General features: G+C 52.5%; 1 protein-coding gene across 1 annotated transcript; it reads right to left on the bottom strand.

Annotated features, from left to right (window-relative positions):
• Positions 1-43,752: 43,752 nt before the first annotated feature.
• LOC135999409 (olfactory receptor 14J1-like) lies at positions 43,753-61,897 on the bottom strand. The gene is made up of 3 exons (XM_065652963.1): positions 61,759-61,897; positions 59,670-59,723; positions 43,753-44,345 (listed from the first exon to the last, which is right to left on the bottom strand). The coding sequence occupies exons 1-3, from the start codon at positions 61,895-61,897 to the stop codon at positions 43,753-43,755; spliced, it is 786 nt and encodes a 261-aa protein (XP_065509035.1).
• Between the last annotated feature and the right edge of the window lie 8,878 nt (positions 61,898-70,775).

The raw sequence follows: 70,775 nt of genomic DNA, 5'->3' as shown, positions 1-70,775 counted from the left end.
GTCCTGTCTTACGAAGTTCAGCCCTCTCTTACGAAGTTCAGCAGCAGGCCTGCATTCACCCTGTCTATTCTTTTACTGCAAATGAAGCAGTGTCAGCTTATCTTCCTGCCCTCAGCATCTGCTGCAGGAGTCAAGTCCAGGGGAGCTTTGGCATCATCCCCACATCCATAGACAAGGTTTCTAAATTCTTCCTTTGCAGCTTCCCCAGCTTCCACCTCCTGTGTGCTGCCTTTTTGCCCTGGAGCTCCATCTGGTCAGACAAGCAGCCTCATGACATAAAGTCTTCTTTTCATGGGTACTTGGAGAGATCATTCTTGTGCTTGGAGCAGGCTGTCCTGTAAGGCTTCCCAGATTTCCTGAGCTCCTTCACCCTTCAGACCTACTTCCATGTCATGATGTCACCATCTCGCCCGCCATCCTCCAGTATGTCTGTGTCTTCTCCTCTGGAGCCCACCAGCCTGTGCTCTGCTGCTGGCCTTCCACCCTCCCCTCTGTAAAGCAGTTGGCCCAAGATCCTCTGGACGGTTGGCACCTGCTGCTTTGCCTGGCCAGTGAATGTCAGGGCAATTACAGTTCCCCATAGGAACCTGCTCATTTACTGGTGACTTCCTCAGGTTGCTGACAGAAGATCTTTTCCACTTCTTCTCCATGATCAAGTAGTTTGTAACACCCAACACATTGTCACCATCTACCGGGTTTACATGGCAAAGTCTTGGAACTGGGGTGAGTGTGGGTGTGCTACAGTTGTCACCTCTCTGAGAAGACAACAGGAGTTTGATGTCAGACAGAGCCGATATGAGCTGGCTCCAAGATGGACCCACTCCTTGCCAAACCTGAGCCACTCAGGGATGCTGGCAGCACCTCTGTGATATTGTATTTGAGAAAGGGTAAAAAACGCTGCACAACAGCAGGTGGGAGAGAGCAGGGAGGAAATGTGAGAGAAAAAACACTGCGGACACCAAGGTCATATCCCATAGGACCCAAGTAGGTCCCTTAGCTGGCCAAAGCCTGCTCTCCTGAAATCCTGCTCTTTGCCTTGTTAGCATCTTCCAGGAGCCTCAACTCCACTTTCCCAGCCCTGACTGTTCCATCCCTGACCAACCCTTTCTGGTTTGTAAGTGTGAAGTCCCACAGGGCACCTCACCTCACTGACTCCTCAGCCACCCGTGTCAGGAAGATGTTGTCAATGAGCTCCAAAACCCTCCTGCATGGCTGGTACCTTGCGGCTATTGGGATATCTTAGGTTTGCCATGAGGACACGGCCCTGGAAACACGAGGCTTCTTTCATTTGTCTGAAGGAGGCCTCATCTAATTCCTCTTCCTCATCAGTGAGTCAGTAGCTGATGTCCACCCACCACAACATTGCCCATGTTGTTCTGCCCTCTCATGCTGACTTCTCAGCCTTCAGCTGACATTGTCTGTCCCCAGGCAGAGCTCCACACCTTCCTGATGTTCTCCCACATGAAGGGAAACTTCCCCTCTAAGTCCAGAGCTCTGGCATTATGAGTACCAGACCCCCAAGATGCCACAGTTTCTCCTGCAGGTGATATTTGTAGTGTCCTGTAACTCCTCCTGCTGTTTACTTGGGAGAGACACCTTTATCAGGTTAAACCATCTGCATGCAGAGATTAACAGCTGAGCTAATTGTGCTTGAGAAACTTTGGAATTCTCCCATCAAAGAGCTCTGAAGTTGTACAAGGAGAAATGGCTAATTCTGTATTGGGGCAGGAGAATAACCCCATCCATCAGGACAGAGCAGGACCTGACACGCTGAGCAGGGACCCTGAGGAGAAGGGCCTGGGCACTACAAGGGCCGCCACACAAGCCCGTGCTGCACGCTCACCATGAACAAGGCAGCTGCACACGGGGCTGCATGAGGAGGAGCGTGGGCACCCAGACACCTGGAGTTCTCATCCCATTCGGTTCAGCACTGGTGTGACCCCACACACACGGGTGTGTGCCAGTGTGCGGCTCCCAGTTTGGAGAAGCAGGGAGGAACTGGAGAGTGCAGGGCTCTGCCAAGGCAGGGTTCAGGACCTTGTGCACATGGTGTGGGATGCTGAGGGACCTGGGCTGCTCTGGCCCAGCAGCGCTGGGGAGGCTGCAGCAGTGTAGGAGTAGCCTGAGAGTCCTGGAAGGGTGGTTTCAGAGATGGTGGAGGTTTTCTTCATAGTGGGAAACTGAATAGGAAAGAAATAATGGCACAAAGTGCAGCTGGGGAGGTCCAGGCTGGACATGAGCAGCAAGGAATGTGAGTGGAAGGGCAGTGCTGTGGTGGAGCAGGTCACCCAGAGGCAGTCTGCATCAGCCCAAGGCTTTGTGCTTCAAGGAACAGCTGGGGAGGATGGAGAGAGATCAGCAAAGGAAGGAAGATGCTCAGACAAGAGCAAGGTGGGGCAGCAGGGGGGATGTCTCCAGCCTGCAGGGAAAGAGGTGCAGGGGATGCCACAGCATAGGACAGGCTGTCGTGGAGATGATCAAGGGACGTAAAGAGGCTGAAAGCCCCCAACAGACATGAGCTCCTTCTCCCCTTGGCTATGGCTGTTGTCTCCAGCTCTGATGCCTGTGAGGAGACACCTTGTCCTTACAGCACAGGGGCCTCATGGCCTCCTTGTCCCCAGCCAGGAACCTGGGAGGTGTGGGACCATAGTCCTGCCCTTGGCCTTGCACAGCCCCACATCACACTGTCCCAGGAAGGGCCCTGGGCAACGTGGGAGGGACAGGATCTGCCTTCCCAGGGCTGGGGGTCAGGGCTTGGCCCTTTGATTAATGAAACACATCCAGGTGTACTCAGCATCAGAGAGACCTTCACCTTGCTTTTCCTGACCTGTCATCTCTGCCTCCAGTTTTCTTCTCTAACCAGACCCTGGGGTCAGTTCCTCAGTAATGTTCCTCAGTGGGACCCATTAACATTACAAGAAACTTTGGAGTTTGAATCTGACTTGGACTTCTTGAGAGGTTTCTTCAGCTTCCTCCAGGGTCTGAGGTTCATGGACTCAGCAGCAAACCCACCAGAGGGGTCATTAAAGCGCCTTGGGCTGCTCCTGTGCTGCTGAGCTGGGCTGGGCTCCTGGGACAGAGGGAGCTCATGGCAAGCGGCAGCGCTGCAGAGAGACAGCTCTGCCCAGGAGCAGCTCCTCTGCAAAGCGCAGCAGGGCTGAGGGCTCTGCCTGGGGATCTCAGGGAGACGAGCAAGGCAGAGAGAGATGAAAGGTGGTCAGGATGGGGAGGATGACTGAGAGCCCACTGGAGGAGAAATCTTTGCAGCCCTTGCCATGGTAAGTCTCTGGGTGCAGGGCAATGCAGCTGCAGCTCCTGGAGTCATCTCCTCAAGTTAGCACAGCCACAGCTTGTGGGATCTGTAAGGAGGGGGCTCTTGTCAGGCAATTTTGAACAGCTGTGTAGCTGGGTGAGCACCCAGGGGTGCCCAGGGCTGTCCTGCAGAGCAGGGTCCCTGCACCCCAGGGCTGTGCCTGGGCAGGGACTCTGCCGCCTGCCAGGGTCAGCGCTCAGCCTGCCCGGGGAGATCCCCATGTGCTGTGGGGAGAAGCTGTGGGGGGAAGGAGTGACCCCTATCAGGGCAGGAAAGGTGCTTCTGCTGTGGAGAGGATGCTGTGTGGGTCAGTTCTGCTCACACCTCCAGATCACCCCCAGGATTTTTCCAAGGGGATGCCTCAAGCAGAAGATTAATGCAAGGATTGTCTAGACAGATAAGGAGCTTTCCTGAGCCTGCCTTTTTTGTTTCCTATCCCGACGGTTGGAGAGTGCAGGAAAGGATAAAAGGAAAATGAGCTCTCATGCTTAAGCAAGTCACTGAGACTCCTGAGCTGCAAGTTTGAATGATCAGTACATCTGCCAGAAGCCTCATAACATCCCTTCACCACCTCTCTTCCTGTGGACAGCACCTGCATCACCTTTGCTGAACCCGTCAGCCTTAACCTGACCTGTCCTGTTTTCCAGCCTGCAAACAGAAAGATGCCCCCAGGCAAACAGGCAGGATCTGTAGGGCCAGGGTGAGGGCACAGAGGGTGGGATGGTCTGTGAGCAATGACAGAGAAAAGACATGAACAGGGAAACACCTCCCAGGAGGAAAATCTTCAGGTAGCAGGGATGTGATCTGGGAAAGAGAGGAAATCAAAACCAGAAATGCTGCGGGAGGGAGAACAGAGAAAACTCCCTATGACCCCCTGCAGTGCAGACCCCTCCTGTGAGCAGCCCCCTCGCCTCCTCTCCCACCCAGCAAAGCCTCTGCTCTCAGGGCCGGGGGCTCCAAGGCATGAAGCAGCTCCTGTGCAGCCAGAGCTCCAGTTCCCTCTGCAGAGCACAGGGGCTGAGAGCAGCTGCCCGGCAATGCTGGTGTGTGGGAGGTGGCTGCACAGCTGGGGAAGGGTGACGCTGTCTGAGTGCCCGGCTGCCTCTGCCCTGGCCTCTCTCACACCCACCCTCACCGCAGTTTCCTTCTTGCTCCACTGCTCTGGGTCACTGCTGGTGTGATCTGGTTCTTGCTGTCAGGCTCTCTGGGGATGGGAGTTTCAGCTGCAGAGTCACAGCCTGATCTTGTGGGTCCTTTCCTGCAGCTGTGTCCATGGGAACACGTGTCCCAGCTTTGCTCTGCCCTGTGGGGCTGTGGGCAATGCAGTGTGTGGGGCTGGGGAATGAGCTGAGTCTCCCTGAATCAAATGCCATCATTAGGACCCTTGGCTGTCTCCTTGAGTTTTTCTTCCAAGCTGTGAGCTTCCCTCCAGGATGCAAACCTGTCCTATAGCACGTTAGCATTATCTGAATTAGTCATGCAGAAGTGCAGAGATGCTAAGATGGAAGAAATGCTGTTTGGTTTGTGAAATGAGCCGAGTGTGTCCTGGAACAGAAGTGGGGTGCTGAGACCTGACGAAAGCGTGAGACATGTCGAGGTCTGAGGTGGGTCCCTCTGCTCTCAGCAGTGCCTGGTGGCTTTTCAGGGTAACATGGCAATGTGATCACCCTCCATCTCAGAAAGGTGTCAGTCCAGGGCAGCTGCAGCAAGACAGAGGGACAGAGCAGCTGCCCTCACTCTGCACTGACCCACAGGCATCCTCTGGTCTCGCAGGACTCGCTCTGTTCTCCCTGAGTGCAGCAGAAATGCTGAGGGTTTCTGACACCCAACAACACTCCCCAGAGTGGGAGGGGAGAAGGAGCTGTAGAAACGCCAAACCTCTCAAACACAGTTTCTCAGCCCTGTGGGTACAGATGCTGACAGTCCCTTCTGCAGCAGGAGCGGTTCCATCTGACAAAGCTGAACCCCAGGACTGGCCCCTGCCCCACCCCATCACACAGGCTCAGGCTGACTCCTCAAGAGCCCCTGGGCAGAGACCCTGCTCTTCATTGCACACTCATCAAGCACCGACGAGGGCTCCAGCCAGGACGTTCTCCTGGAAAAAGAAAAGAGTCTCTTTGTGGGAGGGTCTGTGGGAAATGGCTTTGGTTTTTCCCAGAGGAGTCTCATCTAAACCGTCACTGTCTTTTCCTCCTTGCGCAGGTCCTCATGCCCACAGGCAGCAAATGTCCAACAGCAGCTCCATCACCCAGTTCCTCCTCCTGGCGTTCACAGACACACGGGAGCTGCAGCTCTTGCACTTCTGGCTCTTCCTGGGCATCTACCTGGCTGCCCTCCTGGGCAACGGCCTCATCATCACCACCATAGCCTGTGACCAGCACCTCCACACCCCCATGTACTTCTTCCTGCTCAACCTCGCCCTCCTCGACCTGGGCTCCATCTCCATCACTGTCCCCAAATCCATGGCCAACTCTCTGTGGGACACCAGGGTCATTTCCTTTGCAGGATGTGCTGCCCAGGTCTTCTTTGTATGTTTCTTGTTTGGTGCAGAGTATTTTCTTCTCACCATCATGTCCTATGACCGCTACGTTGCCATCTGCAAACCCCTGCACTACGGGACCCTCCTGGGCAGCAGAGCTTGTGTCCACATGGCAGCAGCTGCCTGGGCCAGTGGGCTTCTCATTGCTCTGCTGCACACGGCCAATACATTTTCACTGCCACTGTGCAAGGGCAATGCCCTGGACCAGTTCTTCTGTGAAATTCCTCAGATCCTCAAATTGTCCTGCTCAGATGCCTACCTCAGGGAAACTGGTCTTACTGCTTTTAGTGCTTTTCTATTTTGGGGATGTTTTGTGTTCATCGTGCTGTCCTATGTGCAGATCTTGAGGGCTGTGCTGAGGATCCTCTCTGAGCAGGGACGGCACAAAGCCTTTGCCACGTGCCTCCCTCACCTGGCCGTGGTCTCCCTGTTTGTCAGCACTGGCATGTTTGCCCACCTGAAGCCCCCCTCCATCTCCTCCCCATCCCTGGATCTGGTGGTGTCTGTTCTGTACTCAGTGGTGCCTCCAGCAGTGAACCCCCTCATCTACAGCATGAGGAACCAGGAGCTCAAGGATGCTCTGAGGAGGCTGATGACTGGATGTTTTCAGCCATAGACTGCCTACCTTCCTCTTCAATGGCTCCCAGTGTACGTCATGACAGGCCCATCTTTGTTTCCTTCTTATACATTTTTTTTCTTTTTCCACTTGTGATATTGTTGTTTTTGAAGAAATGCCACTGGTCATGTTTTCCTGCCTAAGTATCCACTCATGTTGCATGATCCAGACACCTTTTTTAACCAGAGAGTCTCTTAAATACAAGCGAAACGAATGAACATGATTTTAATTTTTTTTTATTTTTTAGGTTCTTTTTCTTTTGTCTGAGACCCATCCTCGTTGTATCAGGGATGAATGGGAAATGAAAACACCTTTTGGCTGCACCAGCTTTAGGAAGGCTGCTCTGTGCCTGCGGCAGTAAGAGCTCCTGAGGACCTCAAGGGCCAGGGCTTTCATGCTGGCCTGGGGAGGTGGGATGGCCTGGAGGGGCTGCAGACCTCTCAGGATCTGCTGGAGAGGAGAGCAAAGGACACAGGTGCCTCCATTTCCTTTTGCCATGTGTGTCCACCCACCTCCGGGGCTGACTGTTCTCTGAGCCCCAGGAGCTGCTGTGCCCTTCAGAGGGGCAGAGGCTGTGGGGTGACCGCCCAGAGCACCGGCAATGGGCACTGGTGTGGGACCAGCCCCACACTGGGCTTTGCTGGGGAGAGGGCACTGAAGGTGGAGAGAGGGCAGGGGAGGTGGGAGAGACTCGAGGGAGCTGGGCTGGGCTGGAAAGGACCTGGGAGAGAAAAACATCAGCCTGTATCTCGTGCTGCACGACCATGCAGGGTGAAGACTCACACCAGGGGTTGTGGTGCAGAGCCAGGGCTTGTGGGAGGGATCAATGTCCTGCAGGTGCAGGAGAGAGGAGGCTGCTCTGTGCCCTTGGTGGCATGGACAGACCAGGAAGGTGGCCCAGGGCCTTCGTCACCCCCCAGCCACCGGCCACCTCTCATGGGCCATTTCCAGCACTGGCCGCTCAGCCCAGGTTGCCGGGTGAGGTTCCCTGTGAGGCCATCTCCATCCTCCTGCTGGGCTCAGGGCCCGTCTCAGGGAATGGCCAGCCCTGCCCAGCCTCTCTCCTGGCCCAGACCCTGGCACACCCTGGAGCGGGGCTGTCTGTGAACCCCACAGCCGGCACGGCCTCTCCAGGAGCTTGGAGAGGCTGCCACGCAGGAAGGCCATGGGGTGAGAAAGCACCAAGGACCATGTGGGCATCACACCGGGAGACCGTTCCCCACCCCAAATGCCCCTTGTCCTGTGCTGTGCCTGCACCGTGGGGCTGTGGGACCATGCGTGGGGCAGCAGGGCTGGGCTGTCACAGCACAGGGTGCAGACAGGGGCCACAAAGCAGCTGCCAGGGGTGACAGCAAGGACAAGGACAGACAAGGAGTCTATGTGCATCGCCTTTGCTGTGCAGGGATGACTTTGGGAAGGGCAAAGCTCACCTGGAGTTGGTGGCTGCACGAAAACAGACCACTGCATCGGAGACCAAGGCAGAACAAGGGAAATGCGGGGCTGTTACTGGGTGGGGAGGGGAATTTAATAACAGCAGAGAGTGATGCTGGGGTTGAGGGACTCAATGCCTTCTGTGTCTGGCTCTTTACTGGAACACCCACCCAGGCCTCTGTGCTCAATGAAGGTCTTCAAGGAGGAGAGCACGTCTTGGCAGGAACCTCAGGAAGCCCCAGCAGGACAAACAGCCGTGTCTGCCCCTGCAGGGACTCACCCTGGCAATGGCACAGGCTGGGGCTGCCTGGCTGCGAGCAGCTCTGTGGGAAAGGTCTGGGTGGGCAGGGAGCTGGGCAGGAGGCAGCGTGTGCCCTGGTGCACGGGAGGCCAGGAGCACCCTGGGCTGTGCCAGCAGGAGCACGGCCAGGAGGCGGAGGGAAGGGATTCTCTGGAATACTCCATCCAGATCTCAGATCCCAGTTCAGGAAAGATATTGGCAAGCTGGAGCGGGTTGAGCAAAGGGCCCTGGGGACAGCCAGAGACTGGAGCACTTTGCCCGTGGGGAGAGGCTGAGGGAGCCGGGCTTGTCCGTGCCAGAGAAGGGAAGGCTGACGGGGACCTCATCACAGCCTGCCAGTGCCAGCGAGGAGGTGATGGAGAATGCAGAGCTAGGCTCTTCACTGTAGTGCATTGCAGAAGGACAAAAAACAATGGGTGGAAGGTGAAAGAGGTGAGGTTCAGCCAGGACATAAGGAAAAGTTTTTTCCCTAGAACAGGGGTGTCAAATTCACTTTCACCGGGGGCCACATCTGCCTAATGGTTGGGGGGGACGAATGTAATTTTAGGACTGTATATATACAACTATTCCTACATTTATACAGTCTTAAAATTACAGTTGGCCCTTTGAAGGCAACTGTGAGGCTGATGTGGTCCCGGTGAAAATGAGTTTGACACCCCTGCCCCAGGAGCTCAGCCAAGTGCTGCCTCGGGTCACCCAGAGAGGCTGAGCAGCCTCTGTCCTTGGACGTTTTCAAACTCTGATTGAATCAGGGCTTGAACACCTTGGTCTGACCCCCTTTGTGACAGGTTGGACTGCAGACTCCTGAGGGCCCTTCAACCTCACTTCTCATATGATCCCATTGTGATGCTGGGCTCTGTTTCTAACTGGTCAGAGCAGACGATTATGGGCCATGAGTCCACCTGTGCTGTAGGTGACCATCTAAACCAACATCTCAACCAGTGAACCAGACAACGTCTCAGTGTGACTCGCTCTGGGCAAAGTGTGAGGAGTCCTGGGCAGGGAAGTTTTAGAGGGCATGGGGCGCTATACAAGACATAAAATGATCTTGGCTTAATGCCTGTAGGCCCATCAGATGTCAGCTGATGTCAATGAAAATTAAAATAAGAACTGAAGACAAAGATCCAAAGCAAAGAAAGATGTCAACATACTTTTTTTTTAAAGTCTTTGAGAGGTTTTCTTTTCACAGAATCACAGAATCACAGAATGTTAGGGATTGGAAGGGACCTCGAAAGATCATCCAGTCCAATCCCCCTGCCAGAGCAGGAACACCCAGGTGAGGTTACACAGGAAGGTGTCCAGGCGGGTTTTGAATGTCTCCAGAGAAGAAGAATCCACAACCTCCCTGGGCAGCCTGTTCCAGTGTTCCGTCACCCTCACTGAGAAGAAGTTTCTTCTCAAATTTAAGTGGAACGTCTTGTGTTCCAGCTTGAACCCATTACCCCTTGTCTTACTGTTGGTTGTCACTGAGAAGAGCCTGGCTCCATCCTCGTGACACCCACCCTTTATATATCTATAAACATTGATGAGGTCACCCCTCAGTCTCCTCTTCTCCAAGCTAAAGAGCCCCAGCTCCCTCAGCCTTTCCTCATAAGGGAGATGCTCCACTCCCTTCATCATCTTTGTGGCCCTGCGCTGGACTCTCTCCAGCAGTTCCCTGTCCTTCTGGAACTGAGGGGCCCAGAACTGGACACAATATTCCAGAGGAGGTCTCACCAGGGCAGAGCAGAGGGGAAGGAGAACCTCTCTCGACCTACTAACCACCCCGCTTCTAATACACCCCAGGATGCCATTGGCCTTCTTGGCCACAAGGGCACAGTGCTGGCTCATGGTCATCCTGCTGTCCACCAGGACCCCCAGGTCCCCTTCCCCTACACTCAAAAAGGAAAGTGTTTTCCAGAAATAGAAATGGATATAAGACACACATGTCTTCAGCTACACGGATAAGCCTTTTACGTATTACTTTTTTACATATTAAAAAAAATGTCAAAAAGTGAATTACCAGGAAGCATACTAAGCGGAGGAGAATATTGGTCTTCCCCTGTACTTCTATCACCAACACTCTATTATTTCATCTCCCTTGTCAGTCAGGAGTTTCCAGCTCTCCTGATTCAAGGTCCATGTCAAAGGAAAACTTTCCAGCAGACTGTCTGGACACACACCCTTCCCAGCACTCTCAGGTTTTCTCCTCCGCTTCCTCTTTGGTCATTCAGTTGCCTCACAACTGTTTGGTTTCTGCTTGGAGCTTCAGGGAGTTACAAACTTGCCCCATTCTTCAGAGCTCTAACGAACATGGCAGTGAACACATTATTTGTGTTTATATCTATCCTTTCCTAACTCTGTCTAAAACAGTTCTTGTGTGGATGTCCCTTGTGGATGGTGGACCTCACCAGATGCAGCTTAGACAGTTGTGGAAAGTGTTTTACTCTATTAAATTGTATTGTGTTTGTTGGCATCGAAGAGAAACCTTTCTGTGCCTGAGTGCAGCCAGGTCTCTAAGGAGAGCAGGTGGGAGCTGGTGTGCAGGAGCTGCACCATCCACCTGCAGAGCTCAGTGCAGAAGTCTGATGTGAGGAAAAGTGATGCAAGTCCCAGGTGGCCAAGGAGGGACCTGGCAGACTTTGGGGGGAGGCATGAGGAGAAAGGTTGTCCATACAGTGTCCGACCTTAAGGGACAGCTTCTCCTGCCTGTCCAGGTGTCTTCAGGTGACCCTCTGGATCAATGCCCAGTGTAGAATTCTGCTGTCACTTCTTCTATGAAATCAAGAATGATAAAGTACCACTGAAAGAAAAAACCCTCCCTTATGAAATCATCTTTGAAATCTTCATCACAAAGTAACCCACCAAAACCTCTCCAAATAGTTGTACAAGTCTTGCAGACTGGAAGAAAATGACAGGAAAAGACATGGCTCGTTAGGGCTTTCTGTATTTTAATGAGCCCCATGGCGTATTTGGTGCTGAGTCCATGAACCTCAGATACCAAGAGCAGACTGAAGAATCTCCTCAAGAAGTCCAAGGCAGAAGCAAACTCCAAAGTTCCTTGAAGCATTAATGGGTCCCACTGAGGCCATTACGGACAAAACCTCCCCAGGGACTCGTTAGAACAGATAATTGGAGACTGTGGTTACATCGGGCAAAGGCAAAGTGCAGCAGCTCTGATGCTGAGAAAACCCTTGGTTTGTTTGATGAAGGAGGACGGTCAAACCTTGAGCCCCTGCCCCTACGAAGGGAGATCCTGTCCCTCACGCGTGTCTCAGGGCTCTTGCTGGGGATGTGGGGAGTGCGATGCCATTGAGGGACAACAATGTGACACCTCCCAACCTCTCTTGGGGAGGTGCAAGGAGCAATGAGGCCTCATGGCCATGACAGTGGTGGGTCTCCTCTTAGGCCTCAGTGGCAGGGACATCAGCCACAGCCAAGGGGACAAAGACCTCGGGCCTTCCAGGGACATTCGGCCTCACCCTTGGCCATCTCCACCACAGGCCGTTTCCGAGGGGAAATGGCTGGTGACCTGTTACACCACTTAGACACACACAAGTCTATGGGGCCAGATGGGATCCATCCAAGGCTGCTGAGGGAGCTTGCAGACGTGATCACTAAGCCACTTTCAATTGTGTATCAGCAAGCCTGGCTAGCCGGGGAGGTCCCAGTCGACTGGAAGTTGGCGAATGTGATGCACATCTACATGAAGGGTCAGAAGGAGGATCCAGGGAATTACAGGCCTGTCAATCTGACCTCGGTGCCAGGGAAGCTCATGGAACAGATCATCCTGAGTGACATCACATGGCACACACAGGACAACCAAGCAATCAGGCCCAGTCAGCATGGGTTTATGAAAGGCAGGTCCTGCTTGACCAGCCTGATCTCTTCCTATGACAAGGTGCTCCATCTTGTGGGTGAGGGAAAGGCTGTGGACGTTGCATACTTGGACTTCAGTGAAGCCTTTGACACCGTACCCCACAGCATCTCCTGGAGAAGCTGCAGCTCATGGCCTGGATGGTGTATCTGCGATGGATAAAGAACCGGCCGGAGGGCCTGACCCAAAGAGTTGTGGTGAACGGAGCCAAATCCAGTTGGTGGCCGGTCGCGAGTGGTGTCCCCAGGCCTCAGTATTGGGGCCAGTTCTGTTTAATCTCTTTATCAATGATCTGGATGAGGGGATCGAGTGCACCCTCAGTATGTTTGCAGATGACACCACGCTGGGTGTGAGTGTTGATCTGCTGGACGGTAGGAAGGCTCTAAAAAGGGATCTGGACCGGCTGGATGGTTGGGCTGAGGCCAGTTGTCTGAGGTTCAACAAGGCCAATCGCAGGGTCCTGGACTTGGGTCACAACAACCCCAGGCAGCGCTACAGGCTCAGGGAAGAGCAGCCGGAAAGCTGCACAGCAGAAAAGGACTTGGGGGTGCTGATTGACAGCAGCTGAATATGAGCCAGGGTGCATCCAGGTGGAAAAAAGGCCACCAGCATCCTGGCTTGTATCAGGAATAGTGTGGGCAGCAGGCCCAGGGCAGTGATTGTCCCCTGTATTGGCACCAGTGAGGCCACACCTTGAGTCCTGGGGTCAGTTTTGGGCCCCTCACTATAGGAAAGACCTTGAGGTGCTGGAGCGAGCTCAGAGAAGGGCAATGGAGCTGCTGAAGACCCTGGAGCACAAGTGTGATGTGGAGCGGCTGAGGGAACTGGGGCTGTTCAGCCTGGAGAACAGGACGCTGCGGGGAGACCTTATCGCTCCCTGAACTGCCTGAAAGGAGGTTGGAGCATGGAGGGTGTTGGTCTCTTCTCCCAGGTAGCAAGTGATAGGACAAGAGGAAAAGGCCTCAAGTTGCACCAGGGGAGGTTTAGATTGGATATTAGGAAAAAAATTATTCACACAAAGGGTTGTCAGGCATTGGAAGAGGCTGCCCAGGGAAGTGGGGGAGTCACCATCTCTGGAGGGGTTTAACAGACATACAGATGAGGCTCTTAGGGATATGGTTAGTGCCAGAGTTAGGTTATGGTTGGAACTGATGATCTTGAGGGTCTCTTCCAACCAAAATGATTCTATGAATCTGTGATGGCAGATTTCAACTTTTCATTGCAACAGCTCAGCCTGGCAGCAGCTGTGCCCTCCAGGAGGAGATCCCCTGGAGCCGTTCCCATCAGTTCTCGCCGGCTCTTCACACTGCCAGGTTGCCAAGGGACCAATCTCGAGCGCGATGGGAGTTCATGTGTACAGCGGCAGAGCACCGGGGGTTTGTGATCATCACTGGGTATTCCCCAAGGGTTTTTAAATTCTGCAGGAATGTAAAGGATTTGGAAATGCCACAGCCCTTCTATTGCAAGTTGGTGGAGGTGTGGGCAGCCATTTTTCTCTTTGTGCGTTTTTATGGCCACTGGATGTGAAATCCTGATCCTAAGTAGCTCAGAGCAGATGCCTGAAAGAAGGGGTTTGGTTTTCTGCCAGAACTATGTTTCAGGAATTGCTCTGAGGATTTTTCTCCTCCACCTTCTTCTCCACTGCCAGCTCTCCACAGTGACAATCAAGCAAAGCGAATTCAACCCGCAAGGACTAGGAGCAGAGATGAGGCTTATCTCAGAGCAGGAGGGAGATTTCCATGAGAGCTGATGAGCGCTACGTGAGCTACATGAGCTGATGAGGTTCTGCCCCTTGACAGGGGTAAGCGGGGGCTTTGGGGGGTTGTGGTTCAGGGAACCTATGAAGAACAGCACGTGAAAGGCCACCTGCAGGCAACCCCATTTCAAAGCTCCTTTGAAGCTGCAGGAGACTGAGCTGCCGAGCTCACAAAATTCCCATCCTTTTTCCTCCAACAGTAATAAAGGTGAGCTGTACTGTGCCTTGTAGTAACAAACAGTAAATCTCTAAGCATAAAAGCTTCTGCAACTGCATTGCTAAATAATCTTAAAGAGAAACCGGACCGCCTGACAGTCTGGCTCCAGTGATAATCATAGAGAAATAAAAACTAAAAAACAAACAAACAAACCTCACATGTACTGGGTTTGCGTGGGAAGGTTTTAGGAGCAGGGGGCTTCTCTGAGAAGGGGGAAAAAGAGAAACAGGTTTGTAGCTGATTTTACCACGGGTGTGCTCTAACACACCACTCTGATCCTTGTTTTACCTGTTGTTCCTCGGACTGAGTATTTGGGTCCAGGGCTGGTGAACTGGGCCATGATGGGGCCCCATGGGCCATGAGGTCTCCAAGTCCCCACCCGGGCTCTGTCCATGCTGCGAGATGCTGATAAAGCCTGAGGAAAGAGCTGAAGAGCATCTTGGTACTTTGACCTGTGCCTCAGGAGTTTTCAATCACTGTTCAAATGATTGTGCCGTACACTGATAGAGTGAACTTGCCATCAAACTTGGTTAAGTTGCACTTTTACAACATCATATTAAAAGCACTTTTGCTAATATCTTTGACAGGGGTTCTCTAAGCCATCTCAATCACCCACTGGTGACATCTTGTTCCTGTACCATGAGAGTCCTGTCTCACCAAAGAATACCTATGTTCTCGATAAAAGAACATTTTTTACTACGAGGTTGGCAAGACCCTGGAACAGGTTGCCCAGAGCAGTTGTGGATTCCTCATCAGTGGATTTGCTCAAGGCCTGGGGATGCAAACCCCCTCAGGCACAATGGAGCTCACCCCTGATGCTGAACTAGGGCAGGGAAGGAGGAGTCTCAGGACTCCACCTGTCTCAGCCGTGGCCATCGAAAGGGATGAGGACGACAACGTCTGCATCTGCTTTGTCTCTGCGGCACAGAGCGTGGCGAGCAGTGAGGGCAGCCAGAGATCTGGCAAGAGAGGTTGTGGTGTCAGCGGCCAGGGGACCCTGGGGACAGCCTGGGACCGTCATGGAAACGCACTATGACATCGGGAGGCTGTGCTATTGCATCACCTGGCTGATCCAGGGCTGGGGACGTCCAGCCTGCAGGGTCAGACCTTCCTGAGATCTGCTTTCCTGCCTCAATGCGTATTTTCAGGGTGCACATGAGACAGGTTTTGAACGTCAGCAGAGAGCGGGGGAGCTTTCCAAAGGCAAACCAACACTTCCAGATTCACTGCTCTAAGACTGCTAGAGGCGATTTGGGCTTCAATACCAGAACAAAAGCATTTCCATCACAGGACCTCAGCCACCATCTCTGTGATTGTCTTGGCAAGGACCCACAAACATCATGTTGCAAAACACGTGACAGCTATAAAAAGTGTCCTGTCCTCCCCAAATCATTCTTCCCCTCATACCCTCAGATTACTGCAGTAATAATTATATAACTGCATGAAGAAAATTAAGCCGCTTTCAGCCAAACCAGATGTGGACATGCTGGAGAGGGTCCAGAGAAGGGCCACGGAGATGATCAAAGGACTGGGCAGCTGCCATACGAGCAAAGGCTGAGAGAACCGGGCTTGTTCAGCCTGGAGAAAAGGCGGCTCAGGGAGAGCTCAGCACCACGTTCCAGTGTTTCCAGGGTGGCTACAAAGATGGACATGCCCTTTGTACAAGGAGTCCCAGGGAAAAGACAAGGGCTGATGGGTACAAGCTACTCCTGGGGTGATCCTGACTGGACACAAGCAGGAAATTTCTCACCATGAGAGCCATCAGCCATTGGAATAATCTCCCCAGGGAAGCGGTGAATTCCCCAAAATTGGACACTTTAAAGATTCAGCTGGACGGGGTGCTGGGCCAGCTTGTCTAGACTGGGCTTGTGCCAGGAAAGGTTGGACCAGGTGGTCCTTGTCCCTTCCAGCCAGGGATTCTGTGATTGTATGAGAATGTCTGCACAGCGGTGTGTGCGCACACGCGTGTGCGTGTATGTAGGTCTGTGTGTATGCACGTTTGTGTGTGTGTGCACACGCGTGACTGTGTGTGGAACCAGGTCCCAGGAGCTGGGCTGGCACGGTGGTCTGTCATGGGGCATCCCACTGACCGGCATCCACATCTGGGACGGACACATCTGGGGGTTAGGGGCTTCTCTACCAAAACCAGATTTCTCATTGACCCAGATTATGTCAGTGACTCATTCACCTGAATGGAAGAGATTTGGGAGAGACAAAAGACAGGGTCCAGCCCCTTTCAAAGCACAACGCATCATGTCGATGTCTCCTGCCAGATCCCAGTGTCCACCTACAAAGCAAACCCCCACTCCAGGAGACACCCAGCTGCCCACAACCCAGCGCTTCTGGACTCTGATTTTCTCCTTTCACCGCCTCCCCAAACCATCCCCTGGTTCCTTTGCCCAGACCGGGGGTAGCGGCCCCACACGTGTGCCGCTGGTGCCGCTCTCACCTCTGCAGCTCCCGCAGCCGCTCCGGCTGGTGCTGCTGCTCCAGCGCACTCAGGCGCTGCTGGTGCTGCGCCAGCAGCTCTGCCCGCTCCTGCCTCGCGTCCTGCCGCGGCCACAGCAGCCGAGCCGCCCGCTGCTCCTTCTCCCGCCGCAGCACCTGCTCCCGCTGCCCGGGGGTCTCCTGCACCTTCACACAATCACAGAATCACAGGATGTCAGGGGTTGGAAGGGACCTCAGAAGCTCATCCAGCGCAATCCCCCCGCCGGAGCAGGAACACCCAGATGAGGTTACACAGGAAGGCGTCCAGACGGGTTTGAATGTCTCCAGAGAAGGAGACTCCACAACCCCCCTGGGCAGCCTGGGCCAGGGTTCTCTTACCCTCACCGAGAAGTTTTTTCTCAAATTTAAGTGGAACCTCCTGTGCTCCAGTTTGAACCCATTACCCCTTGTCTTACCACTGGCTGCCCCCGAGAAGAGCCTGGCTCCATCCTCCTGACACCTTCGCCGAGGTCCTGCCCGGAGAGAGCCCCTGAGGGGTGACGGCACAGAGCTGTTGCTGCCATCACGACGCCCGCACGCTGCACCCCGAGCGCGCAGAGGATTTGGGAACAGGACGCTGAGCTCGGGCTGCTCCGCAGTCGCAGCCCTGACCCCTCTGCTGCCGCCCAGTGCTGCCCTGGCTGGGGACGTGCTGGCCACGGCACCGGCCCCTCCTCCCGCTCCCCCGCGGGACAGTGCTGGTGCCAGCGGAGCCCACCCCGGCTCACCCCTGGGGCTCCTCTGCCCCACCAGCCCCAGCCCGCCCGCCCCAGGGCTGGATGCGGGAAGCGCCTCGCAGCTCCCAGCCCAGCTCCTCCCTGAGCCCGCCCCGACAGCCGCGCTCGGGGAGTCCAGGGGCCGAGAGCTTCCCCCCCTGCACCCCCACCGGCTCCCACCGCCCGCCCGGGGGAACCGGGGCTGCTCGGCCCGTCACCCCCCGGCCGTGCCGAACTCCCGCCCGGCCCCGCCGCCGCACGGCGCGGCGCTCAGCCAGCCCGCCGCCCACACGGAGCGCGCCGCGCTCGGGGAAGGACCCGTTCCCATAGCGACAGGGGCTGCGCCGCGCGGGGCCGGCCCTGGAAAGCCCCCGCTGCCATAGCAACGGGGGTGTCCGCTGCGCGGCCTGACTAGAAGCGGCCCCAGAGCCGCAGCGGCTCGGGCTCTTCCCTCGGCCCGGGCCGCTCCTGCCCGTGTCGGCCTCGCTCCTCTGTCCCCAGAGCGAATCCCCCCGAAGGGAGCAGAGCGGCCCTGCTGTCCCTGCGGGGCTGGAGCAGCCGTGCAGCCCCTCTGCAAGCCGCTTGCTTACATCCGCATCCAGCTTTTGTCCCTTGTTTTCACATGGTGCACACCAGTGGATCAGTTTGGGGATGGTCGCCGTAGGAAACAATTATTTCGCAAATACAATAGGCTCCGGCAGGATCTCTCAGCAAAGCATATTTTAATAACGATTTTGCAAGACCGGGTGTTCTACCTAAAGGCAGGCACACCCAACAGGGCAGAAAGCCCCTGCTCGTATCCCCCCAAAATCCCGGCCGCGGTTTCCCTCCCCTGCTCCCCATGGGTCGGCACTGCAGGGTTTACAGACCGCCCCACGCGTACGATACCCTTCCCCTTATCAATATGGGTTCCTGGCACTTTGGCTGCACTTCCCCCTAAATTAACTTGTAAATACAGCTGTAGGAAACGTTAGAGCGACCTAGCGATTCCCGTCGCCAGTTAAATGGGATGGCAGCTGGCTCGTGTTATTGATAAGGATGTTCCAAGTCTATTTTGAAGAAACCAGATGTACCGAAACACAGGAACAGATAAATCGTGGACTGAAGGACAGGAAGATGACCAAATGGGGGAGATAACAGAAACGTCGGCCAAAGCCAGAAGGACAGTGATTTTTTTTCTGCCTGGACCCCCGAGTTCAGATAAAGGACAAACGGAGGAAGAGGAGAGCCTTCATCCTGACGACCACCAGATGGGGAGAGAAGACCCTGACACCACGACAGAGCATGCGTATCTATTAGTACGAATATGTATTAGTAGGTGGGATAATTCCCCAAAATAGAGAATTGTAATCACAAAGTGGGGGTATATAATGACCACTAAAAACTTTGTCAGGTGTGCGTGTAGGTGGAACGCAGGTTCCCCACGCACCCAGCGCTGCTTCGCTTATCGCTACTAAAATAAACTTCTCTTGAGCGCAGACTCTGTCTGTGTCGAGTAAGTTTATCTATCACACAGGTATCAGTATGTATTCTGGGAAGAGACTGTGTTTTACATTAAGAATTCATAGTCAGATGTCTCTCCGTCCTTCCCCCTAAACTAACTTGTAAATACAGGTATCAGTATGTATACAGGTATCAGTATATACTCTGGGAAGAGACTGTGTTTTACATTAAGAATTCGTAGTCCAATGTCTCTTGGTCCTTCCCCCCCTGCTGGGCTCAGGTGCCAGGTCCTCAGTTATGTAAAAACAACAGTTCTTCGTTAAAAGTTCCTTACAGTTGCTCATTTCAGAAAAGGGTGTACAGGCACTGTCTTTACCACTACTACAGATTGGGCAGTCAGTGAGCACCCTGAGTTTTGCCTGACTTCATATTTATTCAGCCCAGTTTCATAAAGGGATAAAAGCCCCACCGCTGCCGTGGCTCCATAAGATTTGGAAAAGGGACTGGAGCAGGAAACAATATTCCCAGAAGTCACACATCCGACAAAAAAAGGTCCTCCCGTGAAAATACTGCAAACGATAGCCACAAGGGATCTTGTAGAAACACTGAAATAGGGAACACAGTCCAGACTGCGCAAAGGGGCATCTCCCGTTAGTGTCTCTTTCTTGCTACTTGGATTCAGGATCCTCCTGGTTCGCTTTGATTCTCAGTTTGGAGCGAATGCTGAGGAAAACGTGAGGAGGTCGTGTTTCTGCTCCTTAAAATATGTTCCTTTTCCAGGAGCCTTCCAGCTTGTCCCTGCCCAAGGGACAGCCCAGCTCAGCACCCGGCCCCGGGCACCACGCGCTGGGTCCGCACTCCTGCCCACAGCAGTCGGACACAACCAGCGCTCGCAGCTGCGACGCTGGTTTGCTCACAAACCCAACACTCGGCACCATGTGGGCTGCTGGGAAGAAAACTCCACCCCAGCCACAACCAGAACAGATGTCTGACATCAGCTCTGTGCCACTCTGTGTTTTATCCATGGCTTTGCCTTATGGCGTGTGGACAACGGAGGGGCTGGGGCTGGTATTGCCCTACACATCGTCCCCGTCCTGTGCACCCCAGGACAGAGCTGGCATGGGGCGCAGAGCTGGGGGCGATGACCTGTTACCGAGCCCCGTCTGTGCCTCTGTGGCTCGGAATTTCACAGGCCGGTCCCAGCAGGGAAGCCGGGCTCCCCCAGCCCGTCGACGGGTCCCATGCCCAGCTTCCCGGCTGCCGGCATCGCAGGCGTCCACCTCCCCGTGCGCCCCGATATGAAGTTTGGCACAGAACTGGTGACTTCCTGGGTTTGCTGCCATCACAACCCAGACAGCTGTGCTGCTGATCTATATTTATTGCTACCCCAGTTTTCCAGGCGCAGGCCATGGCTCCTGGTGTCGGGCCGGCTTCACGAAGCTTCGTCGCGGCGTCTGCGGAGAGAAGAGGCTGCTGAGGCCCCGCCGTGGCCGTGGTGCGGGCAGGGGCGAGGCTGCGGGGCAGCGCTGGGGCACTGTGGGGTGCGGGCACCCCGCTGCACGTGGGAGCTGCGGTCAGAGGCGCTGGGACTCCTCAGCTGAGCTGAACATCTGGGATTCACAGCAGCACCCAACAGGGCGATTTCTGCTGCTGGTTTCACTGGTAGGGAGATGTCACTATTGCGCTTCTCACTTGCTACAGCAATGTCATCCTTCATTTTTGTTCTTGACCTTGCTCTGCCTATATCTGGCTGTGGGGCTGCTCTTGTTGAGGCAGAGTCACTTTTAACTAACAGCTGCGACAGTAAGAACAGGTTTTGGAAAAGAGTGCCCAGGAACTGAGAGGCCAGTTACGACGTCTTTCAGCAGAACTCTCAGTGGAGTTTGGCCAGTAACTAACTCGGCACTTCAGAATACCCTACCTCTAAATGCTTCGTGGCTAACAGTAGCCATCTCATATACGAGTTTGGCAACACCAGCCCCAACAACTCACTTTTGTCTCCTGCTCCACAGCCAGAACACGCAACACACTGTCACCCCAAACAGCACAGAGCCCAAGATCACCAGGAAGCCTTCTCCACAGTACGTCTTGGAAATGTAACGATCCACAGTATTTCTCTTGCCATCGTGACCTGGGGGAACAATTCCGTACGTTAGTGTGCCCTGCACACTACAGGTAACCTCGCAGGAGTCTGACATTGCCAGGAAATGTTCTTTCTCACTTTGTCAGCATTTCGGAATCGGTGAACAACCTGGGGCTGCAACGGTTCCTTGGTTTCTGTAGAAGCAAAGGAAACTCCCAAAGCTGATGCAAACTGATGCACTCTGGAGCCTCTCTTTCTCCTCTCAGCCTCGCTTAACACTCTGAGATGGCCACAATCCAGTTTTCTCAGAGTCCGGGGTTTGTTCTTCCTTCTTGGTGATCCTTCCCATTTGCACACAGTTTCTTTAGTGCTCGCCCACCTTCCCTTTCCAAGGCTCGCTAGTGCTGCTGCACGGAGGCTCCTCTGAGCCTCTGGGACAAGCTGTCCCACTGGACAGAACTCGCGATGGAGAGCAGCTGGGGGAGCGCAGCTGTTTGACCAACTGCCCCTTTGAGTGAGACAGACAAAAACCATCCCTGTGTCAGGGAATGCCACCCCCAGCTCTCCCTCCCCAGGGCACCCACACCCCAGGAGGACAGAGTTGGGCCCTCTCAGGAGGCACCTGGACCTCGCTCTCCCTCTTTGCCTTTGCTCCAGCATGGGCACGGCGTGCATGCCCCCAGCCTTCAGGACTTGTCTCCCACCGTGTTGGCAGTTGCACTTCCCCCCCCGCGCCCTGAGAACTGGTGTGGCAGTTGCACTGGTAGCTGCCCGTCCCCCTCTCAGAACTGGGGCCTTCAATGGGGCAGCCAACGGCTCTTTGCGGAGACCCAGAGTCGCTGGGCAGGGTCGTCAGCAGAGGAGGGGCCGAGAGCGCCCACAGCCCAGAGGAGCTGAGAAGCTTCTCGAAGGCCCACACTCGAGGGGGCGGGGTGTAGAGGAGCCGAGAAGCTTCTGGAATGGCCACAGCCAGATCTGAGCAGACGATAAATGGGGTTCCCGCCGGAGACTCCCTTTGTGTGGTCTGCTCGGAGCTGCGGGTCTGCCGTGCTGGGGAGTCCCTCCCCTTAGACGGAGAAGCCGTCTAAGGTGACCTCCTGGGACTGGGAGCGCCTCACCTCCGCATGTGGGTGAGTGATAAATTCCTGAATATATGCTTTAGTAACTCCTCGCCTGGTAGACGAGTGTAAATTCCTCGTCTGGGACAGACGAGTGTAAAGTCCTGGCCACAGCAGGCTAGTGTTTCTCTCTTATGGGCAAAACGGGGCAGAGAGGGCTCTGGTTTGTTTGCTTGTGAGTGTGTATATGCACGCTGTGGATCCTCATTATTCTTATTTCGCTGCACCCCAAATAATCTCCTAACCTAATATCCGAACTTGTATCTTAAGTTATCAGAGTGCTAACTAATTGTATAAACCCCGTTTCTGATTGGTTTATTTGCAGTACTTTTCCAGTCAGAATAAAGTTTTCTTTTGGACCTTGTTCTCCGCCTAAACTTATTTTGGGATGCCTCTGTGACACCCACTTATGGCTCCCTGCAAGGCTGCTCAGTGCCTGGAATCTTTTGAAAAAAATCATATATCTTGGCGTTTCAGGCTTCCCCGGGGTTGGACAGCACTGCCAAGAATCAGAGAAAGGTAAAGCCTCAGCACGGCTCGGGCACAGAGGATGCGGGAGGATGGTGCAGGTTCCCTCTAACCCCTGCTCGATCTCTCAGCACATCCCTTTGGACCTCGGCTGACAGGAGGGATTCCCCTCTGTTGTGCCTGGGGGGACTCATGGCAAGCTCTGGGATGCAGGGATTGCAGGAGGTACATTTGATTACGAGTCATGTTCCCCATCATCTGCTGAGCGTGGCTCGGGTGGGCTCATTCCCAAACTGGCAGAGTGATTTTGGTTTATGACACTGGATGACCGAAGGACAGCAATTACCTGGCATGCCCGGTGATTGAATCGCCCGCGGTTTTTCATCAGAGACCAGCACTGCGTGACCGCCTCCTTTCTGAAACGCCTCGTTCTCCAGCATCTCATGGCCCAGCTCTTTAGAAAGAAATTGGGTTGGTTTAATTAGAAGTAACCATTTCTCATCAGAAACACGATATCTTCAGGTGGCAATACTTCTCAGAAGACATTAATAACACTTAGAAACAAAGCCTGGACATTTGAGGGTGCATCTAGCCAGCAGGCCAAACAACGTGTCGGTCATGGAGAAAAATGTAAGTGCTTGACACTTTCCAGTTTACCAGTAGACAGCAAATCCTGAGCTGCTGAGGGACTAGGAGATTGCATGTGATCTCGTTCATATTCCACCTGGTGAGTTTTTGGCAAACTGCGAGACGATGGTAAATGACTTCCTTCCCAGAGGACGGGAAAGTGCTGCAGCCAGTTCAGCCAGGGAAAGAGCCCTTCTGAGCAGCCCTTCCCATCACGCCAACTCCACCACATGGGAAGGGCGGCAGACTCACGGGGGGACTGAACTGCAAGCTCCTGCAACCGTATTCTGGGCACTTCCGCAAGTGGCAGTTAAGAGCCCACTGTTCCCCAAAAGAAGAGGAAAACTACCACCACGTTATCTAAAACACAGCTAGAAACAGAGAGCTGAACCCCCTGGGACTGAATTCAGAGCCCTTCATCTTCAGCTGCTTTTAAGTCTGGTGTCCGGCCTCAAGCTGGGTGTCCAGCCCTCACCTGTCCCTGGCCCCAAGGTGTCCCTGAGAGTCCTCAGGCACCAAGGAGAACGGCGGGGCTGGACCAGCCCTCACCTGTCCCTGGCCCCAAGGTGTCCCTGAGAGTCCTCAGACACCGAGGAGAACGGCGGGGCTGGACCAGCCCTCACCTGTCCCTGGCCCCAAGGTGTCCCTGAGAGTCCTCAGACACCGAGGAGAACAGCGGGGCTGGACCAGCCCTCACCTGTCCCTGGCCCCAAGGTGTCCCTGAGAGTCCTCAGGCACCGAGGAGAACGGCGGGGCTGGACCAGCCCTCACCTGTCCCTGGCCCCAAGGTGTCCCTGAGAGTCCTCAGACACCGAGGAGAACGGCGGGGCTGGACCAGCCCTCACCTGTCCCTGGCCCCAAGGTGTCCCTGAGAGTCCTCAGGCACCGAGGAGAACGGCGGGGCTGGAGCAGCCCTCACCTGTCCCTGGCCCCAAGGTGTCCCTGAGAGTCCTCAGGCACCGAGGAGAACGGCGGGGCTGGACCAGCCCTCACCTGTCCCTGGCCCCAAGGTGTCCCTGAGAGTCCTCAGGCACCGAGGAGAACGGCGGGGCTGGACCAGACCGGGATCCGGGGCTGCTCTGCTCCTGGCCAGGCCAGGCCTGCAGCCCAGGCAAAGTCTGCTCTGATCGATCCCTTCCTGCCGTGTAGGCGACAGCTTGTCCACACGTGCATCTAACCTCAGCTTCCCAAGTCTTCTGCTTTAGAGCGATATATACCCACCATGTTCTGCTTTGTCCAGCTCCTTCAGGATTTCTTCTAGGACTTCTGATGACCGCCGGGAAGGTTTTCCTATTTCTGCCTTATACTTTGCTCTTTGAGGACCTTAACAGAAAGTGTAAAGTTAAATTCCTCACAAATAAAATACTGAAAGTGAGAGCTTAGTCTGTGAAGTCAGTCAAAGCTGACTACTCACCGCTGCGATGCCAGGCGAGGGATCCAGCTGGGGAGCTGGAAAAGCCCTCCCTGTCCCCACACCCGCAACTGAACACCCACCACCAGTTTCCAGCATGCATTGCGATAGTGATAGGAGGAACAAAAATCTTTTAGAAACCCCTAGGCCTAATGTAGCAAGACTAGGCATAATGTCACAGAAACCTAACAGAAACAATAGCTCCACAGAGACTGGACACGAGGCAAAGCGGGATGTCCTTGGCTTGCAAGCTGGGAAAGCGGAATGTTCCACTAAATGAAGAAAGAGCTACGTGACTTGCTGAGTAGCAGCACAAAATGACAACGTGCATGCTCAAGAAACCAGGTCACAAAGCCAACACAGGGGGGCACCAGCTGCAAAGACACTGGGGACACCAGAGACCCCTGATGAAGACTCTGGAACAGCAAAGATGGAATTCCGGCCAAGGGCGGGGTTACGGAAATAATTTATGTTTGATGCATTAACTAAGCGCTAGAAACAAATGAATATGCAACAGGTATTTGTAATAAATAACAAGAAGTGCGAATCACGCGCACGCTCGATTAGAGGAGCAATCCTCCGAGCATCCGGCATGCTGTAATAAAAGAGCTGCTTCTAACACTTTCAAACCAGTGTTCAGGAGTCTTTTTGCTGACTTTTCGGCATCAATACACACCGTCCTAACTGGACAGCAGAACGTATCAGGGGATCGCATAAGGACACGGCACAATGCAGGTCCGTATTCTCCCACTTGCGAGAGATGTCTCAGCCCTCTTTGGGCTCTGAGCTGGCGGCTCTCGAAGGAAGTAAAAAGGCGTGACGTACCCATGCGATGGCCCCAACTTTCAGCCCTGGAACCCAGCCCGGAAGCTGGATATGCATCACGTCCAGCCACGTCTGCAAACAGACAGAACAGAGAAGCTCCCATGAAATATTTCAATGTACTTCTTTAGAGCTGAACGGCAGTGAATGCGGTTCAACCACGGGATTGCTCCATGGCATCGGTGTCTCCCTTCCGCTCTGGAGCGCTGTGAGGTTCCTGGGTGCCTGGACCATGCTGGTCTAAAGCAAACTAGGCACGGAGCTGCTGGGAGAAAGGACTCCCTGGAGCCCACACCAGGTCTCAACTCAAGCCCAACAAGCCCGCTGGCTTTGCAGCACTGGAAGCAGCGCAGGCTCAGAGAGGCTGGGAAGGAGCTTTGCAAGGCAGAGCGCCCCGGGGCACATCACTGGGCCTCACCCATTCCCTCTCTGCTCTTCTGCATGTCCGAGCATAGGCCAAGAAAAGATGAAGTTAAATTTCATATGAACAGCATGTTTAAACCTGAATGTTCACTCATTCAAGCGACAGACCTGGGGGTTTGCCCTGAGGCTCCCAGACGAGATCCGGCTGGGAAGTCGGATGGCCGTTTGCTCCAGGCACAGCTGTAATCAAGCACATTTCCATTAGATCTTGTCATCTACTTCTTTCTCAGTGACCTGCAGTGACTGGAGGGGGGGTCAGGTGATGACAGGGCGCCCAGACGTGGGTGGAGATTCCCAAAGCTGCAGAGGAGCTGGGCTGACCTGTTTGCTGGCACCTGGCAGCTCTCAAAATGCTGTTTCCAGGCCATGTGCAACGCCCTTCCAGGACAACCGTCCTCAGGGATTTCTGGCTGGGAGATCTCTACTGTGCACAAAAGAAGCCCACACGAAAGCGCGGGAGGAAAAAACGCCCATTCCCACATCTCACAGAGAAGAACCCACTGGCCAGCGAGAGGCTGCAGCAGCCCCCTCTGTTCCCCAGGCTGTGTGTCCCACGAGCACCTGGGTTGCCCCAAGGAAAGCACCGCAGGGCAAGAGCAGGAGCGCTCCTGTTTTCCTAAGCAGACATCTCCCAAGGACAAACATCCCCGGGGCTGAAAGGCAGGATCCAGCTGGGAAGCATCAGAGCCACAGCCCCGAGCACAGCTGTGACCAGCCCGGGGATGAAATGCTCCCACAGGCTCTTGCCTGGCCCTGCGGTGCCGCTCCAGCCCCAACATGCAGGCTGGGGGAAGGCTGCCCCAGGGCAGGCTGGCACAGGGACAGCTCTAGGGACAGTTTCTCTCCTGTCCCCCCCTTTCAGCTGGAAAATGCCCCCACAGCAGCTGCAGCCCTCTGGACCTCTCTGCGGGGCATCTGCCTCCCACTGCCCACGGAGCTGCCACGGCTCACCTGGCCCAGCCCGGCCCATGTTATCCCAGCGCTGCCCCACCACAGCCCAGCCCCACTGTCACCCCCAGCTGCTGCCAGGCCTGGGTGCTGACCCTTGCTGCCCTCTACCTAATTCCCATCCTCGCCACGGAGCAGCCCCGACGTCCTGGACTTGCAGGGCCACCAGGAGGAGGAAGAAGAGCAGAGTGGGGGTTACGGCCCCCTGTGCCTGGACCATGGCGCTGCTGCTCCTGCCACTGCGGCTGCCGCCAATGTTTCAGCCACTGCCACCACTGCTGCTGCCGGCACTGCTGCTGCCACTGCCAGCACTGCCGGAGCGGTGCCACGGCACAGCGCTGCACAGCGGGACGTGACGCAGCGCAGCTCTGTGACCTCATAGCCCAAGGTGCCGCCCAAGATACAACGGGTCTTCTGGGCTGCAAGCACACATTGCCAGCTCATGTCCAATCTTTCATCCCCCGGGGCTATTCCCTGGTTTGAGAACTTATCCTCCATGCACTCCAGGATGCTCCTGGATTGCCTACAGCTCGCCAGTCTACTTTTCCAGCAGGTGGCAGTGTGGTTGAAGTCCCCCAGCAGGACAAGAGCCTGCAGGCACAATGCCTCCTGCAGCTGGACTAAGAGGCTTCATCAATAGTTTCCCTCTGATCAGGTGGCGTGTCGTAGACACCATCCACGTGGTTTCCTCTGTTGACTTGCTCTCTGATTCTTACCCACAAGAAGCTTTAACCTGCTCGTGGCTGTTCTTCAGGGACTGGCACCAGCGCTGATCTGCTGGGCCGCAGCATGGGGTGCCTCAGCCCGGTGTAGAGTCCGTGCTCCAGTGCCAGCTCTGCTGGCCAAAGGTGTCGTTAGCTCCCCCACGTTGCACCACGGCTACGGGACAAGGAGAACTGCTGAGCTTCTCCCCTCGCCAGCCAGGGAAACCTCCCTTCCTGACGTGGAGCCCCTCTGGCTCTGCCATTCCTGCTTCCAGCCTGCTTGGCCCCTTCTCATCCTCCATGAGGAGAGCAGAGGAGCTTCAGTTGCTGGTGCAAAAGGGCAGAGAAGCAGAGCTTCCCTGGTCACAAATTACCAGCGCCGAGCGGTTACAACTGGAATTTCTCCTGCACATCAGAGCAAGCACGCGGCTGAGCAGAGCCGCCTGGGCTGAGCGCCAGGCCGGCAGAGGGGAGTGGAGCAGAGCTGCTCTGCCCAGGACAGAGTCCTTGCGCCCTTCTCTCCTTGGCTGCTTGGAACAGGCTTTTCCACGCAGCTCAGCTGCTGCGGGGAAGGGAAACAGCCTTCAGCATCTGCATGCGTTGGTCTGGTTATCACCTTTTCCCATAGGAATTAATGATTATTTTTCCTGAACTGTCCCCAGGATGCTCTGCTCTCTGTGCATCCCAGCCACATCATTGCAAGCTTGCCTGTCAAACATGCCTTGCCACCCAGGATAAATCCTCTCTGCATCACCATTTGTCACCTTTTCCCATACGAATTAATGATTATTTTTCCTGAACTGTCCCCAGGATGCTCTGCTCTGTGCCGAGAGCGTGCAGGGAAGGACCCAGCTGCCGTCTGGCAGATCTTCCTCACCCACAGAAACCCCCTCCCCATGTCTCAAGGGGAAGAAAAAAACCTCTTTGGGAGCACCGTGTTTTATGAAACGTGTCTCAGACATCCAGTATCAGTGGAGTCGTGTCCAGTGAACAGCGCAGTCCAAACGTGGCTGCAGGTGCCTCAGGCTTGATCAGCATCCCCTGTGAGCGAGAAAGGAGAAAACGGTGACCCCAGGCACTTGTTATCACTTGTCTGGGCGCCTGTTGCTCTGCATGTCCCCCTGGGCCCAGTGCCATTTCTGGACAGTCGCTCTGCGTCTCTCTCTGTCCCCTTTTGGTCAGGGCTGGCTGTGGGTGCAGCGCAGTTCAGCGTCCTGACCCAGCAGACTTGTCCCCAGCGACGGCCGTCTGCCAGAGCAAGGGCGCCGATGTGCACTGGCCGCTCCTCATCACGCGCCGCTGTATGTGTGCCTTGCAGCCTCCAGCTCGCTGCACCTATTACCGTGGCACGCTGCTGGAAACCTCAATTAGCAGAGCATTCAAGATGTCCCGATGCTGTTATTTATTGGCATTCCCTTCTCGTTTTGGGGAGGAATGTGAACAAAAGAGAATAACAGCAGTGTAAGAGGTAAAAGACATCCCTTGAGTTTTTAGTTTTTTGGGGTTTTTTGAGGACAGTAGAGAAAAAATCTTGTTTTCAGCAGCAAATAGACTGAAAAGCTCATCAGAGCTGGTGTGAACAGCTTGTCGCTCCAGTCCGACACTCTGCAGCTCTCAGCAGCGGAAGAGGAGATGATTCGGGGCGGCTTTGGCAAAGCAGCGCAGGAGCAGAAGGCGGCCGCCTTACCCGTCCTGTGCCGTCCTCTGCCGGCCCTGGTTTGACAGTCTTGTCTGCAAGGTGAGTTCAGGTCCCCATGGAGAACCTGGGAGCTCTGCTTTCGAAAACGTCCAATTCCGCCTTTGAGAACCGTGATGGCCTTGAGGCCTCCCTATTCTTTGCAGAACAAAGGCCTCATTAACAGTATATGTTATGCTTTAAACAGCTGGTTTTTTGCAATTTCTGACAGGAATAGATAAATGCCGCGGTAACGGAACTTCTGTCTGTTCCTCAAGGTCTTTGCAAAAAGAAGGTATAGATTTTTGAGATAAAAGCATGAACGGTGTTTCTTCCTATCAAGGCCCCAGCCCTCATTCCTGATTGAGCTGGAATCAAGGCAGGTCATTCAGCGATCACTGAGAAATAACAATTCAACAGCTATCTGTAGAGCATAAAACGACTCACTTTCAGGCACTTTTGAGACCACGGACCTATTTTCTGAGACACCCAACCTATTTCTGGAAAAATCTCCTTAATTAGCATGAAGAGCGAGCAGAGGGAGGAGCCGAGCTGCCCTCTCCTATCTCGCAAGCAAATGGACCAAAGCATAACAGCTCCTCACTCGGGACACTGGTGTGTGTGCGGCATTATCGAAGTTTCATCGCACCCACCATCAAGAGAACTACAGAGATCACTGATGGATCAACTGACCTTTGGAGTGCTGAAATCTTACTTTTCCTCTGTTATCTTAATCTTTCTCTCTTTCTCTCTTTCTAACTTTATTATGGGCACCTAAGAGTAATGTTGTTGTGTTTTGTTGTTGAGGTCTCGCTAAGATTTATGATATAGTTACAAACTTTTGCCAAGCCACTATTGGCTGTAATTTTTAGTAAATTTGTGATTTAACTGAATGCCTCGAGTAATTGTCATTATTCCGAGTTACCGCAGAACTTATTCAAAAGTTAACTCTGCCCTCCCTGCACTGAGTCAGACGGGACGAGAGGGAGAGCCTGTTTGGAAGTTTTCACAGGTTGGGGACAGCGGCCAGCTGGGGGCTGGGGGCTGTTTCTGCCCCGTGCCCTTGGCCTGGCGCTCACAGCTGGGAAGGGGCTTTCCAAAATCCTGCTGGGAGGTGCCAGATGTGGCCACCCCCGGCACAGCCTCAGGGTCTGCTGCCAACCTGCCCTCAGATCATCTCTCCCCATTGCCCAGAAGTCACTGCGAGTGTTGCTGTTCTCCTTGGGGCAGCGCGGTGCTCACCCAGCACAGCCAGAGCTGCTCCTGCGCCAGGAGGAGATTCACACAGAGCCTTGGCCAATGGTGACGGTTCCCACCAGCCGTCCAGCTCTGGAAGGTCCAGATGCCACAGAGGGGACACGGACCGGTTGTCACTTCTCTTGCAGGAACAGGATCGAACAGCAGAGGGGAGGCAGGACGAGAGGGTCCGTGAGTCAGAAAGCACATCAGACAGCTGGTACAGTCATGATGGCAGCAGAGGGAGAAGAGAAAGAGATGCAGTGATCTGGCTGGGACAGTGCTTCTGACGTGACACCTGCCACACAGACACAGAGACACATACATCACCACGTAATGCCGAAAGCAGAAGTTAGAACACATGAAGCACCATGGATCAGCTAGGAACCATCCAAATGATATGCGGGAAGCATGATATACCCGGTGACAAGAACATCATCTGCCAAAGGATGCAAGAGGAGAGCACTCAAAAATGAAAGATTAGATAATCTGGAGCAACGACTGACCTAACAAGATCAAAACTAAATACAAATTCTGGATGGTTCCCTATGGACATAACAAGATGTGTAGAAGGCAACTGAACAGGGAGAATAAATAAATTCGTATAATATGTGTGAAATGTCAGTGGCACACAGAACACACCCTCCTGGTAGAAACTAAAGCCACACTATTTTTTAAATAATGCAGTACATTTATTATAAACGTTCAAAAAGGGAAAAGTTAGGGTTACCCTTCCCCTTAAAAGTGTTTGTATTTCATGCGGTGATTTGATGGCATCAGTGTGGAAAGCTTTTCTTTCCTTTTAGTCTCTCTAGAGACAGACAGAGGCCTTGGTGGGTCCCGGAGCAGGTGGGAAAGGTGCCTGGGAGGGAGGAGAGCACGGGGAGGTGGGGACAGAGGTGCAGCCAGAGCAGAGAGCCGGTGCTGGCGGTGAGGACACTCCTGCTGTGCAGGTGCTGCTGAGGTCACAGCCCCAGAGCAGTGACAGACATGAACGGGCCACTGGCTTGTGCTGGTCCCCGTGGAGCAGAAATGCCCCTGCAGCCTCTGGAGCTCCACGCAGGAGCAGTGTCGCCACCACGACGGTCCTTTCTCCAGCCCTTGTTCCACCCCATGGGCGTCAGGCTCAGGTCCCACACGATCCAACACGTCCTCACCAACCACCGCTCCCCTGCCCACCCTTTGCTGTCACACACACACAGTTGCCCTCAGCCCATGGGCCGCCCTGTGAAACGTCCATAAATGTCACAACTCCCCGTTGAGCTCATGGAGTCCGTGGCTTTGGGCTCCGTCTGTTCCGTGGCCACTCCGGACAGCACAGGTGTCTGTTCCGTGGGGTCACGGGCACCAAACCCAGCTCGGGTGGGAACCAAGAGGGTCCCCTCGTGTTCAGGGCTCAAAGCGCCATCTGTAGCACCTGCCCGTCCTTTTGAGTGCCCAGAGCCTCCTTCTTGGGGCCCAGATCCTCATGTTCAGGGTCCCAAGGTGCCTTTTATCACCCACGGCCTTTGTTCAGTGCCCACAGTTTCAGTTTCAGGTGGAGCTCGTTGCCTGGCAACAACCAACCAGAAGTCTATGGGGAGTCAGTGGAGCCAGGGCAGCCAATCACATTTGAGAAGGTGGGGCAAGTCATGTGATTGACATGTAACCAGCCAATCAAGCTTTGAGGCCTGCAGGAAAGGTGGTGAGAGTTGACCAATCTGGGCAGCATTCAGGGGCGGGCTGTGCTGGCTGCACCAATCACAGCTGGCAGGAGAGTGGCATACAAATGATTGATAAGCAGTCTGTCCAATCACTTGATGGGAGGAGCCAGGGGGAAATGCGAGGCAGCCAATCAGAGGAAACAGCACCTCAGGGCAGGGTGGGCCCCAAACCAGGGCAGAGTGACAGCCCAGACAGCCAATCCCAGCAGCATCACCTCCAGCCAGGAGACTGACAGCCCTCCCGACCAATGGCAGTGGAGAGTGATGTGAGCAGGAGGCGGCTCCGCGGGCGGCCAGGCCGAGCTCTGACATGGCGCCCGTCAGGCCTGCCCCGAGCTCGAGCAGCCCCGGCCCAGCCCCGGGGCCCCTTCCTCTCTGCCGCCTTCCCCGTCCCTCCCGTCCCCCCGGCCACCCCCATGTTCCAGACCCCGCATCTCCGTGCACCACCCGCTCACACAGTCGGTATCCCGGGCCGTGCCGCTGGAACGCAGCCATGGGCCATCCGGCTTCTCGCCGCCACCGCCGACCGCGTGCGACTGTCGTGGCCCCTGCTGTCCCCTGGGCCACGGCCCATGGCAGCGGAGCCGCTGGCAGCGCAGAGCCCGACCCATCAGGGCTGCTGAATCCTGGCGAGATGTCGCTGCCCGGCTGGAGACCCTGCCCGTGAGAGTGCGCCTGAGTGCCCGAGAGTCGGTCACTGAAGAACCCGACCCGAACACCAGCGGGGGATCGAGCTGCCCAGATTGAAGTGTCTGAGGTAGGTTTGCACTGGCAAGGTGAAGGTGAATTATTGATGGCCCATTGGGCCCACGGTGCCTCGGGTCGTCGAGGAAGGCATGCAACATGTGGATGGGCTCGTGATCCAGGGGTGGACTCGACCATTGACGCTGTTGCACAGCTTATTCACCATTGTGAAGCATGCACTAGCATCAAGCAAGCCAAGCGGTCAAAGCCTGTGTGGTATAGGGGGGTGATGACTGAAGTGTAAATATGGAGATGCCTGGCAAATTGACTATATCACACTACCAGAAAATGGCCACGGCAAGAGCTCTGTGCTTACAGTGGTGGAGCCACCACCAGATGGCTGGAAACATACGCCGTGCCCCACGGCACTGCCCGCAACACTGTCCTGGGCCTTGAAAAGCAAGTCCTGTGGCGACACAGCAGCCCAGAGAGAACTGAGCCAGACAGCGGGACTCCTTTCTGGAACCTCCTCATAGATGCCTTGGCCAAGGAGCCCGTCATTGAGTGTGTCTGTCACATCCCCCCCATGCACCAGCCTCCGGGAAAATCGAGCGGTGCAACGGACTGTTAAAGACTATGCTGGGAGCAGTGGGTGGTAAAACTTGAAGAAACTGGGATTCAAATTTAGCCAAGGCCACCCCGAGAGCACCCAGGTGCCCAGGGCTGAGCTGGCCCTGAGCCTCCCAATGGGACCCCCCGACCTCCCTCCCCAGGCGCAGGGTCACAGTGGGGCCCTTTGTGACCTCACTTGGTGCTGCCCTGTTGCGGGGGAGTAATTGAGGGGTTTTGCTTGCTGCAGAACAATGTTTAGATTTCTTGAAGAGAAGCGCGACTTCAAAGAGTTTGGCGGCAGGTTCACTCTGTTATTTACCGCGTGGGGGAAATACGCCAAGCCGAATGCTGCTGACCTTCTCTCCAGGTGCCTGTACCCGTTCATGAAGGAAACTTTCACGCGTCTTCCCTTCCCGATAACCGTTCACTCCAGGGGCTGTGTCTTGGAGCTCCGGAGACAAACTTTCAGGTGAGGCCGTGTCCGTCGCGGTGCAAACTGTCAGGATTCCTCTTTCCCTGATAAACGTTCGCTCCAGAGTTTGCATTTTAGAACTCCAGCAGTAAACTTAGAGGCGAGGCCTTATGACCATGTGCAGAGCAGACTTTCAGGAGACAAAATTCTCAGAAAATAAAAAATTTAATGGAGTAGAATAGCAGAAGGGCTGGCTCAAGCTGGGTACCTGCGCAGAGGTCCGCCCCAGCATAGAAAACTACAAACTTTTATATCTTTACAGACCATTCACACCAAGATCCCGTCCAATAGCAAAATTTTACCACCAGGTCCTTTGCTCCCCATTGGACCCTTTTTCCCTGACTCCACGTGGGCCTCTGTTTTGTTCAGTTGTAGACATTGGTTTTGGTCCATATCCTTGAAGGTGCCATTTTGTCTGGATAAATCCTTCTCAGTGAAGTGCAAAAATAGGCCCGGCTTTGCAGATGTCTGTGATGTCTCTGCGTTAGCCTTGGATCGTTGTTTTCCCACTCAGTTCCATTTTTCCCAGCAAAACGCAAGCTAGACTTTATCATGCAAGGCGTTTAGTGTAGTCTGCAGTTGCTTTTGGCAAATACGAGCTTAAAATTTTAGCAAATTTAGTCTACTAAGTAACATGAATCAAAGAGTATATTAAAAAAATCATACAAACATATCTCTAAATAATCCATTACATTTGGCGTGCATCTACTTAAGCTAAATGGTGAATGTTGAAGTTGAATTAGGCTCATCCAGTGACCCGTGAGTAGTAAAACCATTGCCATGCAGCTCACTTATTTAGCAGGGAGCGCTCATAGTGGCTCATCCAGGCTGTCGTATTTCTAGAATGAAGTGGTTGACTCGTAGTCAAATTGCGTAGAGTAGGAAAAGTCTGCACGAGACTCCGTGTGCCCACAAGCCACCGGTGTTCAGTTGACCACAGTCAATCCCCTTCGTTCTCTCATAGACTGGTACTGTGGTTACCTCTTGCCTCTATGTCATAAATACATGGCATGTTGTAGTTCAGTGGTAAGAGTCCAATTGTTTGATAAACTATTCGGTTTAAATGCTAATATCATCTATATACGGTGTTAGCGTGCATGTGAACTTTTGTTTAAGCAGATAGCTTCAATAATATAGAATATCACTATAAATTGTATTATCACACAGAATCACAGAAGGAAAGGAAAGGAAAGGAAAGAAAAGGAAAGGAAAGGAAAGAAAATAAAAGAAAAGGAAAGAAAAGAAAAGGAAAGAAAAGAAAAGGAAAGAAAAGGAAAGAAAAGAAAAGGAAAGAAAAGGAAAGAAAAGAAAAGGAAAGAAAAGGAAAGGAAAGGATAGAAAAGGAAAAGAAAGAAAAGGAAAGAAAAGGAGAGAAAAGGAAAGAAAATGAAAAGAAAGAAAAGGAAAGTAAAGGAAAGGAAAGGAAAGGAAAGGAAAGGAAAGAAAAGGAAAGGGAAGGAAAGGAAAGGAAAGGAAAGGGAAGGAAAGGAAAGGAAAGGAAAGGAAAGGAAAGGAAAGGAAAGGAAAGGAAAGGAAAGGAAAGGAAAGGAAAGGTGTGGAAAGGAAAGGTGCGGAAAGGAAAGGAAAAGAAAAGGAAAGAAAAGAAAAGAAAAGGAAAGAAAAGGAAAGAAAAGAAAAGGAAAGAAAAGGAAAGAAATGGAAAGGAAAGGATAGAAAAGGAAAGAAAAGATAAGGAAAGAAAAGATAAGAAAAGGAAAGGAAAGGAAATAAAAGGAAAGGAAAGGAAAGAAAAGAAAGGGAAAGAAAAGGAAAGAAATTGAAAGGAAAGGAAAGGAAAGGTGCGGAAAGGAAAGGAAAGGAAAGGAAAGGAAAGGAAAGGAAAGGAAAGGAAAGGAAAGGAAAGGAAAGGAAAGGATCACAGAATCACAGAATCACAGAATGTTAGGGATTGGAAGGGACCTCGAAAGATCATCCAGTCCAATCCCCCTGCCGGAGCAGGAACACCCAGGTGAGGTTACACAGGAAGGCGTCCAGGCGGGTTTTGAATGTCTCCAGAGAAGGAGAATCCACAACCTCCCTGGGCAGCCTGTTCCAGTGTTCCGTCACCCTCACTGAGAAGAAGTTTCTTCTCAAATTTAAGTGGAACGTCTTGTGTTCCAGCTTGAACCCATTACCCCTTGTCTTACTGTTGGTTGTCACCGAGAAGAGCCTGGCTCCATCCTCGTGACACCCACTCTTTATATATTTATAAACATTGATGAGGTCACCCCTCAGTCTCCTCTTCTCCAAGCTCAAGAGACCCAGCTCCCTCAGCCTTTCCTCATAAGGGAGATGCTCCACTCCCTTCATCATCTTTGAGGCCCTGCGCTGGACTCTCTCCAGCAGTTCCCTGTCCTTCTTGAACTGAGGGGCCCAGAACTGGACACAATATTCCAGATGAGGTCTCACCAGGGCAGAGTAGAGGGGAAGGAGAACCTCTCTGGACCTACTAACCACCCCCCTTCTAATACACCCCAGGATGCCATTGGCCTTCTTGGCCACAAGGGCCCAGTGCTGGCTCATGGTCATCCTGCTGTCCACCAGGACCCCCAGGTCCCTTTCCCCTACACTGCTCTCTAATAGGTCATTCCCCAACCTATACTGGAACCTGGGGTTGTTCCTGCCCAGATGCAAGACTCTACATTTCCCCTTGTTATATTTCATTAAATTTTTCCCCGCCCAACTCTCTAGCCTGTCCAGATCTCGCTGGATGGCAGCACAGCCCTCTGGCGTGTCAGCCACTCCTCCCAGCTTGGTGTCATCAGCAAACTTGCTGATAGTACACTCAATTCCCTCATCCAAGTCATTGATGAATATATTGAACAGTATTGGTCCCAGAACTGACCCTTGAGGCACTCCACTAGATACAGGCCTCCAACCAGACTCCGCCCCATTGATCACGACTCTCTGGCTTCTCTCCTTCAGCCAGTTTGCAGTCCACCTCACTACCCGATCATCCAGTCCACACTTCTTCAGTTTAGCCGTGAGGATGCTGTGGGAGACGGTGTCAAATGCTTTGCTGAAGTCAAGGTAGACCACATCCCCTGCTCTGCCATCGTCAATCCACCTTGTTACGTCTTCATAAAAGGCTATGAGGTTGCTCAAACACGACTTCCCCTTGGTGAAGCCATGTTGACTGTCCCTGATGACCCTCTTATCCTTGATATGTCTTAAGATGGCACCAAGGATAAGGTGTTCCATCACTTTCCCAGGGATGGAGGTGAGGCTGACCGGTCTATAGTTGCCCGGGTCCTCCTTCTTGCCCTTTTTGAAGACCGGAGTGACATTTGCTTTCCTCCAGTCCTCAGGTACCTCTCCCGTTTCCCAAGACTTGGCAAAGATGATGGAGAGCGGTCTAGCAATGACTTCAGCCAGCTCCCTCAGCACCCGCGGGTGCATCCCATCTGGACCCATGGATTTATGGGTGTCCAGATTGCTTAACTGGTACCTAGGACTGGAATAGGACAAGTCCTCCTGCAGCCATGTCCAGGCACTTGGAAAACAAGAAAGGGATTGCTGAACCCAAATGGGCAGGGAAAGAAAGGCATGTTGTGCACATAGAATTTCACAAGGTGTCAGACATGGTTTCCCATGGTGTCCTTATAATGCGATTGGTTCTCTGTGGGCTCAAGAAGTGGATGCTGGGTGGGAAGCTGGCTGGATGATGAAGCCCAAATGTCACCAGTGGTACAAAGCCCCCCCTGCAGTCAGTTACCAGTGGAATCCCTCAGGGACCAGCACTTGGGCCAGCTCTGGTGAATGTCTTTATTCTCCCCCTGAATGAGGTGACGGAGTGAACCTTCAGCTCCTTTGTGGATGGTGCAAAGCTGGGCAGAGGCCTTGGACAACCTCACCTGGTTCACCCTGCCCTGAGCAGGACAGTGAGACAAGAGGATGTTCAAACCTGAGTTAGTCTGTGATTCAAGGAATCTTCCCCTTGGAAAGGTTTTGGAAGACAGAATAGGTGGAGGAACAAGACAAAAAAAAAGGAAAAAAGAGGCAGAGGAGGAGACCTAAAAGGTGTCAACAGAAACAGAGCAGTTCCTGTGAAGACTGTTTCTCTACTCAAATTGTTAGCAGGAAATCTCTAATCAGCTCCCCAAACTCCCTGTTTTGCTCATTGGCCCGCTGGGATTTGCATCACATTTCTTTACATCAGATTCTGCACGGAAGTTTGCACCTGATTGTTACAGCTTGTTTGCAGGAATTAGTTCATGTTTCCTTAGAGAACCGGATTAAACAGGCACCGGGGAATTTTTAATCAGAGGAAACAAAGAAAGGAGAAAAAAAAGAAAACACAATAGAACTTAATGATGTTTCTCAGTTCTATGGTTAAATTAAGTAGTTTCCAGTGAGGTCCATTGCCATAATTGAGTCGCCTATAGGGAGTACGACAGCAACTGCTGAAAGACTTTACCTGCCTGAAGCTCAAAGCAGGGAGAGAGCTGAGAGGCTCTGAACGAGCAAAGAGTGAGAGGAGGAAGAACCTCTGGGGAGCAATGGAAAGTGCAAATGTCCAGACAGGCTTCTGAAGAGATGACTTCAGACATGCTGAGATGATTAAGGACAGGTAGAAACTCCTGGATGTTCAGGGGGATTAAATACACAGCATGATAGACAGAATTGTGGCAATGCAAGCACAGGGAAAGGTCAATGTTTCAATTCCCACAGTACATACGCATTCTGAAAATTAATATTTTCGCAGTATAGAAATTCCACAGACATTTTATTGGAAATATTGAATCATTTCATCTGAGAAAAAAAGAGTGTGGGGTTTTTTGTTCTTGTTGTTGTTTTTGGTTTGATTTGGTTTTGAGGGGAGTTCTCAGGTTTTCAGGCTGAGCTCCATGGTCTCACTATAAGCATCCAATGCAAACCTCGAGAGGCCCCAGTATACCTGAGGTGTTTGCCTGGACTGGCAGGTATCAGACAAGACTGATAAAGACATGTTGCTTCCATCATTTACATCTAGTATTCAAGACTTCTGTGGTTAGTTAGAAAAGTTTCAGCACTGTAGGCAAAGAGGCAGGTACATGAAGAGCACTGAGAAGAAGTGATAGAAGAATTATCCAGTTGATATCACAGAATCATAGAATCGTTTCAGTGGAAAGAGACCCTTGGGATCATCGAGTCTAACCATAACCTGACTCGAGCACTAAACCATCTCCCTTAAGAACCTCATCTAAACTCCTTTTAAACACCTACAGGGATGGTGACCCCGTGACTTCCCTGGGCAGCCTGTTCCAATGCCCGACAACCGTTTCCAAGAAGAATTTTTTCCTAATATCCAATCTAAAGCTCCCCTGGCACAACTTGAGGCCATTTCCTCTTGTCCTATCACTTGCTACTCAGGAGAAGACACAAACACCCTCCCTGCTCCAACCTCCTATCAGGCCGTTATAGACAGTGACAAGGTCTCCCCTCAGCCTCCTTTTCTCCAGGCTAAACAGCCCCAGCTCTCTCAGCCGCTCCTCCTAAGACTTCTTCTCCAGCTTCTTCACCAGCTCCATTGCCCTTCTCTGAACTCGCTCCAGAACGTAAAGGTCTTTCCTATAGTGAGGGGCCCAAAACTGAACACAGGATTCCAGGTGGGGCCTCACCAGCACTGAGGACAAGGGGATGATCACTGCCCTGGTACTGCTGGCTGTGCTATTCTTGGTGCATGTCAGGATGCTGGTGGCCTTTTTGGCCACCTGGGCACACGCTGGCTCCTGTTCAGCTGCTGTCAGTCAACACCCTCAGATCCCTTTCTGCCGAGCAGCTTTCCAGCCGCTCTTCCCTGAGCCCGGAGCCTTCATGGGGTTGTTGTGACCCAAGTGCAGGACCCGGGACTTGGCCTTGTTGAACCTCAGACAACTGGCCTCAGCCCATCAATCCAGCTTGTCCAGATCCCTCTGTATGGCCTTCCTACCCTCCAGCAGATCAACACTCCTTCCCCTGCTCTGCTGTGCTTTACTTGGTGGCCAAAACAGCTTTGAGAACACGCTGACATTTTTGTTGTTGCTGAGCAGTGCTGGCACAGCTTCAAGGCCTTCTGTGTTTCTCAGTCTGCCCCAAAAACAAGAGGGCTGGATGTGGCTAAAGGCTGGGAGGGGACCAAGCCAGGACAGCTGACCCCAACTGACCAAAGAGATATTCCACACCATATGGCATCATGGTCAGCAACCTCATACAATTGTTCTCAGTCCATCATTTCATCCGGTCCAGATCCCTCTGTGTGGCCTTCCCACCCTCCAGCAGATCAACACTCCCACCCAATTTGGTGTCACCTGCAAACTTACTGAGGGTGCACTCGATCCCCTCGTCCAGATCATTGATAAAGAGGTTAAACAGAACTGGCCCTATACTGAGACCTGGGGAACATGACTCATGACCGGCCGCCAACTGGGTTTGGCTCCGTTCACCACAACTCTTTGGGCCCGGCCCTCCAGCCAGTTCTTTATCCATTGCAGATACACCATCCAGGCCATGAGCTGCAGCTTCTCCAGGAGATGCTGTGGGATACGGTGTCAAAGGCTTTACTGACGTCTAAGTGCACAACATCCACAACCTGTGTGGTGGATTCACTCCCCCACAACAGACTTTCCCTCATCTGCTAAGCCGGTCACCTTGTCACAGAAGGAGATCAGGTTGGTCAGGCAGGACCTGCCTTTCATAAAGCCATGCTGATTGGGCCCTATTCCTCATCTCGTATGTGTGACCTCCCAGTCCTTTCCCAGCCCTGTTCCTGCTGTTGGCCTGTCCCCTGCAGGGGCACAAGTGACTCACAGTCCCCTCCACAGCCATTGGCTTCCTACTGGACTGTGAGTTCCTGAGACACAGGTGAGCACATGACATCGTACCCAGCCATCGCCCTCCTTGTGCTCCAGTGTGTGAGCAGGTAAAACTAAGCTGGTTTCATCAAATGTATCTAATAGATTTCCTATCAACGGTTTCAGGGGAGAAACGTTCCTCAGAGGAGCTGCTGTACTTACACTGGGGCATTTTTTATCTCTGCTTCTGCCTTTTTTTTTTTCTTCTTCTTCCTCTTCCTGTGTCTATTCTGATGTGAAAGAGCTCTCCAAGAAAAGATTCATGGAATCCTAGAATAATACAGGTTGGAAGAGATCCCTCAACACCATCTGTCTCCCACTGACCTTTATGGATCCCTAATGAATAGCTGAAAGCATTTGCGCTCCCTTGGGTTCATCTCACCACATGCGCACAGTGGACATGCACATGATGTGTATGTTTGCAACTCATCTGTACAATGAAAACATGGGCTTTTGACCTAGTATTCCATAGAATCATAGAATGTCCTGAGTTGGAAGGACCCACAAGGATCATTGAGTCCAACTGCTGTCCTTGCACAGGACAACCCCACAGTCCACACCATGTGTCTGAGGACGTTGGCCAGTCTCTTCTTGAACACTGTCAGGTTGGGGCCGTGACACCTCCCTGGGCAGCCTGTTCCAGTGCCCAGCACCCTCTGGGTGAAGAACCTTTTCCTCATGTCCAACCTAAACCTCCCCTGGCACATCTTCCTGCCATTCCCTTGGGTTCTGTCACTGGTCACCACAGAGAAGAGCTCAGTACCTACCCTTCCTTCTCCCCTTGTGAGGAAGCTGTAGCCACCATGAGGTCTCCTTTTAGTGTTTTCCTCAGCTCTGATGCTGAGAAACCCCTTGGTTTGCTTTCTGAAGCAGAAAGGAGAAGCCATGACCTCCAGGCAATGGGAAGGGGGATCCCGCCCCTCACACATGGCTCAGGACTCTGCCTGGGATCGTGGGATGTGGGTGTGCAAGGCTGAGGGAAGGACAACACTGGTACAACAACTTCCAGCTTCCCCATGGGGCTGCAAGGAGGAAGTGAGGCCCCAGTGCCATGAGGACAACATGTCTTCTCCTGGGCCTCAGTGGCAGAGACAACTGCCATGGCCAACGGGACAGAGACCTGGGTTCTGTTGGTCCCTTCCCGTCTCACCAGCACCCTTTCCCATCTCCATCACAGGCTGTTCTACACGGTCCTACACCTGCCCCTCTTTCCCTGCAGGCTGCAGACCCATCTCGCTTCCTCTCCTTGTTCAAATTTGTCAAATATATTTTTTAGTAACAATGTGAGTGAAAAGCACTCCTCACTGGAACTGCTGTATTTATGTTAACACGTTCTATATCTCCTCTTCTGCCTTTTTTTTTTTTACGATTCCTCTACCTATTGTCTCTCCAGAAACCTCTCCAAAGCAATTATTATTTCAAATCACAGAATAACTCAGGTTTGAAGAGAGCCCTCGTCTCACTCATTTGTCTCACTCTCCTGCTCAGGGCAGGGTGAACCCGGGGAGGCTGCTCAAGGCACCCACCCAAGTTTGCACCATCCACAAAGGCACTGAAAGTGCACTCTGTTACATCATGGAAGGGGAGAATAAAGATGTTCAACAGCGTTGGCCCAAGTGCTGGTCACTGAGAGATGACACTGGTAACTGGCTGCATGGAGGACTTTGTACCACTGATGATATTTGGGCTTGATGGTTCAGCCAACTTCCCACCCAGCATCCACTTCTTGAGCCCCATCAGCACCACTCTGCCCAGAAGCACACCATGTCTGAGGCCTTGCAAACGCCCTGTACACAACATGCCTTTCTTTCCCCTGTCCATTTGGGTTCAGCAATCTTTTCCTTGCCCATCACATTCCTGGAAATGGCTGCAGGAGGACATGTCCCATCCCCTTCCCAGGAAGGGAGATAGGGTGGCTGGCTTGTAATTCTCCCAGTTCCTGTTCATGCTCTTCTTGAAAATGGGTTTGAGGTCTGCATTTTCTAAGGACCCCAGATCCATTCTGATTTCTATGGCACGGGCCAAGGGTGACATTTCTATGGCACGGGCAAGGGTGACATAGCAGACTGGAGCACTTGCAATGAGCTTGTCCAAGGCAGCTGAGATCAATCTCACTGATCCAGTGGGGTTTGTTCCTGGAGTCACACACAGAAATGTCAGGGTTCCATCAAACATCCACATCTGAGCTGGCTTCATGGACTCCTCATGCACCCAGGGATGCTCAGAGACAGAGCCTGTCCCTTTTACTCACAGAGGCAGGAGTCACAGTGTCTCTCTGGCCTCCTGTTGCCACTCCCAAAGGACAGGAGACACCTCAGCCCTGTGGTGTGTCACCCTGCTCTGCACTCATCTGAGATGTCCCACGTCATGAGGAATGGACACGGGGACCTCAGTTCAAGGAAGCACATCCCAGTGCTGCATTCAGGCCATTTCCCATGGGGTGTTCCTCCCAACATGAAGTGACCTCAAGACCTTGTCTGTGCCACAGGCCTTCATGGAACCCCAAGGAATAGTTGATGGTGTTTGTGCTCACTCGTGTTCATGTCACCTCACAGACCTGATATGTGTGCTCACATCTCATCTGTACAATACAAATTCGGACTGCTGACCTACTCATTCAGTGTCCATCCATGGAGGGAAGAACAACCTCTGTGAGCTGGGGAGGGAGGCCTGGGCTGAAAATGGTGCTTTTAAGGGGCCAGTCCATGACGATGTCCTAGGGCAGCTTCCACGGGGTGTCCAGTGCACAGGGGCACAGCCCAGCCCCTGCTTTGCTGGTCCTGCAGGTCTCTGGCAGGAGGCCTGGCTGTGAGAGGACACTGCTGTGTGCCCAGCCCTGCACACACACACTGTGCAGCTGTACAGTGGTACTTGCATCTGTGGCCATTTTCTTGGGCTTGTTTTTGAGAGAAGGTTTGTAAAAAGACCTTAACCTTCAGGCCCTGCCCATAGAAGATCACCTTTCTTTCTGCAAAGGCTGTTGTGAGGCCAGCTCTGCCGCAGCAGTGCCCATTGCCTGTCCCTGCCTGCGCTCACAGGACTGACACACAGCAGGACAGTGACCAAGCTGCCAGAGCACACAGATCATGGCTCCTCATTTACACAGACACTGGTTATAAAAGAAAAGCATACAGTGATTTAGAAAGGGAATTAATACATTATCACAATTAAAAAAAAGCCAGCAACCACAGAAAGTACAGATGAGAGACTGGACCTGCAACTAGTTACATTAAAACGGCTATGTAGAAGCAGATGGGCAGTTTATTGCTTCAGAAAACACTAATATATGAGTTTCCACAGGGCATCCTTGAGCTCCTGGTTCCTCATGCTGTAGATGAGGGGGTTCACTGCTGGAGGCACCACTGAGTACAGAACAGACACCACCAGGTCCAGGGATGGGGACGAGATGGAGCGGGGCTTCAGGTAGGAAAATATGGCAGTGCTGACATAGAGGGAGACCACGGTCAGGTGAGGGAGGCACGTGGCAAAGGCTTTGTGCCGTCCCTGCTCAGAGGGGATCCCCAGCACGGCCCTCAAGATCTGCACATAGGACAGCACAATGAACACAAAACACCCAAATCCTAAACAGACAGTAACCACAAGAAGCCCAAGTTCCCTGAGGGAGGCATCTGAGCAGGAGAGCTTGAGGATCTGGGGGATTTCACAGAAGAACTGGTCCAGGGCATTGCCCTTGCACAGTGGCAGTGAAAATGTATTGGCCGTGTGCAACAGAGCACTGAGAAACCCAGTGGCCCAGGCAGCTGCTGCCATGTGGACACAAGCTCTGCTGCCCAGGAGGGTCCCGTAGTGCAGGGGTTTGCAGATGGCAACGTAGCGGTCGTAGGACATGACAGTGAGAAGAAAATACTCTGCTGAAATGAAAAAGAGAAACAAAAGCATCTGTGCAGCACATCCTATATATGAGATAGCCCTGGTGTCCCAGAGGGAATTGGCCATGGATTTGGGGACAGTGGTGGAGATGGAGGCCCATGTCGAGGAGGGCGAGGTTGAGGAGGAAGAAGTACATGGGGGTGTGGAGGTGCTGGTCACAGGCTATGGTGGTGATGATGAGGCCGTTGCCCAGGAGGGCAGCCAGGTAGATGCCCAGGAAGAGCCAGAAGTGCAAGAGCTGCAGCCCCCGTGTGTCTGTGAACGCCAGGAGGAGGAACTGGGTGATGGAGCTGCTGTTGGACATTTGCTGTCTCTGGGCACAGGGCGCTCTCATAGGAGAAAAAGTCAGTAACAATTTAGTGGAGACTTCTCTGACATAAACCAAAGACATGTCCCACACACCCTCCCCTGTGACACACAGACACACTTTTCTTTTTCTACAAGACCTTCCTTCAGCACTGTGGCTGCAGCCCTGCTTGGTGCTGGCCAAGTGTGCAACCAAGACAACAGGGTCTCTACCCATGGACTCTTAATAAGTCAGCCCAACTCTGCAGATTTTGGCTTGGGCAGGGGTCAGTCCTGAGGTTCAAATTTTTCAGATGAAATTACTGCTGATACAGTCTGTCCTGTCTGCACTCTATGTGATAAAGAAAAGGAATTGTAAAGGCATTTTAAAAGTCACAGGTTTTCTTACAGCTTCACCACCATCTCCCCTGGACAGTGTTCTTGGACATCAGAAATCCTCAGCATTTCTGCTGCACTCAGGGAGAACAGAGCGAGTCCTGCGAGACCAGAGGATGCCTGTGGGTCAGTGCAGAGTGAGGGCAGCTGCTCTGTCCCTCTGTCTTTCTCCAGCTGCCCTGGGCTGGCACCTTTCTGAGATGGAGGCTGATTACACTGCCATGTTACCCTGAAAAGCCACCGGACACTGCTGAGAGCAGAGGGATCCACCTCAGACCTCGACATGTCTCACCCTTTCCTACGGTCTCAGCACCCCACTTCTATCCAGGACACACACGGCTCATTTCACAAACCAAACAGCATTTCCTCCGTTATAGCATCTCTGCACTTCTCCGTGGGGAATTCAGATAATGCTGAAGTACTATAGGACAGGTTTGCATCCTGGAGAGAAGCTCACAGCTTGGAAAAAAAACACTCAAGGAGACAGCCAAGAGTCCTAATGATGGTATCTGATTCAGGGAGACTCAGCTCATTCCCCAGCCCCACACACTGCATTGCCCACAGCCCCACAGGGCAGAGCAAAGCTGGGACACGTGTTCCCATGGACACAGCTGCAGGAAAGGACCCACAAGATCAGGCTGTGACTCTGCAGCTGAAACTCCCATCCCCAGAGAGCCTGACAGCAAGAACCAGATCACAACAGCAGTGACCCAGAGCAGTGGAGCAAGAAGGAAACTGCGGTGAGGGTGGGTGTGAGAGAGGCCAGGGCAGAGGCAGCCGGGCACTCAGACAGCGTCACCCTTCCCCAGCTGTGCAGCCACCTCCCACACACCAGCATTGCCGGGCAGCTGCTCTCAGCCCCTGTGCTCTGCAGAGGGAACTGGAGCTCTGGCTGCACAGGAGCTGCTTCATGCCTTGGAGCCCCCGGCCCTGAGGGCAGAGGCTTTGCTGGGTGGGAGAGGAGGCGAGGGGGCTGCTCACAGGAGGCATCTGCACTGCGGGAATCATACGGAGTTTTCTCTGTTATCCCTCCCATACCAATTCCAGGTTTAGTTTTCTCTCATTTCTGATCATTTCCCTGCTTCCTGGAGATTCTCCCCATGGGAACAGTTTCCCTGTCCATGTCTCTTCCCTGTCAGTGCTCACAGACCCCATCCCACCCTCTGTGCCCTCACCCTGGCCCTACAGATCCTGCCTGTTCACAGGGCACTGCCTGGGGGCATCTTCCTGTTTGCAGGTTGGAAAACAGGACAGGTCAGAGTAAGGCTGACGGGTTCAGCAGATGTGATGCTGGTGCTGTGCACAGGCAGAGCAGCGGCTGAAGGGATATTCTGAGGCTTCTGGCAGATGTACTGATGACTCTGAGTTGCAGTTCAGGAGTATCATTGACTTGTTTAAGCATGAGAGCTCATCCTCATTTTATCCTTTCCTGCACCCCCCAACCCTTGGGATAGGAAACTGAAAAGACAGGCTCAGGAAAGCTCCCTATCTCTCTGGTAATCCTTGCATTGATCTTCTGCTTGAGGCATCCACTTGGAAAAATCCTGGGGGTGATCTGGAGCCGTGAGCAGCTCTGATCCACACAGCACCCCCTTAACAGCAGAAGCACTTTTCCTGCCTTGATAGGGGTCGCTCCTTCCCCCCACAGCTTCTCCCCACAGCACCGTGGGGATCTCCCCGGGCACGCTGAGCGCTGACCCTGGCAGGCGGCAGAGTCCCTGCCCCGGCACAGCCCTGGGGTGCAGGGACCCTGCTCTGCAGGACAGCCCTGGGCAACCCTTGGCTGCAAAATCATCTGCTTTGATTTTCAAAATAGCTGAAGAAGAGTCCCCTCCATAGCGATCCCACAAGCTATGGCTATTCCAGCTGTAGGAGATGCCTCCCGGAGCTACAGCTGCATTGCCCTGCACCCAGAGACTTACCGGGTCAAGGGCTGCAAAGATTTCTCCTCCAGTGAGCTCTCAGTCATCCTCCCCATCCTGACCACCTTTCATCTCTCTCTGCCTTGCTCGTCTCCCTGAGATCCCCAGGCAGAGCCCTCAGCCCTGCTGCGCTTTGCAGAGGAGCTGCTCCTGGGCAGAGCTGTCTCTCTGCAGCGCTGCCGCTTGCCATGAGCTCCCTCTGTCCCAGGAGCCCAGCCCAGCTCAGCAGCACAGGAGCAGCCCAAGGCGCTTTAATGACCCCTCTGGTGGGTTTGCTGCTGAGGCCATGAACCTCAGTCTCTGAGACGCAGTTGAACAAACCTCTTAAGAAGTCAAAAGTCAGATTCAAACTCCAAAGTTTCTTGTAATGTTAATGGGTTCCCCTGAGGAACACTACTGAGGAACTGTCCTCAGGATCAGTTTAGAGAAGAAAACTGGAGGCAGAGATGACAGGTCAGGACAAGCAAGGTGAAGGTCTCTCTGATGCTGAGTAAACCTGGATGTGTTTCATTAACCAAAGGGCCAAGCACTGACCCCCAGCCCTGGGAAGGCAGATCCTGTCCCTCCCACGTTGCCCAGGGCCCTTCCTGGGACAGTGTGATGTGGGGCTGTGCAAGGCCAAGGGCAGGACTATGGTCCCACACCTCCCAGGTTCCTGGCTGGGGACAAGGAGGCCATGAGGCCCCTGTGCTGTAAGGACAAGGTGTCTCCTCACAGGCATCAGAGCTGGAGACAACAGCCACAGCCAGGGGGAGAAGAAGCTCCAGCTGTTAGTGTTTACATGCAGACGGTTTATCCTGATGAGGGCGTCTATCCCAAGATAACATCATGAGGAGTTACAGGACACTACGAATACCACCTGCAGGAGAAACTTTGTGGTCTTGGGGGGCTAGTGCTCATAATGCCAGAGGTCTGGACTTAGAGGGCAAGTTTCCCTTCATGTGGGAGAACATCAGGAATGTGTGGAGCTCTGCCTGGGGACAGAGAATATCAGCTGAAAGTTGAGGAGTCAGCATGAGAGGGCAGAACAACATGGACAGTGTTGTGGTGGGTGGACATCAGCTACTGACTCACTGATGAGGAGGAGGAATTAGATGAGGCCTCCTTCAGACAAAGGAAAGAAGCCTCATGTTTCCAGGCAGTGTCCTCATGGCAAACCTAAGATATCCCAATAGCTGCAAGGTACCAGCCATGCAGGAGGGTTTTGGAGCTCATGGACAACATCTTCCTGACACGGGTGGCTGAGGAGTCAGTGAGGTGAGGTGCCCTGTGGGACTTCACACTTACCAACCAGAAAGGGTTGGTCAGGGATGGAACAGTCAGGGGTGGGAAAGTAGAGTTGAGGCTCCTGGGAGATGATAACAAGGCAAAGAGCAGGATTTCAGGAGAGCAGGCTTTGGCCAGCTGAGGGACCTACTTGGGTCCTATGGGATATGACCTTGGTGTTTGCAGTGTTTTTTCTCTCACATTTCCTCCCTCCTCTCTCCCACCTGCTGTTGTGCAGCGTTTTTTACCCTTTCTCAAATACAATATCACAGAGGTGCTGCCAGCATCCCTGAGTGGCTCAGATTTGGCAAGGAGTGGGTCCATCTTGGAGCCAGCTCATATCGGCTCTGTCTGACATCAAACTCCCGTTGTCTTCTCAGAGAGGTGACAACTGTAGCACACCCACACTCACTCCAGTTCCAAGACTTTGCCATGTAAACCCAATACAGGGTGATAAAGTGTTGGATGTTACAAACTACTTGATCATGGGGAAGAAATGGAAAAGATCTTCTGTTAGTAACCTGAGGAAGTCACAAGTCCATGAGTAGGTTCCTATGGGGAACTGTCATTGCCCTGACATTCACTGGCCAGGCAAAGCAGCAGGTGCCAACAGTCCAGAGGATCTTGGGACAACTTCTTTACGTGGCTGCCTGCTGGGCCAACAAGGGTGATGCTCATCTGGATCTGGAACTCGTAAACAAGGAAGAGCTGGTGAGGGATGTGAACATCAGTGTCCACCTTGGCTGTGGTGACCAGGCAACAGTGGGATTCCAGGCACCAGAGGGGAGGGAGGAAGGCCAGCAGCAGAGCACAGGCTGGTGGGCTCCAGAGGAGAAGACACGGACATACTGGGGGATGGCGGCCAATAAAGATGGTGACATGGAAGTAGGTCTGAAGGGTGAAGGAGCTCAGGAAATCTGAGAAGCCTCACAGGACAGCCTGCTCCAAGCACAAGAATGATCTCTCCAAGTACCTATGAAAAGAAGAATTTATGTCATGAGGCTGTTTGTCTGAACTGACAGAGCTCCAGGGCAAAAAGGCAGCACATGGGAGGTGGAAGCAGGTCAAGCTGTAAAGGAGGAATTTAGAATCCTTGTCCATGGATGTGGGGATGATGCCAAAGCTGCCCTGGACTTGATACCTGCAGGGGAGGCTGAGGGCAGCAAGATGAGCTGATATTGCTTCCTTACAGTAAAAGAATAGACAGGGCGAACATGGGCCTGCTGCTGAACTTCATAAGAGTAGAATCAGACAGGACTGATGTACTTCATGGCTTCTTTGCCTCCATCTTCACCAGCAAGGTCTCCTGGGACTTTGTTCCTGAAGGCAGGAGTCTGGAGAACAGCCAGGAGTGGATGGGGCTCAAGTCAGAAGTTACCTGAGCAAACTCAGACACCATTACAGAAAAGGAGATGGGTCACTTGACCGGCTCCCTGAACACAAGTATCGCTGTGCTGTTGCACCTGAGATTCCCAGGAACTCCCACCTCTGGGTCCAGAGTTGTGTGATTCCTCTTGAGGTGTCCTGGCCTGTCTCCTCGCTCAAGTGGTGCGTCAGGCACCCAATTTTCTGACACATTCAGTCTTTATCAGGAGATTCTCTAGATCAATATTTATTGGAGATTGTTGATACCAGCTGTTCTGGAAAAGAGGGCATTGGGAGGGGGACGGAAATAGTAGAAATTTGACTTAATTAGTATTTGTTATGGAAATGCTCACTGTTTGGCTACTGTTCGGAAATGTCTCTAATCATCCACACCAGACTTGAAGCCTTTAGGCAAGTGCTGCAGAGAGCCTTGGCTTGTAAGCGCATTTTGGCTGTTAATGAGCCCTCTGCTGCCATGGTCCTGAACTGCAGCTACTGAAAGAATTAACAAACCTCTAATGAAGTGAAAGGCAGAAACACACCCCAAATTTCTGAGGGTGTTTGGGACCCCACGAGGGGCCATCGCTGACACAAGCAGTCCCTGTCCCTGGAGGCTGCTGAAGGAAAAGCCTGGAGACAATGGTCAGAGGTGGTAAAGGCGATGTGGAGGTGGCTCTGGTGCCCTGTCAGCCCTTCATGGTTGTTTAGCATCAGAATGGCCAAGCCCTGACCCCCAGGGCCTGGCAAAGGAGACCCTTTCAGTCAAATGTTTCTCAAGGCTCTGCCTGTGGTCACTGGGAGGGTATTTATGGTTTGGGTGTGGGTTTGGTGCCAAGTGCTGTTGCTTTATCCACAGGGCTCTAGTTTTCTGAGGATTTGGCAATGCCTATGAGGTTCCCCAAGCCCATGCAGCTTCTTTCATAGACCTGCAATGGTCACCAATCACCTGAGCTGTCCCGGTCCCAAACTTGCTTGAATCCGCTCTTTGGATCCATGTCCCAGCACTGAAATGCACACGTTCCTTCTTCTGCTGCCCTAAAATAAAAAAGAAAAATCAATCTATTCCACATTAGCATGACCAGACCATGCTCTTCAGGTCTTCTTCTTTAACACACTTACTGCTACGCATAGGCCCCTCTCTTCCTGCACTCCTATGTGTCTCACAAACCTTTCACTCTTGTCCTCCAGTAATGGGCCAACACTCCAGGAGGCTGGTGCTTCCTCCAGGCTCATGGATGATTCCTGAGGACCATCCAAGCATGGGGAGTGCAAGAGAGGAGCAGAGCAAGGTCAGCTCATGGGCCATGCCTGAGCACAGCCCCCCCAGCAGCAGCCATTCCCATCTCCCAGGCACAGCCATGCCCACAGCATGCAAATGTCACTGCCATATATGACTAGTCCAAGAGAAGGCTGCCTTCTTTCCAGGATCCCCCAAAGTCTTTCTCCTATTCCTCCTCCACCCGCAGATATCAGCCACATCCCACTTGCAGGCTCAGACATGGTCGTAAGGATTTGCTGAAGTCATCAGCCATCACCCTTCTCTACCTCACATCCCCTGACCCTCCCACACCACACATGGCCGCTCACTGCTGCTCAGGGCCTCTCACTCTTCAGAAGAGGCCTTGAGCTTCTTGGTTCTTCCTGGTGCTTATTATCATCTTCCTCACTCCCTCCAGAGCTCATGGTGAGGTTTCTTGTCCATAACAGCACCTTTATGACCATGTTTTACTAAATGGGTGTCTTTTTGTGAGCATTTGTGCAGAAAGAGTAGTCTCAGGAAAAAACCAAATATATAAAAACTGATGCCAAGTGAAATGCCATGAAGACCTGAGGAGTTACTCCCATTGCTGTGTCTCTCCTGGAAGGAGTCTGTCCCAAGAAGGGGATCCAGCTTCTGCCACTCTCTGGAGAGGCACATGAGCAGTGTCCATGCACCTGGGGAGGAACAGGGTGATTTTTGCCAGACCACCCTTCATCTGAACCACTTAGATACGTACTTACGGATGGGGTGTCATGCCTTATACTGCAAATACCTATTTGATTGGCACTGGCCATGGGGCTACCACAGATGTAGACTGCTGTGTTGCAGGTATTTATATGTAGGCAGATGAACCCTTTTCTATTTTTTTAATTATTATTATTTTTAATACTGACACTCTTAGGGAAATTACACAAAGATTTGAATGATTATTGATGCCTTTTAACATGATTATCCATAGAAGGCCCAGCAGCTTTGCATCTCAAGAAAAGGGATGCCGGAGGCCAAGGGCAGGATGGCTTGGGCTCTGTCCTGGCATCTGGAAACTGAAGTGTGCGCCCATCTCCCAACACCTGCCCTGCTCAGTGAAGGGTGTGAGAAACTCTGAAGTCACAGCCATGACAGGTATCTTATGTGTAACTGCAGACAGTGTTGTCCTGCCAGCTCAGGACTGGAGCTTCCATCCCTGAAGGTATTGAAAAGATGTGTAGACATGGCGCTTAGGGATATGGTGTAATGGGTGGACTTGGCAGTGTCGTATTTACGATTGGACTTTATGACCTTAAGGGTCTTTTCCAACCTAAATTATGATTTGAGTCAAAACCATTTCAATTCCCATCACCTCCAGCTGCCCCCGAGGTCGGCTGCTGTGTGGCACAACTGGCCTGGCTCTCCAGGCAGGCTGGGCACTGGTTTGGTGCCTGTGTTGGGAGTTTTCCCCTTTCTGGGGTAAAAGATCTTCGATGAGAGACAGTTGTAGAGATTTGGGTTGCAGAGATTTCAAGCAGTCCTTACAAAGTCTGAGCAGGCTCAGTTTTGGAGCCAGCGAAAAATAGAGACAATCTCAAGGATGTTTTTGAAAAGTGGTACTATCACTAATAAGAATAACAGGGAGTTCCTTATTCCTGATGATGATGATGATGAACTAAAGTTTTTTAATTTCATTCCTATCAGTCATTCTTGCTTCTCAAAACAGCTGCTACCTCTTGCATGGAGTTCTTTTTAAGAGCTTTTTCTCTCACTTCTACTATTTTTATCATTTAAAAAGTACTTCCTAGGACAGAATTGCTCTTAAATCACCCCTCTTCCATAATTTTCCCCCCTTTTTTCTGGTGTGAGGGGAGGTGACATAGGGCAGTTTTATATCTTTTTTAGTCAAAGAAGGCCAAGGAACAGATCTCAGGTCAGTGCAAAGGCAGAAAGGAAGCCAGAATGTTTATGTGGTGTGCACTGACACACACCGTCACCTGCATTTCCAGTCTCTGAAGTTCCAATGGTGCAGCAGAGACTGGAGTTCTGAGCTCCCTTCATCTGCCCTTGCTGACACCTGTTGAGCAACCTGCTCTGAAAGGATCAACAAAGGTGGGCATGAGGACAGCAAAAAAGAAGAACTTGGATGGGGGCAAATGAAAAAGGATGCACAAGATGTGGTCAGGCCTGTTTGGGGGCACTTGTAAAGCAGCCCTGCACCTCATGTGAATTATTCCTGTGGTCAGAGAGAACCTGAGAGCTGTCCCTAAATTGAAAACATGAAGGGGATGAAAGGACAGCATCATTCAGGCTGGATGGGACCTCGGGAGGTGTCTTGACCAACCTCCCGCTCAAAGCACAGTCAGATCAGATAACTCAGGGCTTTCTCCAAACACATCTTGGACACTTTCTGGGACAGAGTGGATGCGCACCCCTGGGAAACAGCTTCCAGGGCTTGACTGTCCTCAGGATTGGAAAGTTTCTCCCTTTCTATAGCAGCTTTCCAGGCCTGACCATCCAGATTGGTTTTTACCCATCTACTTACACACTGACACAAACCATAATATCCTACCTTGGACACAAGAATATTGTGGGGGATGATGCTGAATGCCTTGCTGACTTCCAGGTAACAGACCACCACTGCTCTCCCCACGTCCAGCAACCCTGTCCTTTCCCCACAGAGAGCAAAGAGGATGGACAGGCACAACCTGCCCTGGGTAAACCCTGTCACCTTCAGACACCCAGAATTGGGGTCCCAGTGAACATGCTCTGGGGCACAGCCCTTAGTTCCCCTGCTCACCCATTGGCCATTTTTGAGAAGTGCACACAATGTGTGAGAGCTGCCAGTGGTCAGGGAGTCCCCCCAGTCTCCATGAGCTTTCCAAGAAGGTGGAGAGTGGCCTCACTGTGACATGGTCCTGCTGTCTCAGCTCCTGGGATGCTGCCCCTCCTGTCCCATAGACTGGAAAGGATTGTGTTAGTTCCAGGGACCCCTGACTTGATCCCCATCCACTGCTGGTTGTTCTGCCTCCAGTGACAGAGGCCTGGGAGACCTTGCTGGTGAAGATGGAGGACCAGAGACACAGAGAATATCACTTCTCTCCCTTATTAAATTAATCCGTACCCACACGGTGTCTTTGTTTCTCCTTTAACTGTTCCTGCAGTAGTAACAGCTCATTAGGGTGCCCTTGAATTGCCTTACAGGTCTAGACTGAATTTTGCTCTGGCCTGTTGCTGTGCTTGGAGGCTGCTGTCCTTGAAGACCAGATGAACTAACTTCTGCCAGCCTGCCTTGGCAGTTTATTCCATCCGTGTCACAGCTCTCTCTGCAACACTGACAGCTCCAGCTAAGCCAGTCAGGTCCCTGGCTGAGGACATTGACTCACATCTGGGCTGAACCACCCCAGCTGTGGCACCAGGAAACCTCTGAGTTGCCCCGTGGAAACCTGGTACCAACTGTCCAAGATCCCATGTGTGCAAAGGCTTTGCTTCAGAGCACAGACGTGACATGGCCAAAAGATTGCTGGATATCTCTCTAGACCTATGAGTATAAAACCAAAATATAATGCCTAAATTCATTCAGGTGAACATATTCTTCCTCCAGTTTTTAGAAATTAGAGCCTTTCCTGTAACGTTCTTTTTGTCCTGCCTAATGATGAGAGAAGAAAAGATGATCCTCATACCAATTTACTTTTTAATACAAAGAACACAATGCTAGCAAGAAGTGTCACTGCTGAAGAGAGAGAATCAACATCACTGATTACTTGAGGTTGTTTCAAAGGATGTGCCCCTGGAGCCCCAGGGACAGCTGGAGGGAGCCCAGAGGGGACAGAGGAAGGGACATCATGGGCTGCTCCTGTGCTGCTGAGCTGGGCTGGGCTCCTGGGACACAGGGAGCTCATGGCAAGCGGCAGCGCTGCAGAGAGACAGCTCTGCCCAGGAGCAGCTCCTCTGCAAAGCGCAGCAGGGCTGAGGGCTCTGCCTGGGGATCTCAGGGAGACGAGCAAGGCAGAGGGAGATGAAAGGTGGTCAGGATGGGGAGGATGACTGAGAGCTCACTGGAGGAGAAATCTTTGCAGCCCTTGCCATGGTAAGTCTCTGGGTGCAGGGCAATGCGGCTGCAGCTCCTGGAGGTATCTCCTCAAGTTAGCACAGGCACAGCTTGAGGGATCTGTGAGAAGGAGGCTCTTGTCAGGCAATTTTGAACAGCTGTGAGGCCGGGGGAGCAGCCAGGGGTGCCCAGGGCTGTCCTGCAGAGCAGGGTCCCTGCACCCCAGGGCTGTGCCGGGGCAGGGACTCTGCCACCTGCCAGGGTCAGCGCTCAGCCTGCCCGTGGAGATCCCCACGGGGCTGTGGGGAGAAGCTGTGGGGGGAAGGAGCGACCCTTATCAGGGCAGGAAAGGTGTTTGTGCTGTGGAGAGGATGCTGTGTGGGTCAGGGCTCCTCACAGCTCCAGATCACCCCCAGGATTTTTCCAAGTGGATGCCTCAAGCAGAAGATCAATGCAAGGATTACCAGACAGATAGGGAGCTTTCCTGAGCCTGCCTTTTCAGTTTCCTATCCCAAGGGTTGGGGGTGCAGGAAAGGAAAAAATGAAAATGAGCTCTCATGCTTAAACAAGTCACTGTGACTCCTGAACTGCAACTCCGATTAATCATCACATCTGCCAGAACCCTCATAACATCCCTTCAGCTGCTGCTCTGCCTGTGCACAGCACCTGCATCACATTGGCTATACCCGTCAGTCTTACTCTGACCTGTCCGTTTCCCCAGTCTGCAAACAGGAAGATGCCCCCAGGCAGTGCCCTGTGAACAGGCAGGATCTGTAGGGCCAGGGTGAGGGCACGGAGGGTGGGATGGGGTCTGTGAGCATTGACAGGGAAAAGACATGGACAGGGAAACACCTCCCAGGAGGAGAATGTCCAGGCAATAGGGAAATGATCAGAAATGAGAGGTAACTAAACTCAGAATTGTTATGGGAGGGAGAACACAGAAAACTCTCTATGATCCCCGCAGTGCAGATCCCTCCTGTGAGCAGCCCCCTCGCCTCCTCTCCCACCCAGCAAAGCCTCTGCCCTCAGGGCCGGGGGCTCCAAGGCATGAAGCAGCTCCTGTGCAGCCAGAGCTCCAGTTCCCTCTGCAGAGCACAGGGGCTGAGAGCAGCTGCCCGGCAATGCTGGTGTGTGGGAGGTGGCTGCACAGCTGGGGAAGGGTGACGCTGTCTGAGTGCCCGGCTGCCTCTGCCCTGGCCTCTCTCACACCCACCCTCACCGCAGTTTCCTTCTTGCTCCACTGCTCTGGGTCACTGTTGGTGTGATCTGGTTCTTGCTGTCAGGCTCTCTGGGGATGGGAGTTTCAGCTGCAGAGTCACAGCCTGATCTTGTGGGTCCTTTCCTGCAGCTGTGTCCATGGGAACACGTGTCCCAGCTTTGCTCTGCCCTGTGGGGCTGTGGGCAATGCAGTGTGTGGGGCTGGGGAATGAGCTGAGTCTCCCTGAATCAAATGCCATCATTAGGACCCTTGGCTGTCTCCTGGGGGTTTCCATAGATGCTCTGAACTATCCTTCAGGATGCAAACCGGTCCTACAGCATCTGTGTGGTATCTGAAGGCTCCAAGGAGAAGCTGTGACAGACAAAATGCTGTTTGGTTTGTGAAATGAGCCGTGTGTATCCTGAGCTAAATAGGCTGAGACCTTAGGAGAGGGTGAGACATGTTGTGGTCTGATGTGGGTCCCTCTGTTCTCAGCAGTGCCTGGTGGCTTTTCAGGGTAACATGGCAGTGTGATCAGCCTCCGTCTCAGAAAGGTGCCAGCCCAGGGCAGATGGAGGAAGACAGAGGGACAGACCGGCTGCCCTCACTCTGCACTGACCCACAGGCATCCTCTGGTCTCGCAGGACTCGCTCTGTTCTCCCTGAGTGCAGCAGAAATGCTGAGGGTTTCTGACACCCAAGAACACTCCCTGGGGTAGGAGGGGACATAGAGCTGTAGAAACGCCAAACCTCTCAAACTCAGTTTCTCAGCCCTGCGGGTACAGATGCTGGCAGTCCCTTCTGCAGCAGGAGCGGTTCCATCTGACAAAGCTGAACCCCAGGACTGGCCCCTGCCCCACCCATCACACAGGGTCAGGCTGACTCCTCAAGAGCCCCTGGGCAGAGACCCTGCTCTTCATTGCACACTCATCAAGCACCGACGAGGGCTCCAGCCAGGACGTTCTCCTGGAAAAAGAAAAGGGTCTCTTTGTGGGAGGGTCTGTGGGAAATGGTTTTGGTTATTCTCATCTAAACCGTCACTGTCTTTTCCTCCTTGCGCAGGTCCTCATGCCCACAGGCAGCAAATGTCCAACAGCAGCTCCATCAGCCAGTTCCTCCTCCTGGCATTCACAGACACACGGGAGCTGCAGCTCTTGCACTTCTGGCTCTTCCTGGGCATCTACCTGGCTGCCCTCCTGGGCAACGGCCTCATCATCACCACCATAGCCTGTGACCAGCACCTCCACACCCCCATGTACTTCTTCCTGCTCAACCTCTCCCTCCTCGACCTGGGCTCCATCTCCATCACTGTCCCCAAATCCATGGTGAACTCACTCTGGGATACCAGGGTCATTTCCTATGCAGGATGTGCTGCCCAGGTCTTCAGTGTATTTTTCTTGTTTGGTGCAGAGTTTTCTCTCCTCACCGTCATGTCCTATGACCGCTACGTTGCCATCTGCAAACCCCTGCACTACGGGACCCTCCTGGGCAGCAGAGCTTGTGTCCACATGGCAGCAGCTGCCTGAGCCACTGGGTTTCTCAATGCTCTGCTGCACACGGCCAATACATTTTCACTGCCACTGTGCAAGGGCAATGCCCTGGACCAGTTCTTCTGTGAAATCCCCCAGATCCTCAAGCTCTCCTGCTCAGATGCCTCCCTCAGGGAAGCTGGGCTTCTTATATTTGGTGCCTCTATATTCTTTCTATGTATTGTATTCATTGTGCTGTCCTATGTGCAGATCTTCAGGGCCGTGCTGAGAATCCCCTTTGAGCAGGGATGGCACAAAGCCTTTTCCACGTGCCTCCCTCACCTGACTGTGGTCTCCCTGTTCGTCAGCACTGCCGTGTTTGCCTACCTGAAACCCCCCTCCATCTCCTCCCCATCCCTGGACCTGGTGGTGTCTGTTCTATACGCATTGGTACCTCCAGCAGTGAACCCCCTCATCTACAGCATGAGGAACCAGGAGCTCAAGGATGCCCTGTGGAAACTCATATCTCTGTGTTTTCTGAAGCAATAAACTGCTTCTCTCCTTCTACATAGCAGTTTTAATGTAACTAGTTACAGGTCCAGCCTCTCATTTGTATTTTCTGTTTTTATTGAAGTTGTTTTTTATTGTGATAACATTGTCATTCCCTTTCTAAATCACTGTCTGCTTTTCTTTTATAACCACTGGCTGTGTAAATGAGGAGCCATGATCTGTGCGTATTTAAACAAAATAAAGGGTCCCGTAGTGATGTGTTTTTCACTATATCCTCCCTGCAAGGCCTGTTTGGAGCTGCAGGGACAGTTCCTGTGTGCATGGGAGGAGGGGAAAAGAGTCCAGCCTGGCAGCACTGCCAGGGAGCACCAGCGCTTGGCCTTCCAGAGCTGTTCTCGTTCCACTCCCATACTCTCCTTCTCATCCCTTGTGTTGGTGCAAGGCCTGAGTGCTCTGGCAGCCTGGTCACCGTCCTGCTGTGTGTCAGTCCTGTGAGCGCAGGCAGGGACAGGCCATGGGCACTGCTGTGACAGAGCTGGCCTCCGTAACAGGACTTCTATAAAGAAGAGTGATCTCCTCAGGGCAGTGCCGGAAGGCTTAGGTCTTCTTACAAACCTTCTCTCAAAAACTTGCCCACGAAAGTGGCCACAGATGCAAACACCAGTGTACAGCTGCACAGTGTGTGTGTGCAGGGCTGGGCACACAGCAGTGTCCTCTCACAGCCAGGCCTCCTGCCAGAGACCTGCAGGACCAGCAGAGCAGGGGCTGGGCTGTGCCATGTGCACTGGACACCCCGTGGAAGCTGCCCCAGGGCATCGTCATGGACTGGCCCCTCACAACAACCTTTTCCCACCCTGTCCTCTCTACCCCAGCTCACAGAGGTTGCTCTTCCCTCCATGGATGGACACCGAATGAGTAGGTCAGCAGTCCGTGCTTGCGTTGTATAGGTGAAATGTAAGCACGCACATCATGTATCTGAGGCGACACGAACAAGAGTGAACACAAACACTATCAACAATTCCTTCTGGTTCCATGATGGCCTGTGGCACAGATAAGATCATGAGGTCACCGCATGTTGGGAGGAACACCCCATGGGAAACCACCTGAATGCAGCACTGGGATGTGCTTCCTTGAACTGAGGTCCCCGTGTCCATTCCTCATGACGTGGGACATCTCAGATGAGTGCAGAGCAGGGTGACACACCACAGGGCTGAGGTGCGTCCCGTCCCTTTGGAGTGGCAGCAGGAGGCCAGAGAAACAGAGTGATTCCTTCCTCTGTGAGTAAAAGGGACAGAATGTCTCTGAAAATCCCTGGGTGCAGAAGGAGTCCTGAGACCAACTCAGACATGGATGCCTGATGGAACCCTGGCATTTCTGTGTATGACTCCAGGAACAAACCCCACTGGCCCAGTGAGATTCATCTCAGCTGCCTTGGACAGGCTCATTGCAAATGCTCCTGTCTGCTACATCACCCTTGCCCATGATACTGGATTGTGCTTTCAAAAGTGACAGCAGAAACACGGGAGTTCTGAGGTCCTTGGGAAAGGAAGATGTCAAACCCATCTTCAAGAAGGGCAGGAAGGACAATTTGAAGAATTAGGGACTGGTCAGCTTACCTCCATCCCTGGGAACGGGATAGGCCGCATCTTCCTGCACCAATCCGCAGGCACCTGAAGGACAAGGAAGGGATTGCTGAACCGAAATGAGCGGAAAACCCAATGAGTCCCAAGAAATGCTCTGAACCCATTCCAGAGCTTTAGACCCCCGGGAAAGAGCTCAGTGACAGTGCAGCCCATGCAGTTGCATCTGTGTCCCTCACCGAGCAGCACAACCAGTGTGGAGTCACCCCATGGTCCTGCAGCCAACCTGCTCTGTAGAGCATCAGTGCCAGGTTGGGGCCCTGTGGGGAGCACAGGGAAGGGGCCAGGAGCACCAGACCAGATCAGAGGAGGGATGGGGGGAGATCAGACAGGAGCTGACCGGGGCTGGAAATTGCCTTGGAGAGAAAAATGCTGGTGTTCAGCTGCCCCAAGATAATACCCAGAGTTCAGGGTGCAGGGCCAGAAGTCCTTGCTGTCCTGGTGCTTCACCAGGCCTGGGAAGTAGCTGGAGAAGGATCGGTGTCCCCCACTTGCCATCTTTTAGTGCATCATCCCTCGTGAAGGGTGGCGTGGAAAGCAAGTCTGGGACTCTGTTTCAGGATTTGCACCGAAGAAAGTATTCACCCAGAAGCCACATCATTTTGCTCTGGTACTTCAGTCCTGGTGCTCATCACATGTCCTTAAGACAAACTTATGCACCCCACTTGTCAACCTTACCCCAAAAGTCACCCCTAGACAAGGCTCCTGAGCTGGGGCCGAGCTGGAGAACTGGGGTCCAGCTGTGACCAGGGGAAGGACAAGGCCTGTCCTGGGTCCTCTAAAGGGCCGGCAGCCTCTGATCTCCACCAGAAAAGGCAGCATGCAGGAAACTGTAGACCATCCCCAAGCCCACTGGAGGCCCTTCGGAAGAGTTCCTCTCTCCAAATATCCAGCCCAGCTTGTTGCTGCATGAACAACCAGGAGAAACTGCCCCAGGACCCTCATTCCAGACCCCATCTCCTCCACCCCATACAGGCAGTGCTCTCCCCCTTGTCACTGAGGTGGTTCCAGGGACCCAAGAGACACCTGTGGGGAGGAGATGCTGGGTAGTACGGTGTCCTTCAGTGCTCCTCATGGTACCTCCTGCTGGGCTTTGTGCCGCTGGTCACAACCCTCTGAGCCTGGCTGTTCAGTCAGTTCTCAGTGGTGCTAAACAGGAATATGCCCATGAGCACGTTGGGCTGCACTGGGAGGAGCGTGGCCACCCAGCCAAGGGCAGTTATTGTCCATCTTGACTCCGCACTGGTGTGGTCACATCTGGAGCGGGGTGTCCCAGTGGGAGGTTCCCCACTCTGGAGGAACGGGGAGGAGCTGTCGTGTGGCCAGAGACAGTCTGGGTCATGTGTGGAGATGTTGAGAGACCCAAACTTCTTTAGCCCGGTGAAGTGGAGGCTGAGGAAACGTGCTGTTTTTACTGAGATTGAGTTAATTTTCTTCATGCATTTTGAATCTCTCTCCTTCATAGCTACTACAGTCTTTTGTTTAGATTTGCTATGAGAATAATAACACTGTTTCTTCCCTGGGATAGAGTTAATTTTTTCTTTTAGCAGCTTTACAGTGTTTCCCATTTGGTGTGAAAGGAATGTCAGAACTCACTGATATCTTGGCTGTTGTCAGGGAAACCAAGGACTTCTTTGGCCATCCAGCTGCAGATGCAAATTGGCAGGAGGGGACACAGACAGGACAGCACCTGGGTTGACATGCAGGCTGATCAATGAAATATTCCCTGTGATTAGCGTCATGCTCAGTATAAAGCCGGAGCTGGCTTTTAGGGCTTGTTACATCCGTTATTTTGGGTTTTCCAGCTGGTTTGGTTAGTTCCATTCAGAAGTTTCATTCTGTCAGGAGTTCGATGTTAGTTCGGCCTTTTGCTGTTCTGCCATTTCGCAGTTGGCCCTTGGGCCTTTCTGCGTGTTGCCTTTTTGCTCTCTCTTGCTGGGATCAGCTGTTCAGGACCAAGGTGCTCCCTTCTGCAGGACTGGCTGTTCCGTGTGACTGGAGTTACATGAGGGATTGCACTGAGTATGTTTTCTTAATTTAATTTATCTATTTCCATTTAATTTACCTTGACTATTGTCAGTGAAACCAAGGACTTCTCTGGAGTCCAGCTGCAGGTGCAAATTGGTAGGAGGGGGCACAGACAGGACAGCACCTTGATTGACATCCAGGTCAATCAACGAGCTATTCTCTACCATTAACATCATGCTCAGTATAGAGCTGGAGATGCCTTTGCCAGCTAGTTGATTTTGGTTTTCCGACTACTTTGGTTAGCTCTGTTGGGAAGTTCCATTCTATTGGGAGTTCAGTGTTAGTTCAGTTTTATGATGTTTTGCTGTTTTTCAGTTGGCCCTTGGGCCTGTCTGCCTTTTGCACTTTTACTTTCTCTTGCTGGTATCAGCTGTTCAGGACCAGGGTGCTCCCTTCTCTTGGGCTGTCTGTTTGGCACAGCTGGAGTTACGTGGGGAATTGTGCTGAGCATCATATATTTTACTTTATGTATATTTTAGTGTAAGTATATTATCAGTAGTAGTGTATTATTTTTATTATTTTTATTGTCTTACTTTTTTTTCTAAACCCACAAGTTTCTCCCTTCCCTTTCAGTTCTCTCCCTTATCCCACTTGGAGACCGGGAGCAGGATATGAGCAGCTACATGGTCTTAGTTGGTGGCTGTGGTAAAACCATGACAAGAAAGAGTAGTAGTAGCTTCAGAAATCTTGAAAATCACTTTCCAAGATGATGGCACTTTTTTGGGTTTGTTGGTTTTTTTTTTTTTTTGTTGAGGGAAAGAGCATGAGAAAGGAAAACCATCAGAAACTGCAGCTCTGGAGGTCCAGAGTGGACCTCAGGACAAAGAAATGTCATTCTGAGTGCAGCGCTGTGGTCATTCAGAAGGACTCTGGATCAGCCATGGCTTTGTGTTTCAAGGAACAGCTGGTGGGGATGGAGAGACAGCAGCACAGGTGGGGACACACTGGGGTGAGAACAAGCTGGGGAAGCGCATGGGGTGTCTGCAGCCTGTGGGGAAACAGCCACAGGCCTGGGACAGTGTAGGATGGACCGTGGTGGAGATGGCCAAGGGCGCTGGCAAGGCTGGATGTCCCTGAAAGACCTGAGGTCTTTGTCCCCTTGGCTATGGCTGATGTCCCTGACAGCAAGGCTGAAGAGGAGACACATGGTTGTCATGGCCATGGCACCCCATTGCCTCCTTGCACCCCCCAGGGAGTGTCACACCATTGTCCTGCACTGGGCATCATCCCCACATCCCCAGGAAGAGCCCTGAGACACACGTGAGGGACAGGATCTCCCTTCCTAGGGGCAGGGGGTCAAGGCTTGGCCATTCTCCTTCATCAAACAAATCAAGGGTTTTCTCAGCATCAGAGCTGCTGCACTTTGCCTTTGCCTGATGCAATGACTGCCTCCAATTACCCGCTCTAACGAGTCCCTGGGGAGGCTTTGTCAGTAACAGCCCTCAGTGGGGCCCATTAATGCTTCAAGGTACTTTGGGCTTTGCTTCTGACTTGGACTTCTTGAGGAGATTCTTCAGTCTGTCCTTGGTATCTGAGGTTCATGGACTCAGCACCAAATACGCCATGGGGCTCATTAAAACACAGAAAGCCCTAACAAGCGATGTTTCTTTCCTAATTTTCTTCCAATCTTCAAGACTTGTAGAACTAACGGGAGAGGTTTCAATGGGACACTTACTGATGAAGATTTCAAAGAAGATTTCTTAAAGGAGGGTGTTTTCTTTCAAGGGTATTTTCTGTCATTTTTCAGTGTGTAGAAGAAGTGACAGCAGCATTCTGCAATGGACATTGATCCAGAGGGTCTCCTGAAGCCATCTGGACAGGCAGGAGAACAGTCCCTTGAGGCTGGACACTGTATGGACACCCTTGCTGCTCACCGCCCACCCCCAGTCTGCCCGTTCCCTCCTTGGCCACCTGGGACTGGCATCACTTTTCCTCACATCAGACTTCTGCACTGAGCTCTGCAGGTGGATGCTGCAGCTCCTGCACACCAGCTCCCACCTGCTCTCCTGTGTAAACACTACACAATTTCATAAACACTAAAACAGTTTCCTCAACTGTGTGTGTAAGCTGGGTCTAATGAGGTCCACCATCCACACGGGACATCCACACAAGAACTGTTTTAGACAGAGAGATAGGAAAGGATATACATAAACACAATTAACACGTTAACTACCATGTTAATTAGACTTCTGAAGAATGAGGCAAGTTTGTAACTCCCTGAAGCTCAAAGCAGAAACCAGAGAGTTGAGAGGCAACTGAATGACCAAAGAGCAAGTGGAGGAGGAAACTTGAGAGCACTGGGAAGGGCAAACGTCCAGACAGTCTGCTGGAAAGTTGTCCTTTGACATGGACATTTAATCAGGAGAGGTGGAAACTCCTGAATGACGAGGGTGTTGAAATAATAGAGTGCTGGAAATAGAAGTACAAGAGAAGACCAATATTTGTTTTCGTACCCTTAGTACACTTCCTGGTAATTCACTGTTTAGCATTTTTTTGTGTTTCTGGTGGGTGTTTTTTTGTTTGTTGTGGAATTTTTGTTTTAATATGTTAAAAACAATCAAACAAAAACCCCCAGAAACAAACAAACAAACAAAACAAACAAGCAAAACCCAAAAAACCCCGAAAAAACCAAACCTAACCAAACCAAACCAACAACAACAACAACAAAGTGCACCTTTCCAGGCAGACATCAGTCATCAGTTGTCTCACCATAAACAGCCAGGGCCATTTGAGGGGCCCCAGTGCACCTGAGGTGCTGGCCTGGGATTGGCATCTATCACAGAGGACCTGGGGGAGACCAGAGCACCTTGCAATGCAGGGGGAGCCTGGGCAGGGGTTCCCGGGGCATCTACACTGGCACCAGGTGTTTGTGTCCCTGGAGCTGAAGACATTTGTGTCCTACATCCATTCCCAGTTCTGGAAAACTCTTTCCTTTTCAAAGAAAAGAAACCCTCCCAAAGAAAAAAAGAAAAATAAAGACAAGTATGTTGACACCTTCCTTTGCTTTGGATCTTTGTCTTCAGTTCTTCTTATTTTAATTTTTGTTGACATTAACTGACATCTGATGGGCCTGCAGGCATTAAGCTAAGATCATTTTGTGTCTTGCATAGCGCCCCATGCCCTCTAAACCTTCCCTGCCCAGGACTCCTCACACTTTGCCCAGAGCGAGTCACACTGAGCTGTTGACTGGTTCACTGGTTGAGATGATGGTTTAGATGGTCACCTCCAGCACAGGTGGATTCATGGCCCAAAATCGTCTGCTCTGCTTCTATTAGAAACAGAGCCCAGCATCAAAATGGGATCGTTAGGAGAAGTGAGGTTGAAGGGACCTCAGGAGTCTGCAGTCCAACCTGTCAGAAACTGGGTCAGACCAAGGTGTTCAAGCCTTGATTCAATCAGAGATTGAAAACCTGCAAAGACAGAGCCTGTGCAGCCTCTCTGGGTGACCTGAGACAGCACTTGGCTGAGCTCAAGGGGAAAAAGCTTTTCCTTATGTCCTGGCTGAACCTCTCTCACCTTCCACCCATTCTCTTTTGTGCTTCTACCACACACCATGGTGAAGAGCCTGGCTGTGTGTTCTCCATGACCTCCTGTAAAAGTCGGTCCAAAGAACAGTATTTGCCTCAACATCACCATCAGGGACTTGGAGAACAGATGCCCTGACAGAAAGAATTGGACAATGGCTTGGAGAGAGGCCTGAGGAAAAGAATTGTGTTGTACAGGTCTCTCCGACCCGGGGGCTACAGGTAACAATGGCTGCTGTACGGATTCCACCTGCTGCTGCAGCCAAACTTGTCACCACCTCCTAAAAGGAATTGTGTTCTACAGGTCTCTCCCACCTGGGGACTATAGCTGCTGTGCAGAAGATGGATTTTCACCTGCTGCCTCAGCCAAACTTGCCCCCACCTCCTCCCTGCTACTAAGGCCAACAAAGAAGAGCATGGACAGAGGCTTGACGAAGGTCTTGAGGTCACCCAGCGGACCAGTAAGAGACCCCTGAACCGAGGCGACGCAGTCGGGTTCTGGCAAGCGAAGCGGGGACTCTTCAGGCCAGCGCAGTTAAGCCTGGATGGCGAAATAGGCGGTGATTGGCCTCAATCCCTGGGAGCGGGGTGGGGCGAAGAAGCATAAAAGACAATTCCGAAGTGGACATCATGGAGCTCACACCACCAAAGGATCATGCGTCATGATGGAGGACCAGCAGGACGCTGCTTTCGGGACCTGAGACCATAGGGACGCCTTTGGAACTCGTGGTGGTAGCTAATCCTCTTTCCCCCTTTTTTTTTCTCTTTCTCTTTTCTCCACTTTCTCTATCGCGTGCCGATTTACAGACAAAATAATAAAGTTAACACTGTTTGGTTGGATTATGGCCCCTTGGCATTTTGGTCGCTTCGAGATCAAAGTAAATGAACCATCACGAGTCCATCAACGAATGGACTGTGACATTAAATTTGTGTCATGGACAGGAGTACTGTGTGGTCTATAATAGGGGAAGAAAGTTTCGCTCCAGCCACACCTGGCCCTACACCCGATAAGGTGAGAGGTGTCCAGAAAGCAAGGGGGGCGATTCAGATTTCCCACACACCACGCACACCTTGGTGTTGAGTGCTCCAAACTTGAGTTGAGGGCTCTGTCTCTCGGATCTCAAAGTGCAAATATAGGTGTTGTTCTCATGTTGATGAGAATTGCCTGCCAGGGAGAGTGAAGGGGCAATCCTGTGTGTTTGCGTAACTAAGTTGAGCCTTCCCGTAGCAGATTTTTGTCCCCTCCAACCACTCGGGAAAGAGAAGGGTGACACAGCAGTTGCTGTGCTTTTGTATAACTAAGTTGTCCCTTCCTGAAGTGGGTTTGGTCCCTTCATAATAAGAATGACTGAAAAGGCTGATAATCAAGATTTTTGATTAGGGAAAGATAGAGACTCGTTCTACACACTTTTAGCAAAGTATGGGGCTCGACCCTCCGTATCAGAAGACTGGGCTCGTGATAATTGGGCTGGTTTACAGAGTGTAGTGGACCGAGTGATTTCTCTACAGGCTAAGTCTAAGTTTAGATCAGATAACAGCAAAGCTACAGCCTGTGCTGTCCGAGGAGCCAGCCTAGTCGCAGTGATTGAAGATCGCCTCAGGCAGCGTAGTAATGAAAGCAAAATTATAGAATCCCTTGAAAATCTGGTGCAGATTTTGCAAAAAACAATATCCAATTTAGAACAATTAGAAAATTGTTCACAACAATTAGAAAAAGAGGGAAGAAAACCGCTCATTAAAAGCTACTCTAAAGGAAGAATGTTTAAGAAACATGGGAGTACTGAGGGAGCGGCAGCTAGAGGAGAAAAGTATCCAACAAATAAATCAAATTTACCCTCTGAAAGAATTGGAGGAGATGAGAAAACGTGATGAGGAATACCCACACGTGAGACCCTTAGTGAAAACAGAATATTTTTATGCAAATGAGGAGGATACTGACCCTCACATTACAACTAAGCAAACACCTTACACTGCCACGAGCTGGCAAACTAAAGAAAGAGTATGGGCGCCTCCCTAAAGAACCTGAAACGGAGCACGTGTGGCACATATCCCTAACTGGGAGAGACCAAATTCAGTTAAGTGAACAGGAAGCTCATGGTTACTGGGGGCATGGAGTTTTCTTAACAACTGGTGACAGACGTGCCCCGTGGTCCCTAACCCAGCGAGCTGCTTATTGGGCTGGAGGGCTAAACCCTTTCGATAGGGGAGAGCCCCTGGCAATCACTGGCACACCTGATCAATTGCTAGAAAGTGCACACAAAGCAGCCTGCTTGCAAATGATGCATGAAAGCAAATTGATTCCCGAATGTGAATCCCCAATGATGATGCCAGTGAATCCTGACATGATCACTCCTTTGATAAGGGGACTTCCAGAGTCACTTAAACCTACTGGGATTAACCTTCAAAGGACAATTGCATTGATGAGCCCAGTAGAAAGATTGGAAGGTTTGATCAGAAGCCAGGGTACCAGAAGCGGGAGCCAGAGGGATGGAGCTGACACTGCCGTTGATTCACTGTTCACCCCTGCCCCGACTTCCCCCAGCCAACCAAATACTAAAAAGGTGTGGATGTGGGGGGAAGCAGCACAAGAATTGATACGTTATAATAGGAAATGTGGCCCTGTAAAAATCCTAGAAGAAAGGTCGAGAGGAATCTGTCATGTTGAAGTCAAGAATCTGCCCCTTTCTACCAGTACTGCTGCTGCTACCAGTGCTCCAAGAAAGAAGCATCCGCATATTAGAAGAGGAAAGGGGGAACAACCTGAGATACGACAACAATGGTGGGTTTTGGGAATTAAAAAGGGAGTTCTCGGAGATATAATGGAGGGCTTACTTACCCCTTGATAAACTGAGTAAACTGGTATCAAGGTGGCATAATCCAAAAGAACATTCACAGAGCATGAAAGAAGTCCTACCCATTATACCTTCAGCTCCCTCCTCCACCGAGGATGAAACTCTCCCAGGAACAGGAAAACTAGAACCTCCATTCCCTCCATTCCGCACTCATACCTGAGGGCAGGACGTGACAGGCTGTGGATATTACAACATAGTCCAGAAGCTTCTCAGTCTCTCTGGGCACCTCCTTTGCTGAGGACCCTGTCAACTGACTGAGGGTCCCACCCCTCCTGCCCCCCAGCTGGTGGAGGTGAAGTCACCCTGCCCGGGGCAGGGGAGGATGTGACTGTCAGCACCTTGGTACCACCCTGGTGTGTACGTGGGGACAGGCACAGCGGGGCACAAAAGGTGCGAAGGAGCCATCGACTGCCCTAGTGAAGCCTCTGGATCTCAGGGGGATGTGCAACTGCCACAGTGGGGCATTGTGATGTCACTGGTGATGTCACAAAGGGCGCCACCCAGGCACCCTTTAAAAGCGGGGCTGGGGGTGCAGAGCTGCATCCTCTGGCAGGACAGGGAGGTGGCCACTCCACCATGGCCCTGTCCTGGTGAAAGAGGAGACGTGGTGGCAGCCGGACACGCTGCCATGGCCGGCACTGCTACCGGAGTCATTCTCGCTGCCGCTATGTCCCATCCCTGGAAACTGTGAGGCCACTAAGAGCCAAAATCTCCCATCCCTGGACACCTTGGGCCGCTCAGGGTTAAATTTCCTGTCCCTGGACCCATTAGGGCCCCAAAACTTAAAATGTCGCGTCCCTGGACTCCTTGGGCCACCGAGAGCCAGAATGTCCCATGCCAGACACCGGATATCCCATCCCTAGAGACTTTGGGACCAAGACCTAAAATGTCCCATCCCTGGATCCAAGATGTCCCATCCCTAGACACTTTAGGCCACCCAGGCCCAGATATCCCATCTCTGGACCCCATGAAGCCTCCGAGACCCAGGATGACCCATTCCTGGAAACTTTGGGGACACCAAGTCCTAAGATGTCCCATCTCCAGCCCCCTTGGACCACCCAGACCAAGATTTCCCATCTCTGGACAACTTTGGCCACAAAGACATAAAATGTCCAATCCCAGAACCCGGATGTACCATCCCTGGAGACTTTGGGTGATCAAGACCTAAAATGTCCCATCTCTGGACCCCTCAGACCACCAAGACCAAAAATGTCCTATCCCTGGACCACTTGGGCCACAGAGAGCAAGGGTGTCTCATCCCAGACCCCGGATGTCCCATCCCTGGACATTTGGGCCAACCAGAACCAAGATGTCCCACCCCTGGACCCCTTAGGCCAAAGTGACCAAGATGTCTCATCCCTGGACACTTTGGGCCAACAAGACCAAGGATGTCCCATCTCTGGACACAGTATGTCCCATCTCCAGCCCCATTGAGCCACCAATACCTAAATGCCCCAATCCATGGACCACCCAGGCCAAGATGCCAATTCCCTGGACACTTTGAACCACCAAGACCCAGGATGTCCCTTTTCTGGACCCCTTAGGCCACCAAGATATAAAATGTCCAATCCCAGACCCCTGGACACATTTGGCCACCAAGACCTAAAACGTCCCATCCCTGGACACTTTGGGACACCCAGGCCTAGATGTCCCATCCCTGGACACTGTGAGGACACCAAGACCAAGGATGTCTCATCCCTAGACCCTTTGGGGACACCAAGTCCTAAGATGTCCCACGTCCAGCCATCTTGGGCAACCAAGACCAAGATGTCCCATCTTTGGACTCCTTGGGCCACTGTGAACCAAAATGACCCATCTCAGAGCTCCGATGCCCCATCCCTGGAAACTTTGGGCCACTGAGACCAAGATGTCCCATCCCTAGATCCAAGACGTCCCATCTCTGGACACAAAATGTCCTATCCCTGGACACTTTGGGCCATCAAGATGCAGGATGTCTCATCTCCGGAACTTTTAAGCCACCAAGACCCAAAATGTCCCATCTCCAGGCATCTTGGGCCACCAAGTCCTACAGTGTCCCAACCCTTGGGCCCATTGGACCACCCAGGCCAAGATGTCCCATTCCTGAACACAAGAAGTCCCATCCCTGCACACTTTGGGCCACCAAGACGAGGATGTACCATCTCCAGTCATCTTGGTCCACCAAGACCAAGATATCGCATCACTGGACCCCTTGGGCCACCGAGACCAATATGTCCATTTCCTGGAGCAAAGATGTCCCATGTGAGCAGGTAAAACTAAGCTGGTTTCATCAAATTTATCTAATAGATTTCCTATCAAGGGTTTGAGTAGAGAAACGTTCCTCAGAGGAGCTGCTGTATTTACACTGGGGCATTTTATATCTCTGCTTCTGCCTCTTTTTTCCATTCTTCCTCTTCCTCTGTCTATTCTGATGTGCAAGAGCTCTCCAAGGAAAAGATTCATGGAATCCTACAATAACACAGGTTAGAAGAGATCCCTGAACACCACCTCTGTCCAACTGTCATTTATGGCACTCTAATGAATAGCTGATAGCATTTGTGCTCCCTTGGGTTCATCTCACCACATGCACGCAGTGGACATGCACATGATGTGTATGTTTACAACTCATCTGCACAATGAAAACATGGATTTTTAACCTAGTATTTCATAGAATCATAGAATGTCCTGAGCTGGAAGGG

This window comes from Caloenas nicobarica, chromosome 28, assembly GCF_036013445.1.
Source record: "Caloenas nicobarica isolate bCalNic1 chromosome 28, bCalNic1.hap1, whole genome shotgun sequence".
NCBI lineage: Eukaryota > Metazoa > Chordata > Aves > Columbiformes > Columbidae > Caloenas > Caloenas nicobarica.
The sequence above is the reverse complement of the archived record's forward strand: the minus strand, read 5'-3'. Positions and strand labels throughout refer to the sequence as shown.

What these genes read in the sequence shown, in the direction of transcription:
- LOC135999409 (XM_065652963.1), bottom strand. Translation starts at nt 61,897, where the DNA reads ATGATGTTAATGGTAGAGAATAGCTCGTTGATTGACCTGGATGTCAAT. An exon ending in TTTCACTGACAATAGTCAAG is followed by an intron (nt 59,724 to 61,758) that starts GTAAATTAAATG and finishes CTTGTCCTTCAG; the next exon opens with GTGCCTGCGGATTGGTGCAG. An exon ending in TCCCGTTCCCAGGGATGGAG is followed by an intron (nt 44,346 to 59,669) that starts GTAAGCTGACCA and finishes TTTTCATTTCAG; the next exon opens with CAGAGTATTTTCTTCTCACT.